The 71,245-nt window shown below is 36.1% G+C and overlaps 6 protein-coding genes and 1 long non-coding RNA gene across 10 annotated transcripts; 3 read left to right on the forward strand and 4 right to left on the reverse strand.

Moving 5' to 3' along the window:
- Window positions 1-5,002: 5,002 nt before the first annotated feature.
- Window positions 5,003-12,549, forward strand: LOC115957571 (protein-tyrosine-phosphatase IBR5). 3 transcript variants are annotated; one of them, XM_031075853.1, is made up of 6 exons: window positions 5,003-5,297; window positions 5,403-5,702; window positions 8,009-8,108; window positions 10,987-11,044; window positions 11,348-11,454; window positions 11,988-12,549. In XM_031075853.1, the coding sequence occupies exons 2-6, from the start codon at window positions 5,466-5,468 to the stop codon at window positions 12,287-12,289; spliced, it is 804 nt and encodes a 267-aa protein (XP_030931713.1). In that variant the 5' UTR covers window positions 5,003-5,297; window positions 5,403-5,465; the 3' UTR covers window positions 12,290-12,549. The 3 variants fall into 3 exon arrangements, with proteins under 3 accessions (XP_030931713.1, XP_030931714.1, XP_030931715.1); XM_031075855.1 differs by having other exon boundaries at window positions 5,037-5,297; window positions 5,406-5,702; XM_031075854.1 differs by having other exon boundaries at window positions 5,003-5,702.
- Window positions 12,550-14,842: 2,293 nt separating this feature from the next.
- On the reverse strand, window positions 14,843-21,992 carry LOC115955663. The gene is made up of 11 exons (XM_031073890.1): window positions 21,853-21,992; window positions 20,638-20,886; window positions 19,167-19,376; window positions 18,238-18,318; window positions 18,051-18,137; window positions 17,869-17,964; window positions 17,571-17,624; window positions 16,347-17,449; window positions 16,040-16,088; window positions 15,897-15,936; window positions 14,843-15,285 (listed from the first exon to the last, which is right to left on the reverse strand). The coding sequence occupies exons 2-11, from the start codon at window positions 20,878-20,880 to the stop codon at window positions 15,134-15,136; spliced, it is 2,115 nt and encodes a 704-aa protein (XP_030929750.1). The 5' UTR covers window positions 20,881-20,886; window positions 21,853-21,992; the 3' UTR covers window positions 14,843-15,133.
- Window positions 21,993-23,606: 1,614 nt separating this feature from the next.
- LOC115958323 lies at window positions 23,607-28,145 on the forward strand. Its single transcript, XR_004084505.1, has 3 exons — window positions 23,607-23,888; window positions 26,793-26,882; window positions 27,752-28,145. It is a non-coding gene; the product is annotated as an uncharacterized LOC115958323 (long non-coding RNA).
- Window positions 28,146-32,756: 4,611 nt separating this feature from the next.
- Window positions 32,757-34,031, reverse strand: LOC115956710. Its single transcript, XM_031075014.1, has 2 exons — window positions 33,801-34,031; window positions 32,757-33,020 (listed from the first exon to the last, which is right to left on the reverse strand). Exons 1-2 carry the CDS (start codon window positions 34,029-34,031, stop codon window positions 32,757-32,759), a joined length of 495 nt encoding a protein of 164 aa, XP_030930874.1.
- Window positions 34,032-54,464: 20,433 nt separating this feature from the next.
- On the reverse strand, window positions 54,465-55,119 carry LOC115954561. Its single transcript, XM_031072439.1, has one exon. The coding sequence runs from the start codon at window positions 55,017-55,019 to the stop codon at window positions 54,678-54,680; it is 342 nt and encodes a 113-aa protein (XP_030928299.1). The 5' UTR covers window positions 55,020-55,119; the 3' UTR covers window positions 54,465-54,677.
- Window positions 55,120-56,445: 1,326 nt separating this feature from the next.
- Window positions 56,446-60,819, reverse strand: LOC115958240 (probable lipid-A-disaccharide synthase, mitochondrial). Of its 2 annotated transcripts, none has more exons than XM_031076639.1 (9): window positions 60,678-60,819; window positions 60,020-60,334; window positions 59,439-59,538; window positions 59,189-59,294; window positions 58,870-59,093; window positions 58,482-58,560; window positions 57,776-58,014; window positions 56,986-57,212; window positions 56,446-56,767 (listed from the first exon to the last, which is right to left on the reverse strand). In XM_031076639.1, the coding sequence occupies exons 2-9, from the start codon at window positions 60,280-60,282 to the stop codon at window positions 56,593-56,595; spliced, it is 1,413 nt and encodes a 470-aa protein (XP_030932499.1). In that variant the 5' UTR covers window positions 60,283-60,334; window positions 60,678-60,819; the 3' UTR covers window positions 56,446-56,592. The 2 variants fall into 2 exon arrangements, with proteins under 2 accessions (XP_030932499.1, XP_030932501.1); XM_031076641.1 differs by having other exon boundaries at window positions 60,020-60,268; window positions 60,678-60,818.
- Window positions 60,820-67,648: 6,829 nt separating this feature from the next.
- On the forward strand, window positions 67,649-68,932 carry LOC115956711. The gene has a single exon (XM_031075015.1). The coding sequence runs from the start codon at window positions 67,649-67,651 to the stop codon at window positions 68,930-68,932; it is 1,284 nt and encodes a 427-aa protein (XP_030930875.1).
- The last annotated feature ends 2,313 nt before the right edge of the window (window positions 68,933-71,245 follow it).

The raw sequence follows: 71,245 nt of genomic DNA on the forward strand, positions 1-71,245 counted from the left end.
AGAACTCAACCCTATATGTGTGTGTGGGCAAAACTTAGATATAATATCTTATGTCTCGTACCTTAGGTTCCCCCTTTTAAAATCCTGACATATGGTTATTTAACCAAATTCCTAAATGGTGTTAATTTAAAACAGTTTCATTGCGTGAGAAACCCTTCTCTCGCAACCCCCTTCTTCACGTGAGGAACCTTTCTCTTCAACCCTCTTCTTCGCTCTTTGCTAGAATTATACTGCACCTTCCCACCACCCAATACACCCATTAAAACCTCATCAACATTACACTATCATCATTACTAAAATCAACAATGCTAATTAAAGACCAAATAACACCATAATCGATTTCGCGAAACAAGTGGAGCGCTTTGGATTTGATTTGGGACGAGAGGGAGTCGATTTTGCAAAAGGGACATGGAGGGCAATGGATTTCAGATTTCCTAAGAAAGGGAAGGAGAAGATGAAGACAGAGGGAATGAGTGTTGTGGAGGTGTTGGATTTGGAGGTTTTGCAAAGCCTAGGTTTAGGGTCTAAGTTTGATTTAGATTTTTGGTGTGTGTTTTGTGGAGGTGTTGGATTTGGAGGTTCTGCAAAGATTTTTGCCATTATAGAATTGAAAGAAACTTTTTTTTTTAATCTCTATTCTCTAGCAAATGAAAGAGAGATTGAGTTTTATTTTCTCACCAAGAAAGATAAATGTTTTTAAATTAACACCGTTTAGGAATTTGGTTAAGTTGCCACATGTCATAATTTTAAGAGAGGAACTTAAGATACAAGACATAAGGTACTGTATCTAAGTTTTGCCCATATATATATAGGCATAAATACACTATTGTGAGACCCACATATGCTATGAGATTGTTTACTAAAATAATGGCATAAATACATTATTGGTATCTAAATTTACCTAGTCTTTTTGGCCTCCGAAGTTTAAAAAATAGCACTTTCAGTTCATAAAGTTTAAAAAGATGAGCATTATTGGTCTCTCCATTAACTTTCGTTAGGCTTTTTTTTTTTTTTGCTTATGTGTCTAACAAAACAACAACGTTTATTATTATTATTTTTTAAATTTCTATTGGGGAAGTTTTTCGTCGCCCACATGAGGTTAGGGGAGTTAAGACCGAGACTTGACTTTAGGCTTGGAACATGGCCCAAAGGCTATCGATGAAGTGTGAAAGACCTATTTTGCTCAAGATTTAGGTTGCATCCAACAAAAATTATAATAAGGCCCTAAAAATACCTCTTACAAAGATAAGTTAGCACAAAGGATGGCCCACCACAACAAGTGCTTAAATAATAGTCTAGAGGTAAGCAAGAGAAACGTCCAACGGTAGATGTTTGGAAAATCAATAAATGAATTTGCATAATAAATATTATGCATTTCCTCCATAGTTGGTTAATGTAAAAGTGGGCCCATCATAACAAGTACACAAGAGGAAAAATGGCCCGACAGTGAATATGACAGACCTCTAGCAGTAGACATCTGACAGGTTAATAAGTGTGTTTACATGATAAAAATCACATGTTTTCCTTATTATTATTAAGTCAACGTAAGGGAAAACTTTCATAGTATCCAAAACATTATGACTTTCATCATAATAACAATAAACAAGGATTAAAGGCTTTATAATTATAAGTAAAAGAAGAAAAAATAGGATGGAATGAAGGGAGAAGGATTCCAGCTCAGTGCAGCAAATGTTGAACTAAGATTCTTGGGGAATATATATGTGGGGCATGAATAGGGTAGTATAGGCTGTTTTGAGTGAGTGGGTATGTAAGCTTGTGATGGTATGATAGAGTTAATGTTGAAACTAAGTCTTTAATGGGTAAAAGGTTGTTTGTGACTAGTTAGGAAGCATTTATGGGTTGTGAATATGCCGAAAAGGAAAGGGAATGTTAGAAGCTAAGTGAGTGTGGACTAAGGGGAATGATTTGTGAGTTTGGTGAGAGCTAAACCACAAGCAAAGTGACAAGAAAATCAGAAATTTTAGAGGGGTTGGTGTGTCTTGTGGATTGGTATGCTTAGGCTTTTATAGGAGAGTTTAAGGGAGCATTAATTAGCAAAATTCCATAATGTAAGACTGATTCAAGGGTAGAATAGCTGATATAATTATCCTAGGATTTGGCCTAAAATGAGAAATTGGCTTTTGGGGCTGTTTTGCTTTTTTGGGCAATGTCACACATGGGTAAAAATTAGCATAATCTTGCATTAAATGCTAAGAATTCTAAGAATGTGTTCAACCAATGGGATTAAGGCGGGTATTAAGGAGGAATTCTAGTGCTGCAACTAAGATTTGGAACCTAGAAAGTAGAATTCAACACCCCAAGCCAGGTGTCAAAGTTTAAGTCCACTTCAAAGGGTTTCGTTAGAAATCCCTTTATGCCCTCTAAATCACATGTTCCTAAATTTTCCCCTTTAGGATTCATGGACTTGGTTCATAAACCAATTACATACATATTTAGTAATAAAATAAACTATCTCGATGAGGATTTCATGAGCTTGGAGGTCTTGGTTATGACTTCCTTAAGTAGTAACCAAAAGTTGGGGACGAAGGGTATTTATTGCCCATTAGCCTTTAGGTGTTAGCTTCTGGTACTATTCATGTTAGAGTTGGCAGTGGCACAGGTGGCCAACTCCTAATTTGGTTTAGAAGCTTGGTTGTTTCTTGAGGTGACCTCCAGCAGAAGGCAAAACTGAATGGAGTTCTCCAGCGGGGTCAGTTTGTACACATGAGTTGTTTTGGCTGAGATTTCATGTTGGGCTTGGCCATGAGAGCTGAGTATTTTGGTGGGCCTCTGACTTAGTAGTTCTCTTCATTTAGGCCTATCCTTTTGCTTTCTTATTGTGAGCCTTACAAAATGGACAAAGTTACCATATATTGTCATGGATTTTTATTCCACATGAGCTTTAGTTGTTAGTAGAAATAAAATGAATTCATGAGCTTTAAGAAATATTTATGGTGGGTTTTGGGTATTAATTTCCATGGGCTTTAAATAACAACTTGTATAGTTTCTCATAATTTTTGCTATGAATTATTTTTGTAAATGATATTTTCTTTGGGGCTTTTAAATAATGATCTCCAATATTTCTTGAGAATAATATTTACCATAGGTTTTAAACAGAGGCAATATCCATGGGTTTCAAATAAAATATGGTAACAACCACTATAGTGGAATAATGTGATATTCTCATGGGTTTTTCTATAGATAATCATAATAAGGTGAATAATTATCATTAGTTTTGGAAATAAATATTAAGAACGTATAAGATAAATAGTGACCATGGGTTTTCATATAAATTCCATGGGTTTATAATATGGTATAAACAAACAAATGTCATGCGTTTAAGATAATCATAACTTTCCATGAGTTTTTATAAGATGATTGTCATGGGTTGAGAATAGATAATTTCCACAAATTCCATGAGCTTGTAACATTATAGTAATAGGTTTAAGAACTTAAAGTATTGTTGATTATTGGACTTTTAAGTGAAATAATTATGATAAAGTATTTTGTCAAGTATTAATAACTTTGGGCTTTTGATAAAATAGTGCCAAGTAGTTAGCCTGAACTTTTAATAATGTCAATGTAAGTTGGGCTTTTGATTTTGCCAATGAGAATTGGGCTTTCAATATTGCCAGCGAAAACTGGACTTTTGATGTTGTTAATGAAAATTGAGTTTTTGATGTTGCCAATGAAAATTTGGCTTTTTGATATTGCCAGCGAGAACTGGGCTTTTGATGATGTTGCCAATGTGAATTGGGCTTTTGATAGATAAAATTGCCATGGGTTTAAATTATGAGCTTTGATTATGGATTTGAATTCCATTGATAAAATTGCCATGAGTTTAATCCATGGGCTTTTGATTATGGATTTGAATTCTATTGATAAAATTGTTTTGCCATGGACTTGAGTCGTGGGCTTTTCAAATATTGCCAAACATAAGTATTCTTAGACTTTAAATAGAATAAGATGTGTGTATTGGGCTCATAGGGCCGATTTTGGGCTTTACTAAATAATAATAATAAAATTGGATAAGATATGAGTTTTTGGGCTTTTTATGATAGTTTATATCATGACCCAATTTAGATAATAAGATATGAAATATTTGTAGTTAACATAATAATAGGGCAAAAATATTTGAGAAAGTCCAATAACTTATTAGTGGTGTTTGAAAATAAATAGGTGGTAAAAAAAATGTACCCTAACAATTTCAAATACCAATAGTGCACATTTTTTAAACTTCAAAGACTAACATAGCTCTCTTGAAACGTTAGGGGCCAAAAAACGTTTAGAAGGTAAACTTTTTTAAGGTTCAACAACGTATTTTGACCAAAAATAATTTTTCTTATGAATATTGAGGAGGGGCTATGGGTCTTCAATCCCCTCTTTATTATTTCATTTTATGCTTCACCAATTATGGTATGTCATGTGTATTTTTTTTCCATTTTAAACTTAGGTAATTTTATAAGGAAAATTAAATAAATACATAGTAAATTGTGATTGGTGAAATATATAGTGGAACACAAAAAATGAGATAGAGAATTTACATTCCTAAGGAGTTCGATTTTAATAAACCTTTGACAAATTTTCTTGGAGAAGAATACAAATTTGATATGCATGATGAACTATACTTACAAACTGAAGATATTATTAGTTTCCCCCTTACCATGGCCCCCATTAGAAATTCCAATTTGGCTATTTTTGGATTTTCTCCTCCTCTTCCTCCTTTTAATCATTTGGCCTAACTGAAAACATAGCCTAAAATTACCTGTGCCTATGGGTCCAAATAAAAAAAAAACCATCCATTGAATTTACTTTATTTTTTTGTTTAATCCAATACCAAATGAAATGATATGGCATGTAATAGTAAAAGGTACCCAAAATTTTTTTTTTGTAAAGGGTAATTATGTGGCACTGCATGATTGGGTAATTATGGATGGTGGACCTAAGGGTTTTTGGCAAAGTCGTGTGCGATCAAAAGAGCAGGACAATTACAAAATCTGGGCTATTCGTTAACAAAATGCCCATGCCTCCCATCAAAGATTAAAGAATCAAGGACCCTCTTATTTATTAATTTTTTCTCAGAACCCAATATATATATATTATTTATATTTTTCATAAATCACAAATAAATACGTGCTCGATCTCTTAACTTAGTAGCTGTACCGCCTAAACAAGGACAACCTGGTTACACCCAAGAGAGCAAGATAACAAATCCAAGTCCACAATCTGATCAGAGAAAGGACAGAACTAGGAAGAAGCTACATCACTCTCTCTATCTCTCTCTTTGCACACTTTAGGCAAGCACAAATCTTTAATATTTTCACTTCTTTTGTTGAATTCCTTATTGGTTTAGACTTTATTCCCTGGTATCTAATCTGGGTCTTCATTGTTTTCTGATATAGAAGCCGTTTCCTCATCTGGGTCTTTCTTGTTTTGTGATTTACGCTTATTTTGTGTTTTGGGCTATGAGGAAGAGGGAGAGAGAGAACCCTTGTGGGGTTTGTGGGCACTATCACAAATACGAAGAAGGAGAGGTATGTGGGATATGTGGCCATCGGATTCCGGCTTCGGCTGAGAAAACTTCGATTCAAGTCAGCGCCTTTCCATCGGAGATCTTGCCTGAGTTTCTCTATCTAGGTAGCTATGATAACGCTTCACGCTCGGAACTTCTCAAGACTCAGGGAATCTCTCGTGTTCTTAATGTAAGTTGGTATTCTAATATTTGATTTGGAATTGGTTTATTAAGGTTATGAATGTTTTGGTTGTTTTATACATTGTGTTAGTGCTACTCTATTTGAGTGTTCAATGAAATTATCACCTTGATTGAATTTGTGATTTGGAATTGGATTTAGTTGTGGTATTTGTTCACACATACATGTGTGTATTTCATAACTAATGAAATTTTATTGATCCCAAGGAAGAGTCACCAAGTATACAGGTTGTATACAACTAGGGACCAAAAACAATCAAACATTCCAATTACAAACATCAATCAAATCACAAACCGAAATAAACAGTGACTTCCCACAGCTGACATCAAATCCAATAAAGTTCTAGAGAAAAACAATTTCAGTTCCGGTAAATTCCTTTCTAAATCCTCAAAGCTCCGGTTGTTCCTTTCCCATCAAATACACCACATCGAACAATGAGGGACAGCCTTCCAAAACAGCCTCATTATGATGACGCCCGAGCTTTCCTTGCCAACAAGCTAATTGATCAACTACAGTCCTTGGCATCACCCAATGGATTCCAAACAAGATGAAAACCACAGATCACAACTTAGTGACAATAGGACAATGAAATAAAAGATGGTCTACTGATTCCCCGCTACCTTTACACAAATAACACCAATTCAAAATCCGAACATTCCTTTTTTGTAAATTATTAATTCGTCAGAATTTTCTCCAAAGCTGCGATACCTTTGGCTTACAAATGCTCTTCCAAAGGAAGGATTGATCATTAACACGTCAAAACCACACTTGGCTGTCTTCCAACACATCCTATCCTCCCCACCATTTTACTCAAAGAAACGCCATAAATAATGTCCATAAAATTGAACAAAGACTTCTAGAACAGCTCTCATGAAATTGAGATCCCAATAAAGAATCCCCTTGGAAAACTTCATTACAGCTGCCACATTAGCCTCCTTATCCCGACTAATTCTGAATAACTCTAGGAAACTCATTTTTAGAGGGCTCTCCCCACACCAAATATCATGCCAAAACTTCACTCTATACCCATCCCCAACCTCAAACTGAATGTAGCAAGAAAAGGTAGTACAACCATATCTTATAGTATTCCACAGACTCACCCTATTAGGACTAGTAACTGAATTAGAGCACCAACCACCTTCCTCTTAGCCATACTTGACCCCCATCACTGTTCTCCACAACACCTCTCTCTCAATCCCAAATATCCACAACCATTTCCCCAACAAAGCTTCATTAAAACATCTCAAACTCCTAATAGCCAGACCCCCCAAATTGGGGAGGAGCACAAATCTTAAACTGCTTTACCAAATGGAAATTGTCTCCCAAACCACTCCAAAGAAACTAAGAAAGGTCCATTGAAGTTGCTCAATACGATTGGCCACAACAACAGGGATAGGAAATAAGGACAGGAAATGGGTTGGTAAATTGGATAGAGTACTTTTAATTTTTAAAGTAACTGTACCCCCTTAGAGAGATATAAACGTTTCCATCCTACTAACCTCCTTTCCACCTTCTCAAGAATTGGGTTCCAAATTGTCTTTTCTTTGAATTTGGCACCCAAAGGGAGACCCAGATATTTCATGGGGAACGAACCTTGCTTACACCCTACTCCCTAGAACATCAAACAACTCATCTATAGAGCTATAACGTATTCATGATTTTTTTTATGTCAAGATGGGTGAAACAACTTAAATGGTTAAGGAGCTATAAAGTACAATGTGAAGGCTACATGAAGGTGAATGGGGTTTATACCAATAGGCATGTGACTTATAACGGAAAATTTAGCCTTGTTTAGAATTGAATGACAAATGACAGTTTATTTATTCAAATCCAAGTAGTTAAAATAAGGAGGTTGTTTAGTTATTTTTACAATCGGTAGTGTTTCATAAGACAATAGGTGGACTAATATTTGTCATGTGATTCTTGAGGTAGTCCAATACTGTACATAAGCATGGGAAGTTTTATGAAATGCGGATATAACAAAGAGAATGAGTTTATCTAGATTTAGCTAATGTGAACTTCTAAGGGTGTCTAGGAGAGTGCTTGTTTGTGGCTGTCCATATTTCTACACTTTTTAGTTGCATTTATCAATTTCAAATACCTTATTTTGGGTTGCATCTCATAAAACATTTGTGGAGAAGGATGGATTTATTGGGGATATGAGAAAATGAATCATGCCAGAAACTATATCTTGTATTCATCTGTTCATGTAAAACAATGACTTAGCTGATCTAGTACAATAAAAGGGCTGACATTCTCTTATTACTTTTATTTTTTTTATTTTTGTATATATGCAGACAGTACCTGCTTGTCAAAATCTCTACAAGAATTCGTTCACCTATCACTGCTTGCAAGAGGACAAAACTTTGCCTTTTGATGATGCAATTCAATTTTTAGGTATGTTTTTCCTCCTTGTCCTAATGAGTTTATATTCTTTGGTTCAGTTGCTGCTTTTTGTTTAGATACTTGTGCATTACTGTGCTGTTCATTGGAGTTGTTTTAGACTTTTAGTGCCCATTTGGTACCGTTTATTTTTTTCGGCTATTTGAAAATGGGTTATTTGAAAAACTGTACCTAGAAAAGGGTGGTTTAAAAATGGAAAGCCAAACAGGCATGGCAGTTTTCTTATAAGAAGGAATTCTCTTTTTTCTTATGTTGTGTTTGCTTGGGGTGAAAAGGGGAGAGGAAAATATGATTTATGATTTTCCTTTGTTTGGTTGGAGTAAAAAGGGGGAGTAAAGAATATGGGGTGGGTGGGGAATTTCCACCCAGGCTTTGTTCCTTCCAAATTACCTCTGATACTCCCATTGTTTTAAACTAAAAAATGGGCATAATAGCAATATTATTTCTATGCTTTCACTTTTTTATCCGTCATACCAAAAACTCATGGGAAAAACAAAGGTTTTTTTCTTTCCTCATTTTTTTGTCGCCCAATTTTCCCATCCTCTCAACCAAACATACCATCCCTTTTTTTTTTTTTTTTTTTCCTTTTAATCGATGACAAGTAAATTTCAGTGTAACTAGCAGGATTTTAATTATTTTTTGTTAAGTATGATAAATAGCAGGATGTAACTGAATTTGAGGTACATCACTTCTTTTTATTCCTCTTTTGGTGGTGGTTGTTGGAATATGCTGTAGCTAATATTAAAATAGTGCCATAGCCACTTCCTGAGAAGCCCTTAGTTAAATGAACTGAGTTTCCCGATGCTCAAACCTCCCTCTTTTATGTGGGAAACTTTGAAACTTCTCCAACTTATTGGCCACAAGGGTAGATATCATAAACAAAGACATGAAATAAGTTGGGATAGAAGATAACATATCCTTGATCAAATTTGTCCTTCCTCCTTTAGATAGTTGTAGCTTTTTCCATCTTGCTAACTTTTTTCCCACCTTTTCCAAAATAGGATTCCAGATACTACTGGATTTGAAAAGAAAGCCCAAAAGTAGGCTTAGGTAGGTCATAGGTAGTAAACCAACATTGCACCCTAAGATGACTCAGGAAGACCCTCCAGGTTTTCTACTTCATCTATTGGGACCAGTTCGCTTTTGCTCAGATTCAGATTAGGACTGGATATGGCTGCAAAGGAAATAAGCACACAATGAAGATAACCAAGTTGTTCAGGTGAGGCATCACAAAATACAATGGTGTCATCTACAAAAAGAATGTGGGAGCTATCAATAACTCTTCTGCCATTCACCCTAACTTGAAAGCTTGTAGTCAAATGGCTCTAGATTTTTTGTCTTTGACTAATCGTTTGTAGATGTACAATTTTTTTGAATTCTGACTTTGCTTATCCCTTTGTAATCTTTCCTCAACCAAAGGGACTGTTGATACCTCATTTTTGTCAAGCTCCTTTAAACCATCCAAAATTGACTTCATCCAAACCCCTACGTTACCAAATTGGTCTTATTTTATTCCCGTGGATCCTCCTTCAATGCTCTCAATTTCCTAGTTAAAACATAGCTAGGTGTCAAACTGATAATTCTCCCCCAAAGCTTCACCTTTTCCTGAAATCCTTCAGTTTTGAACCACATGTTTCAAATTGAACGGACCTTTGCCATGTTTGAGAGCACCACCGTCTAAAAGGATGGAACAATTGTCTGATACAGCTTGAGTTAGAATACTTTGGATGGATTTCTCAAATTGTTCCTCCCAATCTGTCGAAACTAGAAAGGATCAATCCAGGTCTGGTGGGTTTCTCATGATTATAAGATCAGGTAAAAATTTCTCCCCCAGAGGAAGGACAATTAAATGTCTCTGATCAATAAAATCTGAAAATTCCCCCATTGTTGGCATAAATCTTATGTCCCTTATCCTCTCACTAGGAAATCACACAACATTAAAATACCCAGCAATGCACCATGGATTACTCCACTTGTCCCCTATGTCTCTTGATTCCTCTCATAAAACGGACCTCATCCAGTTATCATTGGGTCCTTACACCTCGAAAAAATCTGGTGAAAGCCATCTTATATAGAGCTGAAAAGTGTGGAGAGAGTATATGTGCCTGACCAATTGTCTTTTTTTTTTTTTTTCCCCCTACTATTCTTCTATCCTGCATTACCAAAATATTCCCAAGAGTCCCACAGCCTTTAGGTACACCTTTGGGTGAGTTCTCTTGTCACCCTCTGACCCTCATGTTGGTTATCCTTCTCTCTCTCTTGGTGATTTATTTCCTCTGGTGGAGCCATTTTTACATAGGACCCTAAGTCAAATGATGTAAGGCACTTGGACTAAGAGTGGCTAATGGAGGGTCAAAAGGATAATAGAGGAAAGCCCTTATTTCTAATATGATCAAGATTGACAAAACAAGATTACAATTTTAAATGTGGGTTTTAGTTAGCTCAGTTGATAAAGTCTCTTGTCGTCAAATAAAAGATCTTAGGTTCGATTCTTGCCTACACCAAAAAACCAATTGGTGTCTTGCTCTGATGATAAAGAGCGATCATTAGGAGTGGATGTCATAATTGAAATTATCTCTAAGAAAAAAGACTACTGATTTAAATGTATGCAATAAAATCAGTCACTTTGCAGAACAAATCTTTAACGTCAGCATTTAAAGAAGTTAAAGATTGACAAAAGGAATTGTCTATTATGATTGACCCATGGAGTTTGGTTAAACAAATTTTAGCTAGCTTATTTATAATGAAACCAAGTGGCTTGCAATAGTACTAATTTACTAAAGGTTAACTGTTGGATCTTTTTAATTGTACCACAAGATATTCTCAGTTACTTTAGATGGCAGTTTGAGTTCACTTTTGCTTGATTTTGCAGAGCAATGTGAAAGGGACAAAGCTCGTGTTCTGGTGCACTGCATGTCTGGAAAAAATAGGTAAATTTTTACTGCAAAATAATTTGGGTCTCTTGCCCTCTCCCCCTCCCCCTGCACATGCAAGACTAAGGTTAACATACAGAAAGCACAAATAGCCACACCTGTCAGCCACCCACCCGCAAATGCATCAAGAATGCTATAAATAGGGCATCACATACCAGCCATAGTGAAAGACCCTAGCAGGCCCCTATCCCAGAGCTTTTAGTGGTGGAATATAATTCAGACATAATGGGGCCTCCATACCAGATGATTTGGATTCTCCAAATATTTTTTTCTGATGTACTCATTTTGTTCCCTTGACAGGTCACCAGCAATTGTAATGGCTTACTTGATGAAGTCCAAAGGATGGAGACTTGCCCAAAGTTACCAGTGGGTGAAAGAGCGGAGACCATCTGTTGAATTATCTGAAGGTATGCACATGGTCTATTTTCGCATTGTAAGAAGCATCAAATTGCTTAGCTATTAGCTATTTTGCAGATAATTGGTTAAATGGAATATCAGAAAGGACTACCACATTGTTAAGCCCCAGATCATGATTTTAACTGGTTAAGCTATGCAAGCTGATTGGAATCTATAGTGGATTCTGGAACATTGCAAGGTGGATGGGTTGAAACCTGAAACCGATATCTTTTATAACTTCCTTTTTTTTCCCCTTTTCTTAATCCTCTTTGTTTGGGGTCTTAAATGGAGTTGGATCAGCATGCAAATTTCATATTTCAAAGCTTTTAAATTCTGAAAGTTTTTCATTTTGCAAGACATTACTGGCATAGCAGCTGTCCCATTCTGATGCTGTGATGAATTGCTCTTGATAGCTCTTAATCATTTGAAGGAATTGTCTTGCAAATAATTAAAGCATGCATGTTAGTTGAAATCAACCACTGCAGGAGTATGAATGAGATGGCCCCCATATCTCTGACTTTCATTTCTTTGTTTCTTAATGTAGCTGTCTACAAGCAACTGCAGGAGTATGAGCAGAAGATCTTTGGATCAATTGATCCTGGCAACCCTGTCCTGCCTGTTTTTGCACCTACAGGTGTGCCTCCTTCGTTTAGCTTTGGCTTCCCAAAGGTTAATGATCCGGTTTCTGTTCCTGCTTTCAGCAATGTTGGTACGACCTCTATTTTTGCCCGTCCTCCTTTAGACATTGCTCTGAACAAGTTTACTTTTGGAGCCGGCCAGACTCAGAATAATAATGATAATATACTGAATCCAAATGGCAGTGATATTCAAATGGATGGTTCTTGATTTTCCGGTCTCTTTATCTTTTGCGAGATCCCATGGTCAGAAGTTAAATTCCTGACTTTCAGAGTTTCTTTTTAACACAATTTGGATGTAAAGTGGGAGTAAAATTCTCAAAAACGTTTTGGTTTGTAAGATTTGACATGTTGGTCAGTATGGGTGCCTTGTTTTTTCGAGTCTAATGTTCAAAAGTGCAACATCATATTGACTCGTTCCAAATATTATACAAATGATTTAGTAGGGTATATATCTATCTCTTTCCTCAATGCTCTCTTGATTTAATTTCATTATTTCCTTTTTTTTTTTTTTTTGGGGGGGGGGGGGGGTTGGCGGCTGTGTTTGAGGGTTTAGGGTTTACTTAAAAGGCTGGCGGTGTTTGAGGGTTTAGGGTTTACTTAAAAGGCTATATGTCGGTATATAGGCCATTCTTGCAGATTATGCTGCATAAAATCATTGTCCATTGCATTAAAGAAATGTTTGATACACAAATATTTCTCAAATAGAGTATCTTTTTTTTTTTTTTTTTCCTTTTCAAAATAGCTATATAGTTGACCTTCATTATAGGGAATAGTTATTCTTAAGTAATATATCTAAATTGGTGAAAAAGTATTCCCAAGTTTATATTGGTCCCCAACACACCCCAAAAAAAGAAGAAGAAGATGAAGAAAACTAACCTAATTCCCTCGTACTCAAAGGTGTGGTGGTCAATGGAACTGCTTCACAGTGCCAAAATATTTGTAGCCATTCTTATGCACATTTAATGAGTAGCCAACATTTTTGAGTCAATTATAGTTTGTGTAGGAATCTATGACCTCAAAGAGACATCATCAGCGGCTCAAAATAAGTGATGCTAGCTTGATCGAAGCTCTTAAAGGAGCTGCTAGTGTAATTGAGAACCTAGGGTTTGAGAGTTATGACGAGATCGTGCTGCAGCTTGAAGATTTGATAGTGATGTAGGCTGTAGCCTTTGCCAACAAGAAGATCAATAGATGAAGATGTGTGGAGGTGGTCAGAGGAGAGAAATTATGGAATATAGATTTATACTGTAGTTCCTTCTACTTCTAGTGTAATCAATAAGATAAATAGAAATAACTTTTTTGTATTACTGGCAATATTGATTCTCATACCCTACATAATCACCATCCAATGTATAATGTATATTACGTGTCCTAAGATTTGGTAGGTGATATGATCTTAGTTTGTATACATTAACATTTACATGCATGTTTGCCTCTTTCCCGGAGTGAGCGGCTTTGGTTAGTGTCTCTTAGGCCGCAGTTACTATACTATACAAGTGCAGCAACCTCCTGCATTCATCATGAAGGAAGAACTCATGAGGGTAAAGGGAATACAACTCTTCCATTAGGTACCCAGAGGCCAAATTTCACAATCAATATAAGGCATCTTTTTAACTCCCATTTTCATATAAATCAATAGAAAAATAATTATCTCCATTTAACTGGTTTAATTCTATGGTCAAGATTAAATATTATAATTTTTTATTTATTTATAAAATTTCAATATATGACATTCACTTCTGATGATTGTGCTCTTTATCATTATCAGATCAAAACACCAATCAGTTTTTGATGTAGGCAGGGATTAAATTGTATATTTTTTATTCAACTATCAGAGACTTTACCAATTGAGATAACTAAAACCTATAAATATTATAAATCTAAAAGTGCATTTAGTGTCATGTTATTTAAAAATTTTAAATAACAGTCTTATGTACTTTTGATACAAACAACTGAAGTCTTATTTGTAAAACTAGCCTCATCACACACACTTTGCGCATGCGATGAGGTTTTTTTTTTTTTTTTTTTTTTTTTTTTTTTGTCTAGTGTCATATTTTTCCTTTTAAAAAAATTTGATAAGTTTGTTTTGAAGACATGGATTAGTAAGAGAGTATCCTATTTGTAGACATTTTAAGTAGAGTTAGATACATATTTTTATTGAGTTGTCCTCGAGTTTTTTCCCTGTTAAACGTAAAGTTTAGGGATATTTCTGAATTACATAAAGGTTCAGTCCAAAGAGGAGAATCCTCTTACAAATAATTTAGATAGATAATTCTTTCATTTTGCTTGAAACAGAGAAATTATATTTCTAATAGAAGGCACATCCGTCATGGCCTGTGCGACCCTATTTTCCACGTTGCAACTTGCAAGCTTCTACACATTTTTCCATAAACTTATTATTCTTCTGAGTTCAATGTCATCTTCGGCCTTGGCACTTGCCTAACGGTGTAAAATGTTGTAAGAAGTGAATTGTTAGAAGTTGTGAACAAAAGTAGAGAAAGGTGGTAAACATAGTATACCAATGGGCCGCCATTCTATCATACAAACTTACTGTATGAATTGTGTACAATCTCGATTTCCTTCTTCCTATCCAAATTGAAACTAAAATTACATCCAATCCTTCTACGAGTTTACCATATAAACTGTGGAGTCTCTTTGGTAATGAAATTGTTTTTGATTCACCGGGCTTTTGTCACATGCTGATCGTTGTACTTGTATCACTATATGATGGTAGCATCAGAAGAGTTGTTACAGCTTTACATAAAACTAGTATCAGAAATGCTTTAAAAACAGCATACAATAAAACTTGTAATAATCTTTCTGTATATTATCAAGAACTTCCATAATTGGACAACAACACAACCGTAACCATGCAATTATCTGACATCGGATTCCCAGACCCCTTTATCTACATTTAATAGTCTAACATCAACTTGATATATCACAGCACAAATGTACAATCCTGTATTTTGTGAACTATAACACAATGCAAAACCTATACATGGCACATTTACTGTTTTAAAAGTTCTTCATCAATTTTGCACTTCTACCATTAGTAAGCAATACATGCTTCAAGGGAAGACTTTGCAAGCCACAATAGCCCTGGATCATTCCGCTTCAAAACTATATAAGCTTCTGCCTTTCCAATCTCGTCTGACTCAACATCTTCATTGAAACCAATCAAAGTAAGAATTTCCATAGCAGCTGAAAGCACAAAAACCAGAAAGGGATTAATGCCAATGGCCCTCATTTTAGAGATGTCATAAAGTTAACTTCCTATATAGATCTGGTAAATATTTAATTTCACCCCTTCCATCTGATTAGGGTGAGAGTTCTATGGTCACTAATATAGTAATATGACATAATTAATGCAATCCCTTGGGGTAGTATTTAGTAAGTGGAAAACTTTAGTAAGATGTCCCTTGATTTGCCAAATTCACATAATCTATCTTATGCCATCTTTGATTAACATATGTCAAGTTTGACATGGCTAATATATCTCATCCTGTAAGAGATTAAAGGTCCAACCCTCCATTCAGTGCACATGTCAACGCAAGATTGAACATGGCACAAGATTGAACACGGTACAGCAATATTGTGATTCCAACCGACTGGCTCTCTCTCATGCATGTTTTATTTACACCTAACAAGACATTGAAATTCCAAAGCTTATATATCATTTTCTAGCTCCATTCAGCTTCCAGTTCATAATTTTCAAATATCTGGGACCTACCAACAATTTCACTCAAGACAAATTCTAGTGACTCTCACAGGACTCGGTAAAATTGATACTTAGAATGAGAAAAGAAGCAAACCTTTATAATTCGCAATATTCCTTTCGATTATGGGATTAGCCTGCAAATGCATAACCCATTAGCTATCAATTAAAAATTTAATGAGGAAACTCTAGGATGCAAAGTTTTGGTCTTTCACTAAGGTTGAGAGATAATAATTATACCTTTCGCAGTCTTCTGTATTTCATCTCATTTGGGTGTTCAATGACATTCCTGCAAGCAAATACACATAATTCGAACATTTGTCAATAACTCAATAGATAAAGTACAAAAATAGATTGGATAACTGATGATATTGCTGGGCTATATATATGTAGGGGGCTTCCTAAGCAAACTCAGAGAAAGAGCTTGCAAATGCAGGCCAGTTGTATTATAATGGAAGAAAAAACCCTGTGTTTCTATGTCCTCCCACCAAAAAAGAAAAATTCAATAAAAAAAGGATGAATGAAATCAATGATTTGACAAGTGTACCTAATTATCTTAAACAGAGTTTGTAGTACTGCAGCAGCTTCCATGGGAGTAACTTCAACTCGCAGCATTTCAATGGCCTTCTGCAGACGGCTACAAACAACTGTAACAGGGTCTTGGATTCTTTGAAGTTCTTGATCATCTGGATCTGGCTCATAGGTTTGCATTCTCGATATTCCCAGTGGATGCACCAAATTGTCATCAGGATCAGGCTCTGCCAGAACTCCATTTGGCTGAGACTCATCTGGATCGGGTTCTTTATAAGCCTTATTTAGACAGGCTTGATCTCTGATGGTCTCATTTTCTGGGTAATCATCCAGATCTAGTCCCATGATGTTTCCATATTCCAAACCATTCTGCTTTTCTGCCGTGTCATCTGGATCAGGTTCTTCAATGTTTTTGTTGGTTTGAATTCTGCTGTCCAGAATCTCCATTTCCTGAGATTCATCAGGATCAGGTTCTTCAATGTTTTTGCTTGTTTGAGTTCTGCTGTCCACAATCTCCATCTCCTGAGATTCATCAGGATCAGGTTCTTCATGCAACTTTGAGGTTCTCAGCATCAAGTTGGTTTCTGGAGGAGGCAAGAGTTGTGTTGGCCCAGCGTTATTGAAATCTTGTCGAGATATTGTTTTACTTCCAGTAAATTCTGGATAAAATTCAGACTCCAAAGTTTCCCCACCCAGTGAATCATCAGGATCAGGCTCAAGCTTGTTATGATTGCCAGAATGATCATCAGGATCAGGCTCATAAGCAGTTTTTCTCTCAGCTTCATTTGGACTCCAAATATCCAAGTTTTCTTCCTCTATGGAATACATAGAATCATCTTCTTCACGTGTTTTGAACCCAGAATCATCAGGGTCAGGTTCTTCATTTACTATAGACCCTCCCAAGCTGTTTTCAGAAGCATTTGCTAAACGACGATAAGCAGCAGCAACTGAAGATGCACAAGCACTTGCAAGCTGATCTGATGTATTTCCTCCAAGCTTCTGAGCGGAATTACTACTGTCTCCAACAAATGAATCCTCATAAGTTTCTGAATACTGTACTCCACTCAAGGTATGACTTCTTGATCTTGTCCAATCTAAACTAGCAGCTTCTTGGTTCAACTACGAAAAGAAAAAAAAGGAAAAAAAACACATCAAATCAAGAAATGCCCACTCAGTAATGAGCTTAAAGTAAAATTTGCACTTAAAACATGAAAACACATGAATAAGAACATGTTCTTACCTGTTTATCCAGACCATAAAAGTTGGCATCATGTTCAGAGTGTACCATGTGTGCCTGATAGCAATAAAGAATAATTTGAGTTTTCTCAATACCGACCAGCTAGTTCAAAATCAACTTAACCAAGCGCTATTGCCTACAATCTCATTTTATGTTGAATAACCAAAGTGATTTTGTCATTCATTAAACAGTAACATTTTGTCTGTATGCATAGAAGTTCATAGAGACACTGAGACACACATACATGCACATGCACATACAAAAGCACAATCCTCTAACACTGAAAAGTTATTTAACTTACAAGTTCATGCAAAAGAGTTTTCTTGATGCTCTCATACTTCCTGAAACCCTTAAGGTCATCAGTTCTAAGACGCAGAGATATCTCCTCTCCATAATTCTGCGAAAATAAGAGTCAACAAGACAAAAAATTAAAGAAAATAAAACACTAATGAAATATATACGTATGTTTAGAATGGCCATTACCTTGTTAAAACCAAGAATGCATTTGGGACTTATGCCAACATAACCAATGGGTGCCATCTCAGTCATAATACCTACACACCAATGATGCTGTAAAGAACAACCAAAATACAACTCATCAATGATGACATAACAAAATGATGGGAGCTTGTTAAAAAAAATTTAAGTGTGCCAAATTTATCCAATGCACCTTGTTCATAATAGCAACAATTCCAGGATCTGCAGCGATCGTGTGCATTATTCTCAACGCCTCAGAAGCTGGGGGATTCAACTGTAAACAAGTAACAACCAAATCAATCGATAATCAGTTCAAGATATTGGCAGCTTGATTTTTTTCTTCTAGAAGCACATATTCCAAGGAAAGATATAAACATTCACTTCAAAGCATGTACATTTGTAAAATAAAAATTGCCATTCAATCTGTATATCCTTTCATAGAAAAACATATATCCAGATCCAGACTTCACCTAAAAACCTACCAACCCACATTCTACTCTTAGTAAATATTATTGTCTGCGAAAAAGAAAATAGTTACAGAGTATCATTTATTGGTTGATGATTGCAAATGAATCTTGATAACATATAAAGAATTTTAGTTAGGCACCCTTCCTAACAGTTTTCATTGTCAAGTTCATGATGAAGTCAATGTTCAACTCATAATTCAAACACATGAATGATCTTTACAAAAGCTGCAACTAGCCACACACATGTAAATTTCAGCAATTGTGTATTTTTTTTTTTATTGGTATAGACTATACGTGCCCCAGCAGATCTCCTATATATATATATAGATGCACGCGCACACGCATGCATATAGACCAGAATATGTCATAGCCACGGTTTCTAACAATTGTCTCTGTCTAAGACTGATGTACAAGTCTATCTTTCCGTTTCTTTCAAAACATATTTCAAGTCCATATTGCACAATTATAAATATATTAGTATCAAGTAACTTATTAGATAAAAAAAGAACTCATTAAATGAAAAAGAACAAGCGACTAAATCTGTCTTTCCTTTATACCTTATCTCTTTCACATATAGTTCTTTATCTACACAGCACCCATTCTATCTAAGCTACAAATTATATGAGGTAAAAAGGAATTAGCAAAGTCAACACACCTCTACTCCTGGGATCTCTAGTGTGCGAAAATCACGAAAGATATAACGTCCTTGTGGAAGTTTCAGTGAAGCATGTGGTCTGTCTGATATTCGCTGCCTTAGTCTCTTTTCCTCTTCTTCGAATCCAGCTATCCTCAAGTCTGCTTTTGCATTTTGTAGAACTTCATCAACCTCACTTTCAGACACTCCCATCATTCTAATAGACTTGCCCTGAATTATAAGAAACAGGCAATCAGTGGCCTCGCAAGACTTGATGAATGATCTTTCAGCATAAAGAATTAACAAAATCAAAAAAGAAAAGAAAAAAAGAACAATAAGGCTAATGTGTCTCAATACTAAACAATAACACTCAATATTTTTATTAAACACTCTCTTCTTTGAGTAATATGACACAGTCATATAGGTTTTAGATCTTAAAATTTTCTAATAGAACTAGAGCTCCTATTTGACTAGAACCTCCTAATTAGACCAGTAAATTAAAATTGATAATTACAAAAATACCCTTAATTCACAAGATTGTAGACAATTACAGTTTTGACATTGTATACAAAACTAACCATTACTTGTAAACCATGGATTCAAAAACATTTTAACCCTAAAAAATGCCCTTAAAATCACATGAATTTTGCTTCAATTGGACTTCACATGTGGGCCCCATAAAATAAATCTTGAATAGATGAATTTGTGAAGTCATAAAAAATTGATCTTCCATGACTGCATCAAAAAGCCTTTCAATGCTAGAGCTAACTCCTTTAGATTATATTATAAATCAATCATCCATTATTAGTTGTCTCTAATATTGAAAGCCCCAATTGCAGATTGGAAGAGATTGAAGATGACACTATTCCAACGATAACACCGAAAATGGTGTTGTCTAAGAAGAACAGTACACGCGTGTCTCAGTTAGTCACAAACGGTGCCGTTTCTCTTAAGAAGAACAGTGTCGTTTAGTGTATATGTATTAAGTTTGTTAGTGCTCATACCTGTGCACATGTGAAAGGTTGTTAACAGATCTTGTAACTGTTTCTAGATATTTTCTGATTCTTGTTTTTGGTATATAATGTAAAAGTCTTGCTCATTTGTAACTTATCAAAAAAAAAAAAAAATCTAGTTCATTTGTAAGTTAAGCCATTCAATCACAGTTTATCTCTAATAAAGAAAAATTCTCTCTCTCTCTCTCTCTCTCTCTCTGTTTCTTTGTTTCTCTGTGTTTCTTCAAATATGTAGAGGAGTGATTTCAACTTTAATTTATAACGTACTGAATTAGCTGCCAGCAAGTAAGTAGCTCATCTCAGAAGCAATAAAAATAATAATTGCTGCCAGTACTAAAAGTTGAGTGATAGAGCCTGCAAAGTGCTGCCAGTAACTAACAACACTTATTAGACAAAAAATAATATACTAATATCAGGAAAATTTACATTCATAATGGTTAAAAAATATTAACCAAATATAGAATAATAAGTGCCAATACCTTTCTTATGGAAGTGTCTTGCAAACTTAAGAATGCCTGCTCATTAGAGAAAGGAGACAACAGCTTTGAGCTTTTGTTGAAGGATTGTGGAACAATCAGCCGCATGGTATCTGCTTTGACATTGGTCAATTTTAGCAGCTCAAGTCCAAGCTCCTTAATAGTAGCACCTGAATTCATTTCTATGGTAAATGTCTTCCCCCTCCATACAACTGAGATGTGTTGTGTACTCTCTGGATTTTGCATGTTTTGCTGAAAGAAAGAACAGTGTATGAAAAATATTTATAATCATTCACAAGTAAATAACGTGGAAGTATAAACCTGCTCCAAGATGAAAATCAACAACTTCTAGAAAGATTGTTAATGTGTACTTATCGAAACCCAAAAATGATGTGACTACACTAGTATCTTAGCTGAGTCCTGGCACGTGTGTGTGTGGATTCTATAAGGATGAGGAGGAAACAAAAAGGGACATTGAATTGGCTGTAAATTTAAAAGGAAGTATGATGCCCCCCCACCCCTCCCCCACATGCCACTCATAGATTTGAATAAAATTTAGAATAAAGCTGAAGTAATGAAACATGAATTCTACTAAAATATAATCTGTTGCTGCACAAATGACATGGGTAGAGGTGGAATCATGTGCCAAGGAAGCCACTTAATCAAGTTCTCAAGCTTCACAAAATGCCACAGGTTTCAACTTCACAGAATGCTTCAACAAACAAAAAGAATACACTAGCTCCAAGTAATCCAATAATTGAAATTATACAAATTCCCATATGCGATCAAGCAAACTAATTTTTTTTTTTTTTAATTATCATTAATAATTATACAGACAACAAAACCCATAATCTTGAAAAAACAACAAAACCCAGATAAAATCTTCAACTTCAATGGAAATTAAAGTTACTCCTTCTTTCATAATACCAATCCATTGAAAAATAACAACAACCCAACCCAAATAAAATCTATCTCATAATAATTCATGGAAAACCAGAAAAAATTAACAAATAAATGAACAAACTTTGCTCAAAGAATCACAAACCTCCATACCCATAATTTCTTTTACACCCAAAAGACCAAACCATGAAAAGACAAAGATTTCTTAATGACAAACTATATTAGCAATTCAAGGAAGACAACCTTAATCTTGGGAAGTAGGAGACAATTATCCATAATTGAACAAACCCAGATAAATAGATTTTCCGAAGACCTTACCTCACGTGAGGATCGGACTCCCTCTCTCTCTCTCTCTCTCTCTCTCGTCTGTCTAAGAGAATCGAATATTCTAGAGACGAAAGGCTTGTTGAAGTTGTAAAGAGTCACCCAAAATTCTAAAACAAAAAATGGAAATCTTGGTTGGCTAATTTATATATATATATATATATATATATATATATATAGGAATCGGGAGGGCTGAGGATATGAGGCGGTGCATTTTAGTGGTTCGTGTAGCATCACACTAAAATGAGCGGTCCTGGGTGTACACTATACTTTAACTACGCATGTGCTGACGTACGTAAAATGAAAGAGTTTATTTCATTAAGAAAAGTAAGTGCCACACCTCACCACATTGTGGAGTTGTTGTTGGTGGAGGGGTATTGGTGCGTGTAAGAACACTCCTCTACCAACTACAATTTGGTATATGTGCGAGTTGTGGTATTAGAACTATAATAATTATTCTTTCATTAAAAAGTAATGTTAGAATTTAGGATTACAATTTTTGCCATAATTCACTCACGTGTCCTATCATTTTCCTTTAGCAAAAATTTTAGCGATAACTACCATGCACCATTGGGGTGATGGTCACACTACAATTATAAGTACTTGTAGAGTATCGGGGGAAGGGCTGAGATTTCAAATCTCTAGGAGGAAGTTTCATACACATATATACTTAAATTAAGTTAGGGTAAAATTTCTATTTTGTATTAAAAAAAAAATTAGTGCTACTACAAAATGTACAACTTTTGTTACAACTTTGGCTAACTGTGATTGGTAGAAAAAAAAATGATTATGTAAAAGTGACAAACAACTAATTACAATTTGCACATAAAAGAGTTGTGGCAAAAATTATGAGTTTGTTTGTAGTAGTAGAACTCTTATTTCATGCTAAAAGTTTTAACTTTTAAATATTTAATATTTAATTTGGATATTTTCTTTATACAAAAGGGTTTAATTTGGATATAATTTAGAAATTAACAAAACTTATTATAAAAAATATATGAACAATTCACCTATGAACAAAAAATTCATTAAAAAACTAAAATTTTTTGCTTCTAAACAAATTAGAAGAATAGATTTTATGTAAAAATTATATATTATTTAATTAAATTTAAGTATATAAAAGGTCTTAATTTAAACATATAAAGCATCAATCCCTTGAGCCACCCAGGCGTGAAATGCCTTACTTAAACTTAGTGCAAAGAGAGGCTTTGCATGTTAACCATGACATGACATTTATTTTCTGCTTCACAACCTCTCTTTTGTAGGGGTTAGCAGGAATGCCTACTTGACCATTCTTCTTAGCACTTCCTGTGTGCATTTAAGAATGTTCTCACTACAACAAACTTGAGTTTTTTCAACATGTTTTTATCCGCGGTCACTAAAAAATGTTGATAAAAGTTTTAATTATCTACAATTATACACAACCATTGAGTAAAGGAAGGTAATTCACATACTTATTTCCACATTTAGCATTACTGTTAAAATAAGTGTTAAAAAAAACATAAATAGGGAAAAATTTTATTAACAGTTGGATGAATGCGAAAAAAAAGAAGAAATGTTCTATCAACGGGTTGGATGAAAGTGGAAAAAATAAATGAAATGTTTTATCGACGTGTTGGATGAATGTGGAAAAACTAAATGAAATGTTTTATCACCGGTTTGATGAATGTGGAAAAAATAAATAAAATGTTTTATCAACGGTTTGATGAATGTGGAAAATATAAATGAAATATTGGTGAAAATGTTTAAAATAAAGAACACGGAGCTTATTATAAAGTTTTATATGATAGCTCTCTCTTTCTTGCGCCCTCGCTCTCTCTCGTAGCTTACATCTCTCTCGTAATCAAAAGCAAATTACCGAAGAGCAAAAAGCGAAGAGCTATATTGTTGAGTTCTGGAGTTCATTCGTTCAGTATTATTGCTGAATTCTTAGGGTTTTGTAGAATCTCACTCACTCCCTTTCTCTTTCTAACTCACTCTCTCGGTGTCTTCAACATGAGCAAATCAGACTAGCGTCCAGATCTGAAGAAGTAATTTCTCATTCTCTCTCATCTGCAATTTGTTTTAGGGTTTCAATTTCAATTTCATTGTTTTTACAAACTAGATTCTAATTTGTTTTTGAATTTTTGTTGTTTTTGCAAACAAATATATGGACAATAAGCTCCAGAGTACATTCCTATTACCCTCCATGAATGCTCTGCCTTGTATTTCTTTTTATTATTTATTTATTTTATATTTTGCAGTTTTGCTCTCTTTGATTTGTGAGAAAAATTAGGCAAATGAAGGAAAATAGGTTATCTTCTTAATTATTCATAGATATTGAATTAATGGAAATTAAAAAAAATAAAAATCTAGCAGTTAAAACTAATGTAGCTGTATAGTTGCAGATTTGGAGCTAAAAATGCTTATTAGAGCTTACAACTTAGTATTCAAGCTTTTAGGTTCCTATTTTGTTCCTCACTGTTTTAATATATATATATATATATATATTTTAAACTGTAGCCATTGCATTCATAATAAGTTACTCTGATTTTATGGTTTCATTGTGAAATATTGTAGTGATGACTACTTTTTTTTTAAAAAAAAAAAAAAAATTATAAAATCAAGAATTGTACTGATTTTTTGGGATTACATTCCCTGGTGTGTTTATGGGACCATGTCCCAGAGGTTTTGGTTTCACCAATGTTGGTTGGTTGTTGGTTTCTGACTAATCTTTAAACTAATCTGTTTGAATTGATTTGGTTGAAGAAATTTCCCTTCAAGGAGTAAGTACTAGACAAAATTAGAGGCTGATGAAGCTTGATGATAAAGTGAGTTTCTTGACAAATAAAACTCTAAGAAGAGAAGAAAGGGGAGAAGAGGGCTCAAATAATTCCCCTTAACTAATCTACGGAAAAGAGGGTTCAAATCCTCCCCTTTGTAAACTAGTTTGGGCTGCATCAATGTATTATGTTTGGATTTAGAGAAATGCTACAATGTTTAATGGAAGAATCTTGTTAGAAGAGGCTCTAATGCAACAAATCAAAAATTATGTGAGGTTGTGTGCAAGTAGTTGCAAAGCAGTGACCAATTCACATTGTTTTAGGGTCTTATGTAGTAAGTGGAACATTTATTTCTTTGTTTTGAGTGCTAGTACAAGTTAAGGGTTGGTGTCTGACTTCTAACCCTGTGTTGTTGGAGTCTCAGGTTTCTTCTATTGAGAATTGGTGTTTATATTTCTAGTTTGATTTGTTGATTAATAATATCACTTATTCATTAGAAAAACTAAGGGTGGAAACATCATCAAGGTGAAAAATGAACTTATTAGTCTGATTTTCATTCTTTTTGTTGGAAACTTATGGAACCTATGGTATTTCCAGCATCTACACATTTAACAACAAGATTTAAAACTCACTACAACTAGGTTTGATTATCAAAACATTATTTTCTCCATTTCATATTCTTTTTGTCTATAACTTACTTTGCTTAACCATGTTGTTCGTCATTGCTTTGATGAACAACAAGTTATAATTTGTTTCTTCTTTGGGAACAGTGTAGGGAAAATTTGACCTTAAATAACTTTTTTGTAATATATTATAATTGCTTTGTGAAGTATAAGCTACATGTTAACTCATGATATCATAGTCACCATTTGAATTTTTGTTTTATATTATAACTGATTTAAATTATGAGGTCAAGATTTGGTTATGAGTAATTATTGGAAAGCATTTTCCTGTGACATTGTTTTCTTTATTGGTGTCCCCTTTGCCTTTCCCCCACATCACATCATTGTATGCCTTCTTGGTTATATAGGAAAAAGTGGTAGAAAATGGAAGTTTCCTACGTAACAATTCACTGTAATATTTGACATATTTGCATTTCCTGTGTTCTCTAATGCAATTGACATGGAATGGATGATGAAGCTCCAACCATCCATTTTTGTTGCGATGAAATGAAAGTGTCCTATGACAACATGTTTCATCCATATTGTAGCAATTACCTCAATGGATAATAATGATCAAATCATGATCACCAATGAGTTTTAGCTCAAAGGGTACCTGCCCCATAAAAAAATGGTGGAGGGTAAGAACCCAACTTGGCCAAAGTATTAGCACATTGGTTAGCTTTCCTAAATACATGATGGTGTTCAATTTGGAGTAGTAAGTTCCTAAAATCAAAGTGTAAGGAATCCATCAATAGGTTAGTGGCATTGTTATTTGTTAGCTAGCTAATTAGGCATTTTGCATCAAGCTCTTTGTTAAAGTCACTAGAAGTCCTTGGTTTTAGCCTCAATCAAGGATCCTTTGTCCCCTCCAGTCAACTAGCATTTGGCCTATATATGTTGTCCATCTATGTACAAAAATACACATGTAACAATATACAAATTAAGTATTCATACACATCTGTTCTCTCTCTTTCAATAGTTTCCTATATTGTTGCCTTTCCTCTGCACCCTAAAGCATTATTCTTGTATTTTGACCACGCTATTGTCAATGTTTTATGGCTTGTAGTATTTTGCACTTTTTGGTAGTTGCCTTTCTATTTTTAGAGATTTTGTACTTAATTGTTCAATAGTTTTAGTTGGTCTGTAATCATTTCAACTTAAGACAAATTTTTGCCTATTTATTGCACCCTAAGGGAATAATACAATCTTAAATAAACTATACAAAAGAATATAAATTTTTATAGCTATTTAAAACATTTCTTTAGTTTTAGCTAGCAAATAAAGAAGTAATTGCTTTATTCTTGCTTGGGTTAAGGTCACCAATGCATATAAATGAGACAAGCACATAGTGATAGACATTGTAAAATAAAAGAAATAGCAAGGAGGAATAAAGAAAATTTTTTGGGTATGGGTTTTCTTTTTCTTTGAGTTAATGTAAACTTAAATTCTGTCATTTTCTTTTGGTTTTCTTTTTCTTTATCTGTTTCCATGCTTCATTATTTTCCTGCAGAGGCTCCTTTGGGAAGCTTGGCAAGATTTAAACCTTATCATCTTGATCATAGTTGTTGTATTGTCATTGGCACTTGGAATTAAAACAGAGGTGAGTTTGGTGTTTTTTTTTATAGATCATTTTCATCGTGAGTGTCAATTCATGGCATTTGTTTTTTGAACCATCCTTATTTAGGTTCTAGACTGTTGTGATTTATATTTCATATCATGTGGAGTATGACAGTGTCTCTAAACAAAGAAAAGTCAGGTTGATCTAAGATAAATTATTCTCCAGAAACCTTGGTATTTTTTTGAGCCAATTCAACTTCATTTACATTATCAATATTTGTAGTGCACTGATTCTCTTACCCCCACTAACTTGCTCATTGTGTGTGAAGCCTGATCTTTTGTGTTATTTATATTAAGTGACTTGCTCATTTTGTGTGAAGCTTTACCTATTATGGTAGTTAAACAATAAATTGTGGAGGTTTATTTTATTGTGTACTGAGCTTGATTAATATCTTCTTTTTGTTTTGCCTTTGGCTTATCTTAATTTTGTACACCTTACATGTTTGGTGTGAATTAATTAGGGGCTTCAAAATAGTTAATTAGTACAATTTACTTCCAAGCCAAATTTCAGATTCTGTTGAACTAGGATAAGCCATTTGAGCCAGCTCAATCTGATAATTCTTCCTAAATTTACCAATTAGTTTAGTTTGTTAATCATTTATCATTCATAATTTTATTCATTTGCTATTGAATTTGATAATGATACAAAAATTTTAAATAGATTGGTCCATGAAAGAATCATCCTTAAATTGTGTTGGATATCTCTATCAAAAAGCATGTATTATTGGTGTTTGGTCTGTCTATACTCTTAATTTCAATTTTTTACCTTTGGGCCTTGACTTTTTGATCCACAATTAATAAAATTTAGATAGCTCCCCACTTAAGTCTTACCCAATTTTATGTGGTTTACAGGTTGTTCTTGATGCACACAATGGTGTAATATCTATAATGAAACCTGGAGCAAATTGGGTGGATATGCACTTGTTAGAGTGGATGTATGTGTTTTATGGAGTAAGGAAAATATGGGAGGAGGGATGGGGTGTCCTCTATGGGGAAGTACATGAAGAAAGGATGCATCATATTTTTTTCAATGATACTAGCTTTTGTCATGGGCCTGGCCTTCTTTGTTGGGAAGTGGCACTTCTCCATATATCTGATAGTTGAGGATAATTGATGGAGCACAATGGGTTTCGATTTTTTTTTTCTTTTAATTAGCCATTTTGAAAACTTGGAACTATTTGAATACTTGAAAATTAGATTGGTGCTTTAGTTTTTATATGAGAATGGAGTTTAATTTGAAATTGCACAATTGTGTTTATGTTTATATTTTGAATTAGGTTATTAAATTTTGATCATGTGAAGGACTGAATCCAAATTTGTTTATTTATTTATTAAAAAAAAAAAATTATTTCAACGGTTTCAAACTGTTGAAATTTATCTCAAGATAACGTGTTTCAACGGTTTTTAATAATATTTCGATGTTTAATAACTGTTGATAAAGGTGAATCACACTTTTTGACGGTCACATAGGCTGTAGAAAAAAAGATTTGACATAGTTTTTAGTGGCGGTTCTCAACGGTCACTTAAACTATCGAAAATACTTTTTTCGACAGTTTCTAATACTTTTTTTTGACGGTTTCAACCGTTGAAAATAGCAAACTTTCTTGTAGTGTCTCTCCTGTATTAAAAAAAAAGAAAAAAAGAAGAAAAAAAAGAACGTTCTCTCATGTAGCTGCAGAGCTAATCTCTTTGGCATTTGTCTGGCTAGTGAGAAGGCCAGCAAAAAGCATAAACATGCAAAGGCAAAGAACCATTCCTTTGGAGATAGTATCTGTTTGGGAAATCTAGCTTTTTGCTAAAGTTAGCTTTTTGATGAAAGTGTGCTAAAGTATAAAAAAGTGGGAAAAATTAAGATTTTAAAAAGATGTACATAAAAACTGAGTTTATAAGGTGACGCCAAACAGACTCATAGCCATTATAGGAGATTGGAATTGGACTTCATAAGTAAAATTATCCTAAATATAGGTATGTTTTCGTTAATCTTTGTTGTGGGTGCCACCTAAAATTAACGATTTATTTTTGGATAAGTTGGTAGTTAAGGGAGGGAGAATTTATTATTTTATGCCTATCAATTAAGTTAGATATACCATCACTACAAGAAAAAAATGCATGTTACAACGGGAAAAATCATTACAATAACTACAAAGTCGTTGTAATAAGGTGTTATTGCAATGAAAAAAAAGTTGCTGCGAGCTGTTGTAATAAACCTTGAGGCAATAGGTTTATGCTGTTGGAAAAACTGGTTTTGCATTTCATACAAAACACATAGCAGAAGCAACACAAGAATCTACTTTATTCATGAGAGATAACATATAACCTTGAATTCTAGAACAAAGAAGAGAAAATGTACCTTGGTGCAGTAAAATTAAAAAACAAGACTTGAGAAGACCTTTAATCTTCATCCCAAATCCACATGATGCCCAAGATGAGTGGTCTCTCAATCAATTCTTAAGTACGTTGATTTTCCTTCTTGTAAAAGTGTATTAAAAAAATCTTGTAGAGAAAATTGTTTTTCCCTTCTTTTTAGTCATACATACGTTTTAACTGCCTGGATAGTTACTTTATTTTTATTTAATAATTATTATTAAATAAAAAATGATTATCTAATTGGGTTAGCCTTTTGGGCTAGTCCAATTGAGCTTTAGTGTGTGGCTTGGGGTGGGACTAAAGGGACAAATAAAGTTCTAGCTCTAATAGGTCTCGAGCTTATCTGTTAACTCTTGACATGCCCAAAGTTACCATTAATTATATAACAAGTACCACTATGGAAATACAATTGCACTTTAGGCCATATTAATAAATTATATCCTAAGACTCTAATATGATATCATTTGACACCTCCATGAAATATCCATAGTGAACAAAGTCATAATAAATTGTCACTTTTTAACAACTATTTTATTCCTTGAGTCACCGGTTTAATCTTTTGGTTATTCATATTTATGAAGTCTAATTTCATTATATATAAACTTTAGTCACTCTTTACTAAAGTGGCCGACCCTGATTTACTATTTCCCATTAAACTTATCTTAAGGGGATATTTCGTGTCTCTATAGAAAGAGACTATGGATTCCATACTAAGAATATGTGTCCCCTCAACACTACGTGTAGTTACCTAATATACTGAAGTTTTAACCGTTAAATTAGATCTCACTCTTGATATATCAAAGCAACATACATTTCATGATCGGGTTCACTATCCTCTTAGGATTGAGAGTCTATGAAAATAAAAGCTATGAGATTTATTATTCAGGTGATAGTTGTTAATTGAATAATTAATCTTATAGTGGTCCAGTTCAATGTGTCTTACACAGTTAAGACACATCAACACATCAACTAGAAGTCCCCACATCCATAATCAAGACAAACCATCTTAGTTGACATGTTATAGTTTTCACAGATGAAAATGCCCAATTTCATCATGGACTACGAACTACATTTTTGAGTTTTCAAAGAACTTGTGGTTTATATCTTCTGTAACTAAATCACATACAATACATTTTAAGAACTATGATAATGTCCAATTAGTTCATTTACAAATAGTTTCATATAATTAAATAATTTAATTATTTATAACATGCCAATAAATTGGATTTTAGGGCATAAACCCTAACATATGCAACGCAAGATCTCGTTGCAATAAATTCTACATATTGCAACAAACAGGTTAATGAAGTAACTTTTTAATCATAATAAATAACTTTGTGGCAATGGCTTATTGCTTCAAAGGTTTTGTTTTAATATGTGAAAAATGTCATAACTTATTATAACAAAATTTTTGTTGTAATAATTTATTACAACAAACAACCTTATTGCAAAAGGTTGAGTTATTTATTTATTTATTTTATCACATTAATTTGTCTGTCACCTTGTCTTGCAATATAGACATTATAAGATAATATAAACATTATATTTAAGAACTACAATAACAAATTAAATATACAAATAAAAAAAATGCAAAAGTCAAAGTACTTCATCAAATTAATATGTCCCAAAATACAAATATATACATAACATGTTGAGTTTACGATCAAACACATAGTTTCAAAAGTAAATATATACAAATATATACACAACTTGTGAGAGAAGTTCCTTCCCAAAAGTGATATCCATGTGTGGTGGGCCTTTTTAAGATTGTGGGTTGGGTTGCCTCTTGTCACAATACGGCCCAAAGGTTCTGGGTAGGAGAGTTAGGACTGGTCCAATTGCAACTCACCTCAGACCAGCTTGTGCGCAAACTAAAGCCCCTTTGTTGAAACTTTGGTCGTATGCCCATGGCAGATGAGACTGTTACAAAAGAGTTATGGTAGACATATACAATATGACAACAATAAAGGAAATATATTTGCTGTTAGATAGAATACGTAAAGGGTTCTTAATCAAAATAAAGAAAAAGGATGGCACAACACCAAGAAATACATTATAAATGAAATGGCAAAGGCAAAAGAGAAATAATATTGGTACTTAATCAATATAAGCAAAGAAGGAATGGTTAGTATACCGTGCTCAGTTGCATTACAAAACTAAGACAAAGGAGGGACTCCCTTAATGTGAATAACCTCACAGGTAGATCCTGCTATAGAAATTATCCACTTTGAGAAAACGGGCCTAAATGGCTTGTGCCCAGAAAATCCTTAATCCTTAATAGAGGGTAGGCTTTAAGAGGGAGAGAAGGGGTTAGCCTATTGGTGCATGCCTACCATTCTATTCTCTCTTCGTTTTTCTTCCTTTCTCTTTCTTTTTTCTCCGTTTTGTTACTCTGCTTTTGCACTCTTTTCTTTCTAGTTCTTACTCGTGTGTTATAGTGGTGGCTGTTGTTGTTGTAATGTTGTGAATCTCTCGTTATGATTGTTGCTCTATGTTGATCCCCTTTACTGTGCACAGCAGAGGCTCCTTATATATTGCCTGCCGTGACTAGTTTTTTTACCATTTTACCCCTTAACCAAATTTGGCTGGGTATGGGTGTCCTTCTAGACCACCCACTAGTTTGTCAGCTGTCCAGCCACCAACACTTACCTGTGCTAGCCGTGCCTATTACCAGACAAAGAAAACTATTTTGTTTGCTTATTCACCGTGGCATTCTCATCCGGAACAAGGTGGGCATCCTCTCTCACTATCCCTCATGGCATGCACCTAGTGATTCCAACTCACCCTTCCCTCTTTTCGGTGGTATGTCATCCCAGCAGGACATTTCCCCCAAAAGAGTTTGAGCAGGAACCCTAGAATAGACTCCCCCTTCTCCCCACCGCCAGACCATACCTTTACTTACCTCTGACCCATGACCCACCACTCTTATATTGGCTGGGTACAAGTTGGTGGTGTCTGGGCCTTACGCTTACTCCACTTTCATGTATGTCCAAAGCTTGTCTACTGCTCATGTGTTTGCCATGGTCTGGAGGCTCATCTGTGCATTCTTCCGCTCATCCTTGACCTGTTGTGGTGTGAACTATTTTCTGATCTTCCATTCTTTATGGCTTGCTTCCTTCAAGGGTTGGGCTTTGCTTGATTGTGGGCTTTTCTCTCTTTAGCCCACTCTTTGCTCCCTCCATAAACTTGCAAGCATTCCTACCACACCACTTTGTTATTCTTGTTGTGGTGTTATTTGACCTGTACTTGCTGGGCCTCTTTTGGGCATGCTGTATGCTTTTCTTTCACTTGATTATAGTAACTCATCATTGTCATTGGTATAGACCGCTTCTTCGGAGCTTAAACACCTCATGTATGGGTGGGAGAAGCCTCTCTTGTACAAGATGTCCTTTATTAGAACAAATCATGCTGCTTGGACCTTTAACTTCCTCGCGGCTTCCTTACCGTCTGGTAATGCGCCGTTTTTTAAGTAGGAGACTATTGGTGTGGTCTAGTTGCTTTCAGAACCTATCACCTGCACATCAATAAAATCTATTAATGGTGAAAACTGAACGAAGGAAAGTACGTTGTCAGGGATGATCATGTATTCTGCTAATGCAGCCTTAGCAAGACGGTTGGCTTGCTCGTTCTCTCCTCTGGGGATTTGAACAATCTTAGCCTGTAGGTTGTCCACCATTCTCTTTGCTTGCTCCAGGTACTTCTTCATCCTTTCGCCCTTACATTCGTAATTATCGTTTACTTGGTTCATGATGACCTAGGAGTCATAATGAATAACCATACTCGCAGCCCCTGCCGCATTAGCGAGATCTAGTCTCGCTATTAGAGCTTCGTACTCTGCTTCATTGTTGGTTGTAAGGAAGTCGAGACGAACCATGCATTCAATCTTGTCCCCTTCTAGGGAACAAATTACAATGCCCACTCCACCAGCTTGTCTGTTGGACATTCTGTCGGTGTGTATACTCCATTGAGGATACTGTTCTGCCCCCTAGCCTTTCACGTTAGTGAACTCCGCAATGAAGTCAGCAGCCACCTGCCCCTTGATGGCAATACGCGGGCGGTACTATATGTCGAACTCACTTAACTCTATTGCCTATAGTGCCATTCGTCTGGCAACTTTAGGATTGCTCATCACTCGCTGTAGGGGCTTGTCCATTAGGACGATCATCGTGTGGGCTTGGAAGTACGGCTTGAGCTTGTGGGTTGCTATAACTAAAGCGAAGGCGAGCTTTTCCATCAGTGGGTACCTCTCCTCTACACCACGAAGTGCCCGGTTGGTATGGTATACAGGCTTTTGCACCTAGTCTTCTTCTCTAATCAAGGCTGCACTGACGGTGGTCGGGGATACAGCCAAGTAGAGGAACAATTCTTCCCTTGGTTTTGAGGGATTTAGAAGTAGAGGGGAAGAGAGATAGGCCTTCAGATCCTCGAATGCCTACTGACACTCGGTCTTCCATTCAAAAGATTTCTTAAGCGTGTGGAAGAAAGGTTGACACTTATCTATCACCCTTGACACGAACCTATTCAGTGTGGCTACCTTGCCGTTGAGGCTTTGTACTTCTTTCACGTTCTTTGGAGGCGCCATCTCTATTATGGCCCAGATTTTGTTTGGGTTAGCCTTGATACCCCTCTGAGACACCATGAACCCCAGAAACTTTCCTGTCGTCACCCCAAATGCACATTTGCCTGGATTGAGCTTCATGTTGTAAGAGCGAAGGGTGTTAAAGGTTTTCTTGAGATCATCCCCTTTTTGGCTCTTTACCAGCATGTCGTTAACGTAGACTTAGACATTTCTTCTAATTCGATGTGCGAACATTTTGTTCATGAGCCTTTGATATGTTGTACCCGCGTTCTTAAGGCTGAACGGCATCACTTTGTAGTAGAAAAGGCCTTGGCTGGTAACGAACGAAGTCTTCTCCTGATCTGCTTTGTCCATTTTGATCTAATTATAACCTAAAAAAGCGTCCATGAAGCTCAATAATTGGTGTTGGGCCATAGAGTCAATTAGGACATCAACTCGCGGGAGGGGGTAGCTATCTTTGGGGCATGCTTTGTTCAAGTCTGTGAAGTCCATGCACATTCTCCATTTCCTGTTGGATTTCTTGACCATCACCACATTCGCCAACTAGTCGGGGTAGTAAACTTCCCTGATGAAGCCTGCCTCTTGTAACTTGCGGACTTCTTCTGCTATAGCTCGGTCTCATTCTTGAGCGAACACCCATTTCTTTTAACGGATGGGAGAAAAGGAGGGCGACACATTCAACCTGTGCACCTCGACCGAAGGGTCGATTCCTGGCATGTCTTCATGGCTTCAGGCAAATACATCCTAGTTCTCTATGAGAAAAGTTGTGAGTGCTTGGCAGACCATCGGGCTGGCGAGGGTGCCAATCCTTATTGTTCAATCTGGCCTAGAGTTGTTGAGAAGTACCTCTTCAAGTTTTTCAATGGGCTCTGCCACCGTCTGTTGCTCTTCTATGTTCATTGTCTGCACATGATCGTCCATCTCCAACATTGCTATGTAACACTTGCGTGCAGCCACTTGATCTCCATGTAATTCTCCTACTCCGTACTCGGTGGGGAACTTGATCATCAGGTGGTAGTTTGATCATCAGTTGAGGGTAAGTCATCCAAGGATGGCATTATAGGCAGACGAGCAATCGATAACAAGGAATGTAACATCTTTAGTGATTTGTTGAGGATAATCACCAACCGTAATGGGTAGTGTGACTGCGCCGAGGGGGTAAACCTTATTCCCTCTGAACCTGATGAGTGGGGAGATGGTCGGGACCAGCCATTCTCTGTCAATCCTCATTTGCTGGAATGCCGGGTAGTATAGGATATCAGTAAAGCTTCCATTGTTGACCAGGACTTGGTGTGTGTTGTAGTCCTCTACCTGTATGCTAACGACGAGTGCATCGTCATGTGGGTGGTGGAGACGTCGAGCATCTTCTTCTGAGAATTCGATGATGGGGTTGTCGATCCACGCCATCTTTGGGACAAAACCCGTTAGTTGGACATTCTGAACCATCTCGAGGTAAGTCTTACGGGCCTTTTTGGACGAACCCGAGGTCGTAATGCCTCCCACAATCATTCTTATATCTCTTATGGGCAGCCTAGGATGCTCGTTCTCCCATCGGGGAACCTGCTCTTGTGGTGGGTCCACTCTTTTCTTGCTAACGAACCTTTGCAACTTTCCTTGTCTGATAAGAGCTTCTATTTGTTGTTACAAATTATAGCAGTCGGTTGTGTCATGACCGTGATCACGGTGGAAGTGGCAATACTTGTCTCTAGACCTCTTATTGGGATCTCCCTTCAACTTGCTGGGAAACGTCAGGGCTTTTTTATCTTTGATGTGCATCAAGACTTGGTCGATCGGTGCAGTTAGCAGGGTGAAACTTGTGAACTTCTCCGTGGGGGGCTTGGAGTGCCTATCCTTTCACCGTTCTCCAGTCCTAGCCATCTTCCGCCCCCTATCTTGTTGTACGTCCTCTTGTCTTTCTTTCTTTTTGGGCTGCTTTTCTTGGGCCAATAGTGCATTTTCCACGTTCATGTACTTAGTAGTCCTGTAAAGCACATTCGACATTGGGTCGTTCTTATATAAAGAAAATAGGAACTTACCCTTTTGTAGCCCATTTGTGAATGCAGTTACGAGTATCTTGTCGTCAGCTTCATCGATTGAGAGGGCCTTTTTGTTGAAACGGGTTATGTAAGACCTCAGCGTCTCATCCTCCCGCTGCTTAATGTTCATCAGGCATGCAGTGGACTTCTTATACCTATGTCCCCCAATAAAGTGTGAGGCAAACTGGGCACTTAACTCCTTGAAGGTACTAATGGAGTTGGGCGTCAACCCGTTGAACCAAATCCTTACGGGTCCCTTCAACATAGTGGGGAAGGCCCTACACATGATCTTGTCCGCCATTCCTTGTAGGTCCATTAGGGTCTTGAAAGACTCCAATTGGTCTAGGGGATCCTTAGACCCGTCATAGGTCTCCAACTGTGGCATAAAGAACTTTGGTGGAAGGGGGAACTAAGTGACGAATGCTGTGAATGGCAAGTCAGTTCGATGGACTAGGTCATCGAGGTCACTAAACACCTGTCCTCTGAGGGCGTTCATCATGAAGTCCATCCATTTCTTCATCATCTGCATCTCTGCGATAATGTGAGGTGGAGTCGTATCTGTGACGGATAGACGACTCGTGTCTTATCGCTTTGGTCTGCTTGGGGCATTGCTACCTTCCGACCCTTCAAGGTCCCTTCTCTTAGTGTTTGTGCCTTTTTAGTCCTCCTCCTGAGTGTTAAGCCCTCGTGTTCTTTTGGCGCAGCTGCTCTTCTAGATCATGGTTTTGCTTGGTGAGGCGCTCTACGGCAGTGGCAAGAGTTTGAACTTGTCTCTCGAGGGCGGTGGTGCGTGGTTCGTCTCCTTGAATATTGTTGGTGTCGCCATCGAACGAGTAAGTACCATGCGACTTTTTCCCACAAACGGCGCCAACTGATGATGCTGAAAATTGTCAGTAAGTCACATAGTCCTCATGTGCTTGAAACAACACCTGCGAAACAAAAACAAAGATCTTGTAGAGAGTACCAGTGTGGTATCGGCCAGATACCCTTCGAAGGTCAAGTTAGAGAACTTTCACAACTCTAGAGTGTCAGAGTTGGGGAAATTATGCATACCTTGGTTTGTGAGGGTTTTGGGGTTTTTATAATAGTGTAGAGTTAACATTTGTTTCTTGGTGGAGAGGGCCTTTCCTTGTGGGGAAGATCCTTGTTAATGCGCGTATTTTGCGAGATTCTTTCCTTATAAGGACTCTCTCAATTAGGGTTAATCGTGAGGCATAAGATATTTCCTTATGTACTTATTTGTGGAGCCCAAGCAAAAAACCATGCTGGAGCTGTCAAGAGCCCCCCTTTACTCCCATTAGCTTCTTTCCATCAGCTCCCCATCACGTCAAGGCGGTCTAGTCGTCCAACAGAAAGTCATCGGCTTGAGGGCAGAGTCATCGTCTTCTGCATAGTAAAGCTGATGGGTTCTTTGAGTTCGACGATTTTATCTTATATGGACAAGACTAATACCTTTCTCAAAATTACCCTTATCAAAAAGAAAATATAAAATAACATATATATAACAATAACTAAAATTGAAAATACAAATTAGAAAGAAATTAAAATCTAAGTTAAAAAAATAGAATAACAAGATTACAACCTTTGAATTGTATATCAATTTAGGAGTCTTCAACAATTTTATAGGATGCTTGTTGGGAATCACCTATGAAAAAATAAAAAAAATAAAAAAATTACAAAAAAAAAAAAAAACTATTACAACATATAACAAATGGAATGAAACATATACCAATAGCTAAAATTGAAAATATAAATAAAAAGAAAATTAAACTAAATTAAAAATAGAATTGTATATTATGACAAAAAAGAAATTAAAAATATGACAAAAATATTTGATTCCATAATGAAAATCAACACTATTTCAAAAGTACTATTAGCTTTCAATTCCTATTAAAAAAAAAAGTATGAGAATCATTAACCTTTGTTGTTTATTGTTGGACTGAGATTGTGATATGCTGATAGATTGATCCTATTAATAACACAAATTTCTTTACCTTTCCATCTTAATGTTACAAATTGCGTCTAGATTGTACCTACCTCTCGTGATGGCATAACATCTGTTATCTTAGATTTATTGGATACAATAAACAATTTTTGCCCATGCAAAGTAGATGGAACATAACCTAATTGATATAGGATTTTAAGATAGAGAAACCGTACAATTGTTTTTGGAAAAGATAATGATTGAGTTTTTTTTTCTGCCTTTCATTATATTCATATGACCTTTCTTTTTTTTATTAATTCTATTTTTTTTAGTATGGCAATATAACATGTTGATTAACAATTCTATTTTTAATAGAATTTAAATTTTATATCAAATGAGACTCTAACAATATATGTCCTTTAAAGAAAAAAAAAATCTATGTTATACCCTTATTGCCTCATTCTCGTGTTTTTATTTTTATATTTTACATTATGTTGATATCAAAATTTTTTTTTCTTCATTCTATTCATAAAAATATATCCTTTTTTAATTCCATTTTTTTTTCATGGGATAACAATAAACACATTAATTAGAAATCTTAATTATAATAGGATATAGTGATATACATAATATTTAATTTTTTATTTTTATTTTAAAAAAATTCTTAAATTTTTCTTCAATTTGGTGCAGTCATTTGGTGCAACCATAACTTTTAAACTTAACTTTTATTATATAGTATATGATATGCTATATGATCTATAAACTAAAAAAAAAAAAAAATTCAACCATATTTAGCTTATAAAAGTTTTAGGTTGTCATGTCAAACTAGCTCCCATCTATGTTAATTGCATGCAGCACTAATTTTTTCACATCTAATTCTTTTGTATCATGTTCACACCTTCTTCTTCTTCTTCTTCTTTTTTTTTTTTTTTTTTTTTTAGAGTTTCAACCTATGGCGTCTGCTCCTAATGATTGCTCTTTATCATTAGATCAAGACACCAATCAGTTTTTGGTATAGGTGGAAATTAAACCCCAGATCTCTTATACAACCATCAGAGACTTTATCAGTTGAGTTAACTGGAACCCACATGTTCACACTCTTTCATTCTCCAAATAATAATAATAATAATAATGTTCACATTATTTGTAAATGGTAAGTACGTTATGCGCATGGGTACCTTTTTTTTTTTTCTTTTTCTTTATGTCCTAGACACACGCATAACGCATTGAAACACTTGGGCCACTCTTTGTCTGGGCCATTGTCTACAATGTCTAGTGACTGAACTAAGGGGGGGCCTCCCCCACCAATTTTTTTTTAAAGGTTAGTGTATAGACCATTTCTCTCCCGGTGCCTTCTGAGGTCTCCCCCCTTCTCTGGTTTTCTGCGTGTTTATGTCTCTGGTTCTCTGCGTTTATGTTTTTTCTGGGCCTATGTTTTGGTTGTGTTTGGCTTTTACTGTTTTGTTCTGGTTTTGTGTGGCTAAACTAAAGAAAACACATTTGCACCAAGGAAAAACAAAAGAAAGAAATACAGGCATATAGCATGTTATGCGTGTAGGTTATAGGATTGAAAAGAATACCGTGAGAACTGGAGAAGAGTATGGAGGAGTAAAAAGTAAAAACAAGAGGAACAAAAGAGATAAAGATGAGAAGGAAATGGACGGGTGAGATCTAAGAGAGAGTGAATAAGGAAAAAAAAAAACGTTTTTTTGGGGTATCAGTATGTTATTTTTATGGAATTAAGTCATCAATTTTTTTTTTAATTGGAGCCATTGACTTAATAATTAGTAAAAGAAAAAAATTAGTGTAGTAAAAATTTATTTAGTTGAGATTCATGTTATTAAAATTAGGATAAAGTTTAGTTACAAAATTGGTTGTAATCTAAGATTACAATCTTATTCAATATTTTTTTTTTTACATTAGACCGATTTGGTTTTTTTTTTTTTTTTTTTTTTTTTTTTTTTTTTTTTTTTTTAAAAAAAAAACATACAACGCCTACTTCTCTTCCACTATTACTATGTGCATTTTACTTTTTCTATGCTTATGTTGCTAAGATTATAATTATGTGTTGTATAGTTTGCTCAAGTTAAAATAACATGTTGTCTTGTTGTGTTTCTAGGAAATACTATCTTCATCTCATGACATATGTGCTAAATCCAAGGGCAAAAGAATCTTCCAAGGACACACATTCATCCACTTGGGTGGCCTAGTTGGTAAGAAATCGAGCCAACAAGTCTTAGGACTTGGGTTCGAACCTTAACAACTAGCTGTGTGTTGGTGTATATGGAATCATTCTTAAGAGCGATTAGGGTGCTATTATAGTTATATCTAGGTAGGCAAGCTACACTGATAGCCCCCTAACCATTTTCTCTTACAAAAAAAATAAAAATAAAAATAATCCCCATCTTGCACATAACTGCACATGGTCCTTTGTGGTAATTTTTTTCTCTCTTGCTTCTTGGGTACTAAGATGTTCATTTATTACATGCACTTTTTACTTGCTAATTATGATTCTTATTGCCTTTTGGGTTTCTAAAAAATGATCCAGCTTTGTCCAATTTTAGTTTTTTTTTTTGGGTTAATTGTAAGCATAATATTAAATTTACGGGTTTTACTAATTATTTGTGTCTAACATTGCCACATCTTCCAAATTTTTTTTTTGTTTTTTGGGAAAATTTTCTTGATTCCTCAATGTCTTTCACAATTTGTAAAGAAAGAAACATCGTTGCCACTCCATAATATCAACGTATTTTCTATCTTTTGACTCAAAAAATGATATCAACGTAATTATTGTCTTCCTATATTTTAAATTTGTATAGTTCTTAAGTTGATGTTTTAGTATTGTCTTGATTTTTATATATTATTTTTCTTGATTGATTTCCAAGAGGGAAACTTTTGCAAATGTAACATGTAAAAATTAAATGTTGTTGTTATTTGCTTGATTTTTGTTTAAGTTTTAAAAAGATTTAGCCGCCACAAGCATTAATACTTTTGAAGATTCCTATAAAAAAATCACTTTGAAGATTAGGACCAATGTCGATTGAATAGGACCGAAGTGGACAGAATGGACTAAACAAGACCAATGCGGATTGATTGGCCGGAATAGGACTAAAGTGGACCAAAGTGGATAGAATGGACCGAATTGGACCATTATGAGGACTGAATGAGACTGAAGTGGACAAAAATAGGACCAATGTGGACCAAATAGGACCAATGTGGACCAATTAGGACCAAAGTGGACCAATTTTGACAAATCCACCATTGGATTACATTCTCATCTTATGTTCTCCATACTTACAAAATTTCTAGAAAATTAACTTAAAAAAAAATGATATCAACATAATTATTGTTTTCTTATATTTTAAATTTGTATAGTTGTTGTCAGGGGCGGTTTTTTGTGCGTAGCCATGTGTCTTTTATCGAAGGTGTGACTTTGTTAGGCTCAGATTTGTTTTGGGGAGTTCAACCTGGAACTAGACATTGGACCGCATAGATCAATGGCTTCCGGTGTATTTTTAAGCCTACAAAATAGATAAAGCCTAAAGTCTTAGAATCATGATAATTGTTGAAATAAAGAAATAATATGCTTATCATGATAGCTTTGATTAGATGGTGAGTTGATGCATTATTATTATATATATTAAGTGATGTCTAATATTAGAAAATAATTAATTAGGTATCAAATGTCCAACAATGGGATGAGTCCAATAGTCCATGTCTATCAAATGTCCAACAATGGGATGAGTCCAATAGTCCATGTCCAGTTGCGGTTCATGGTTTTGTTCATCATAATAAGGTATGTCCGGCAATGGTCCATGTCCAAATAATATATGTCCAATGGTAGTTTATTTCCAAAAAATATGTGTCCAATAGTGGCTCATGTCCAAATAATATATGTGCGATAGTGGTAGATCGATTTATGAATATGTATGTTTATTAATGAAGTATTAGTGAGATCATGTTCATTAGATAGTGAGATGATATTAAAATAACTTGCATCCAGCAGTAATATAATGATGAGTTAACATGTACTTAATAATGTAATCTTGAAAATTAAGAAAGATTGACTTATCTTCACAGTTTGTAGCTCCAGCCGTAGAACAACACTGGACTTATGACGTTTCAGCTGTGCGATCAAACGAGTCCAACGGTACAGTACGATATTATGAGTCCTTCCATGGTGACTTCATGATTGAAGGGGAAAAATGGGTCCAACTGGAGGGAGAGAGAGCATGTCCAGCCATGTGCATAGGTTGGTTAAGTTTATCCTCTTTCATCATGCACTTAAATGACTTTCCCCATGTAATGCTCTTTTAGTTTTTTAGTCAAATATGAATGATGTTGCCTTCCATGAGAATGACTCTTAGCATTGTAAGTTTTTGCCTTTCATAGGAAGGGCTTTTAACATTATGAATATATGTCTTCCATGAGAAAGGGCTTTTAGTAATAAGTTCTTAGAAGAGTGTTTGATATATTTTAAGGTGTGTGGAGATGGTAAGAAATATATATATATTTTGTGAGATATGGTGTTTGTAATATGTAAAGGAATTATATGTAGATACTTTGTTGGACATGGATCTAGTATAATTATACTTTGTGAGACATGGAGTTTAAAGATATATGAGAAGTATGTATGGGTATTTTGTGAGAAATGTGTTTGTAAAATATATGGAAGTGTGAGATAGATAATATGAAGGTTGAATATAGTGAATACATGAGATTAAAGATGCTGCTGCAGTGGTCTTTTGTGTTATGACATTGGTTATGTTGCTTTCTAAGAAGTGAGGTATTGCAAGGGAAATAGAGAAAGAGATGGAGGTGTGTTTATGAGTAGTAAAATGATGATATTTCAGAATAATGGAGTGTGGGAAAGATGAGTAATGGGTAATGGTGCTGTAATATATGTGTTGTGTTGTTATCTATGAAGAAGAATTTTGTAAGAGAGATGGAGAAGTATGAGAATGTATATGTGGCAGCCAAATGAAGTTTTAGAATAAGGGGGTGAGAGAGGGATGGATGGTGTGTACCCCTGGTGTGTAACTTGGTCCTCTTTATATAGAGCCAAGCATGTAACTAGATTAGAACTAGTTAAAGGGAAATTTAGCAAATAAGGAAAAATCTTTGACAAAGTAAGTGGTCTCATTAGTGGGATTTTGTTTTTTAAACAAAAGAAGAAAGTTAGAGACTTTAATGGTGTTAGAGCTGCTGCTACAGCTTTTAGCTATCAAATGATGCCATTTGAATAATATCTTTTGCTTGGAAGGAAAATATTTGGCATTAAATTCATGGTTTGGCTAAAAATGGTAAGATAACCCTTATGGGATCCTTACTTCTATTTCTGGTATCATAGTTGGAGCCACTGCAGAATGTGTTGGAGTTGGTGCAGCTTCTGCATAAGCTGTTTCTGCAGAAGCTATTTCTACTTCTGCTGGAGCTGTTGGTATTTTCAACTAAGTTTTCTCTTTTAGAAAATTATATGCTTAGTCCATATATAATTTTGGTAAGTAATAAACTAGTTGGTTGATATTTGATGAAGTTTTAGAGATGTAATTATGGTCTTTTTGTATCTTAATCAAATCTTGGAGAGTAGGGAGAGCATTTTAATGCTAGATATGTGATATTAATATATATTTAGCCATGTGCTCGGAATTGATTTAGATGATAATAATATAATCTACATGAAATACTATAATTACATTTTTAAACTTATATTATATGATGAACATTAATTTTTATGTAAAGAGCATGAGGAGTTTTATCATTTTAAGTGTTATGTGGTATGAGAGGCTTACCAAATGTTACCTATTGCACACTAACCTGTTAGAGTTCAGGGAATTAAGGAAGACATGCCAAGCAACATGCTTTCCTTTATCAACTTTGAACCACTTGAGCTTTATTGAACATACTTCTTGACCCTCCAAACCACGACTCCCAAAATTCCCCTAATGAGACTCATGAGCTTGGATCATGAGTCAAAAATGAGATAATGTGCAATGAGCTTGAACTATGGGCTTTTTTTATGCCTTTTGTGTAAATATCGGCTCTTTTGGGCTTTAAGAAAGGTTTTCCCAAAATCCATGATAATATTGATGTGGCATCGGTTGCAAATGGAATGAAGCCATGTGGTGTGAAAAATTTGTCCTCAACAGTTGTTAAGTTGATGTTTAAGTATTGTTATACACATCTTGATTCTTATATATTATTTTTCTTGATTGATTTCCAAGAGGGAAACTTTCGTAAATCTAACATGTAAAAATTAAATGTTGTTGTTATTTGCTTAGTTTTCATTTAAGTTTTAAAAATTTTTAGCCATCACAAGCATTAATACTTTGAAGATTCCTATAAAAAAATCACTTTGAAGATAAGGACCAATGTCGATTGAATAGGATTGAAGTGAATAGAATGGACTGAATAAGACCAATGTAGATCAATTGACTGGAATAGGACTAAAGTGGACCAAACTGGATAGAATGAACCGAATTGGACCATTATGTGGACCAAATGGGACTGAAGTGGACAGAATAGGACCAATGTGGACCAAATAGGACCAAAGTGGACCAATTTTGACAAATCCACCATTGGATTACATTTTCATCTTATATACTCTATACTTGCAAAATTTCTAAAGAATTAAATATTAATAGCTTTTTCATTAATAAATTGTTTAAATTGTAAGTTTTTGTAGTTTTAAATTATGCATAAAATATAATCTTATAGATCATATAGCAAATAATATCTGATTAGTACAAAATTTGACATGTGTATTAAGAGTGTAAAGAATATGCAATCTAATGTTTCAATTTTCAAAATATGTGGTAATGTTAATAATATTGAGTAAGGTTGTAACTTTAAATTACAACTAATTTTGTAGCTACATTTTGCCCTTAAAATTATTTGCTTTACATGTCAATGAAAATAGGACAAAGTTTGACTTTAAACATGTTTAGAGCTTTCGGCTCCAATCACCAATAGGAAGATGATATTTGTCCTTGTCATATGCAATGTACTTGAATCACTTAACCCAAACAACCAAAAGTCATGTGCATTGCACATAATGGGACACATTTCATCTTCCTATTAGTAGTTAGAGTCCAAAGTTTGAAACATGTTTAAAGCCAAACTTTTCCCATGAAAATAACTATTATTTTATTAATAACCGATAGTGTTTGTAGCAAGATTTGATACAGAATCAATCATAGATAATTTTCGAGATTTTAAAGAACATCAAGTTCCATTTTGATAGATGAGTGAATTGAAATGTATTAAAAAAAATGCTTATTTTGTATGTTATGCTTTCTTAATATAGAACAGACATTAGTTTTGATTTTCATAAACTTCTTTTTGTTGTAAGCTTTGGTCCCATGTTCGAATCTTGGTTCCATCCTTACTTTTTTCTTAGAAAATTAGAAATATATAATATATGAAGAGATTCGGGCTTGACATCTCCACAAAATGGGTTCGTACACTACTATCCTGTTATTGCCAATTTATGAACAAACTTTAGAGCAATATTAACTGGGTGGGTCCCATCATGCGCCTCTGACATGGCAGTCCTAAACTTCACCCTTTTATGCTCTTGCTTTAGGAGCATGCATGAGAGAGATACACACATGGGCCGATAGTTTTCTACTCCAATTAAATCTCATTGCATCACATCGCATTGAGAGAGAGTGAAGATCACCGCATCTTTGCACTACTAAATCTCATTAGTTAGTGTTGAAGAGGACTTGGATGGAGTTGAAATGGAGGAGGATCATGGTGTCGCCAGTTTTAATGTAAGCGGCAAACATGACGAGACAGATTTCGAGTGGGGTACCGTACAATGATAAAAGAGGAGGAAGAGAGTGAGGGGGAAGAGAGAGAGCAAATATCAGTCGCTAATGAGATGAGGGAGAATTGAAGCGAGAGTATAGACTGGGAGAGAGAGTTTCAGTTTGCTTTTTAAGAAAAGTGAGACATAAAAATTTAAAACAATATAAAAATAAGGAAAACAATCAAATATTTAACGATAAAAGCAGTGTATAGCAACTAATGTAGAGAGGGGGAGCAACTAATCAGGGGAGCAACTAATCAGGAGTAGGGGTAAGGATAACAGATAACAGAAATAGAGGGTGTAAGAAGATTATGGAAACTGGTTAATTACGTATATTACTAGGAACATATAAAAGACAATATGGATATGTGGAATAGAACACAACACAAGATACAAAAAGCTAAGGGATATTATTAGATTCAACAACTTTTTTACATTAGACATAAGCAACACTAAGAGACATTTTACAACAAGGGCTTTCTTTTTCTTACTTCACTCTCTCTTGCCTTTTTAGAATTACACGAACTCTATTTATAGACCTCAGAGCTTGAGGATAATGTACAATATACATATCAGGGAAAGTAGGGGCCGGCTTTATGGATTTACAAGTGTCCAAAGCATAGTGGCGTGGCTGGATATACATCTTCTTCTAGATAACTTTGCAATGGGTGTCAGGATAAGATCAATAATTTAGATCCTGGATGCTGGGGCTGGAGAACAAGTGTCAGGCGAGGTGGGGGACATATCTGCATTGATGAGCTTATTCAGGCATCTTTTTGACAGGGAGGAGATATGGCACTGTTGGGAATAGGAGTGGTACGTTTGAAGACGCTTCTAGGACTTTTAACTCTTTTTTTTTTTGTTAAAGATGTCTAGTCCCATCCATCTCTTCCTTGGAACCATTCTTCATCAATGTCATCATCAGGATCATGATTATGATAGTGCGGGTCATCATATCCAATAAGGGGATTTGGCATTTCCCAATGATCTTCATGTGGCCATTGTTGCCTACAAACATTTGGACCAGTTGGTATTATTTCAAGAAAAATACCCTTATTAAGGGATTCTGCCATTGTGAGAGCATGATAACAGGATACCCAAGAAACATCCAAATGTGTGTGGAGAGAACCATCTGAATTAGTAACCCAAGACATCTCAGCAGGATGGAAAATTCCTTGTGCTTGAATATTATTCTTGGAATTAAGCTTGGCAACTAAACAGGCTGAAGTGACTTTGTGGCCAAATTTGGGGTGTTCCGTTTTAGGATACTTTATCTATTCACCATCATGAGCATCATTTTTCAGAATTTCAAACCAGAATTTATGAAAATATTTATTTCCATGAGGGAAAATATACTTGTAAAATTCTGGTTCAAAATGAAGACACAGGTAATACTCATTGAGTAAATACCACATATAGAGATAATGTGCAACCGTCCAATTGGTTATCCAAAATGCAAAAGGGGTTTTCCATGGTTGGTCTATGTCAGGGAAAATAGCAAGGAAGTGACACTGGTGCTTTTTAAGGTAATCATGGAGGATTTTAATAATTCTTTTGGATCTGGCTTCAAGGGTCAAGGTCTTGATTTGGTCTTTTATTTCTGAGGGAAGGTTTTCTATTAGGCTAAGAGTATCATCAAGATTTGCAGAGGAAGAGCCTGAGGACGAGGATGGATTTGTAATAGGACATACACACAAGGGTGGAGGAATAATAGTGGTATTAAGGATTGGAGGTTTCTTAGAAAGGTAATCAGTGATAAGGTTATCTTTACCTTTAATATGCTTGACTTGAAAAGACCATTGTGAAAACCAATTTGACCATCTGAGTAACTGGGGATTAGACATGGCAAAACGGGTCAGAATTTTCTGACCTGACCCGACCCGAAAAATACCCAACCCGAACCCGATTTTTTTGACCCGAAGCAAAAACGGGTTGACCCGTGACCTGACCCGTGTTTTGTGCGGTTCAACCCGACCCGACCCGAACCCGAACCATTTTTTTAAAACTTTTTTTTTTTTGGGTAAAAAAAATAGTGAAATTAAGACAATATTAGTTTAATTGTTTATTGTGAGTTTTAAGGAAACAATTGATACATTTACATAACTGCATGCAAATTAATTGAAAAATAAATGGTTGAGCATTCTGTAATGAGTAAAGATTTTTATATATCAAATAGCAAAGTACATGCTAAGATAATCTGGTTACAGTAAAGTTAAAAACAGATTTAAAATTGTAGATATGTGTGAGACACATTCACAAGTGTGAAAATAGTAAAGTTAAAGTATCAAATTAGTATAAATTATGAATGTTTTGATCTATTTTTTAACCATTTATGTTCAAAATAAACGGCTTTTCAAAATAAATTATGATATTTCTTAGAGTGTGTGCTGCTTAACAATGATATGATCTTCATGAAAGAGACTAGGTATAAATAAGTAAGCAATCAAACTTTAATGTATATCTCAAATTGAAATAGAGTGTCAACCACAATTGATAATAGATTATAAAATTAATTTTTAAAATTGTAACTTTCTTATATGTTTTTATTCTTTATCAAATGAGTTATCCAATAAGTCATTTGTAATTTTTTTTTTTTTGGGAATGTTGATATTGTGTAAAAATAAAACTTGTATATTTGTTTTACTTATCTTTGTGTTGTTTTGTTTTAGATAGCAATGTTAGGATTTGTATAATTTTAAAATTATTGAATAAATATTAATAAGTTTAACTGAGTTTATTCTTGATATAAGTAGTGAATTCAAAATAATGCATTTTATATCAAGTAATATGTTGCATAACTAGCCAAATGGCAAATACATATTGTTTTCTTTATAAAAAAAATAAAAAATAAAAAATTTCATGTGAAAAATACGGGTCAACCCGACCCAACCCGACCCGACCCGCAACCCGATTGACCCGAACCCGATTTCAACCCGCTTAAAATGACCCGTTTTTAACCCTTGACCCGTTTGACCTGTGACCTGATTGACCCGACCCGACCCACCCGTTTTGCCATGTCTACTGGGGATATGGGAGCATTTTCCTTTTGAACTGGAGCATCTTAGGAAAGGAAGACATGTCCATTTCTACCAAAAAATTATGTCCAAGGAGATGGAACTGAAAATTTTCAATTCCATGTTTGACTGCAAGAATTTCTTTGAAAGTAGAGTGGTAGTGAAGTTTTGAAGGCTTGAATGCACCACTTTTATAGCCATAAATACTCCTTTTTCCATTAATCTCTTCAAAAAGGGCTGCTGCCCAATATTCATCACTTCATCTGTCTGCAATATCCGTTTGCCTGGTTCTGGAATTTGTAAAGGAGGAAGCTTTTTTGATAACCTTTTCAATTGTTGGACCTCTTCAGTGTGAGCAGAGTTCCATTTTGGAGGAGATTTCTTCAACAATTGGGCCAAACAATTCCTGTATCTGGAGACTTTTGGAATGAAGTCTGACATGTAATTTACAATTCCAAGGAACTATTGTATCTGCTTGGCGCTTGTGAGCTTGCTTGGAAATTCACTCAAAGAAGTAGCTATGTGAGGCTGCAAAGTATACTTTCCATCTGAGATATTTACTCCCAAAAAGTCTATAGAAGACTGTCCTATGACCATTTTCTTTTCTGAAAGCATTATTCCTTAAGATTTTACTAAATTATAAAATTCAGTAAGCAACTTGGTATGGGATTCTTCATCTTTTGAGATCAAAAGGATATCATCTACATAGATTAATGCATTGGCCAAAAGTGGTTGGAACAACATTACCATTGCTTTTTGGAATTGGGATGGAGCATTTTTTAGACCAAAAGGCATGACCGTCCATTGGTAGTAGTGGTTTGGGATGCAAAAAGCCGTCTTGCATCTTTCTTCTAGGTGAATTCCTAATTGCCAAAATCCTGCTTTAGGGTCAAACTTTGAAAATACTTTTGCATTTGAAAGATGCTGGAAAAGAGCACTCTTGTTAGGCAAAGGAAATTTGTCATCTGCAAGAAAGTGATTAAGATCCTGCTAATTGATTACCACTCTGAGTTTGCCTCGAACTTGCTCAGCATGCTTATTGACATAGAAGACTTCACATGCCCAGGGAGAAGTTGTAGGTTCAATGAGGCCTTCGGAAAGGAGAGTAGATAGTTCTTGAGTGGCTAGGGCTAAATGTTCTGGGTTCATTCCTTTGTGACTGGCTTTTGTGGGGTTGACATCTTCATTTTTCTTGAATGGGAGGTATATGAAAAATTTTGGGTTTTTCCACAAAGGATTTGGATTTTTAAGGAGGAATTCAGAATGGCTGTATGCACAACAGTCTTTGATAATCTGAAATTTCAAAGGATTAAAGGGGTCAACAGTAAATAAATGGGGTACCTGGGTCCAAGTGAGAAGGTGTTGTTTGTGCATGAGTCCTTTTGAAGACCATTTAAGACTTGGTATTTGATGAAGGAGGTCAAATCCTATGAGAAGGTCTCTGCCTGTAAGAGGGGATCCAAGAACTTGGTGTTTAATGGTTAGGGTTGGAAAGATTTTGATGAGGATAGGCTTACTTTTTAGGGTTATAAGGAATGTTTCTCCATTTGCTGCCTTAAACATTTGGTGATGGGGTAGCCAAAATTCCTCAGGTAAAATTTTTGGATGAAGGATTGTTGCTACTGCTCCTATATCAAATAAGGCTATCACCGGAATGGGTCTAGAGTAGGTATCAAGGAGAAGGTGTACTTGGGCTATTGGGGTTGGATTGGTCAGGGGAGTTATAATTGGTTGGGATGTGTAAATGGTTTGGATTTCTAGGTCTGAATCATATTCACTGTCTGGATCTGAATCTTCTTTCGAAGTAGAATAAGCCATGACTACCAAAGCTTGAGGGGAGTAATCATCATCCAGGGAAAAGAGTGATTCCACATCCGAGAAAGGAATATCATCTGCATGGATCTGGGCTTGTTGAAGAAGCTTTGCTGCTTTTTCCTTTTTCGGGCAATTTTTTGCAAGATGACTTGGTCTTCTGCATACAAAGCAGACTTTCGAAGTTTTTCCTTTAAATTGCTTCCTTCTAAGAAACTTCCATTTTTTCTTCCTGAAAGTTTTTTTCATTTTTCCTGCATAATGTCTCTTCTTTCCAAAATATTTTTTGAAATGATCTCTTTTTTTTCTGTGGACAGGCACAATTTTCCTCATAGCACTTTATCTGCAAGTCTTTTCTCCTACAATTGTCTTTTAGTTTGCTATGGACCTTGTCAATTTCGGAAAGAAATTTCCTCTGATTACAGAGCTTTTCCAGAGCAATGAGCACATGCTAATAAATTTCTCCCAAGGAAGCTTGTTGCAGAGTTATTTTTTGGAGATTCATCATATGGAGAGTTTCATCTCCTAATGGTTCAGGAAGGGAGTTGAGAAAAGTATGCTTGGCGTTAACATCATCCATACCATTAAAAGAGTAGTATCTCCTTGACATTCTGTCAAAATGTTTCTCCAAATCTTTCCTTTCAAATGAGCAACATTTCATCAAGAGGAATTCTTCTCGGGTTACTTCTATGTAATGAGTCACTGAGCCAAGAAATTCATTATGGACAATTGTGAAAAAATCTTCCAACGTGTTGCATTGGGTTGCCTGTCTTTGTCTGTATTCTCCTAGATTGATCCACCATTCTCTTAGTCTTCCTGTAATCCTTGCCACAAATTTAGCAATAATCTGGGCAACAGTGGCATTCGGGGCTTGAAGTTCAGCAATACACTAGGAATACATGCTAAAGATCTCATCATGCCATCTGGAAGGATGAGCATTATCTAGGGTGAACAAATGTTTTGAATCTGTAGTTGGCGAGTAACCCAACCTTGTTTGGTATTCTGGGATAAAGGGTGGTGGAGGAAAAATTGGTGGAAGGGATGGAGGCTTTTTAGGACAAAGAACATCATCTTCTTCTACTTTTGGTTCATCATTCGCCATAAGCACCTCTTCCAGGCCAAGGTCAGACAAATCTAGGTTAGTATCCTCAATTATTGGAAGCACTAGAGGTTCTCTTAAGTCATTAAGGGTGAGGGTTTTTAGGAATGATGAAATTGGATTTGGGGGATTAGGGTCCACAGCCAACATGTTCATATCTGGGGGTCTTGAAGAAGAAGCACCAACAGTTGGATCTAGGGATTGGTATACTTGTTTTTTATCTTTTTTCATGGGAGAAATGTCATTTTGAAGGCTAGCTTGTGGTTCTAGTTGGGGTGGAACTGGATTTGTAATACTAGGGAAAATTCCACTTGGTCTAAAAGGATTATGATTAGGATGTGTCATGACTAATGGTTGTAGGTTTTGAAAAGGAGAAGCTGGTAAGAATGGTGAGGTCAGAGGCATGGCTAGATCTTTATATAATAATTGTCAAGGCTGGTAGGGTGTATGAACATGCATTGGTAGAGTCTGAGTAGCTTCTTTCTGTGGACCTTCCATAGATTGGAGTTGTAGCAGCAACTGCTTTTTCTCTTTTTCTTTTTGTCCAATAAGAGGAAAGGAGACAAACAAGTCCTTGACTATAGAAGCAATGATTGCCAATTCCTGTTCAACTGCCTTGATTTTCTTCTTCAAATCTTCAATAAGAGAATTGGAAGATGAAAAAGTATGAGTAACTGCTTCAGCCCTCTTTTGCTGGTTATCCAAGATTTTTGAAAGGGCTTTGTTTTGTGCTACAACATTTTCCACTTGCTAGTTTAAAGTTGCTTCTGCTGAAGAGACCTGTTTCTTGGTTCCATCTAAATTAGTTCCAACAGGATTTTTTATTTTCCAGACATGTTTGGTATTGGTTTGGGGGTGGTCAAAGCTTTCTAATGGAGGAAAGTTCTGAGAATAGGAAGGCAAGGCTTGGTTAAACATGTAACAGGGGGAAGGTTCTTGTTTTTGAGTTTGTCCAGTAGGAAGGGGTTGGTATTTTGAGTTTTGGGGAATAACTTTCTGGTAGTATGGGATTAATGGAGATTTCTGGTTTTGGTCATGATTTTCTTTACATGAAGGGGGAGATGGAGAGGTTTGCCTTTTGGTTTTGGGATAAAGAACATAATAATTAAACTTCCCAGAGGGTTCTCCCAGAAGGTCAACTTCTGGATCTCCAACTTCATATCTTTCTTTGAGCTTTTGCTGGGAAGATCTTTTCTTTCCCCTAGGATAATCCTCTTCAAAAACTTCTTCCTCCTGGCAGTCAACACAATAACAAATGTCCCACCATATGTGACCAAAGGGTGATTTCTCTTCATAACAAGGCTTTCCATCCTCTTGGAATGCTTTGATTTGAAGACCATCTTCTCCAACATAGGATACTAGTTGAAGCATAGCAATTTGAGTTGGAAAGACTATTACATCCTTCTTCTCTGATGATTCTGTCAATAATTTTGTCTCTACTTCACCATTTGCTTTTTTGATAAAGAGAGGATCTTTTGATTGAATCGGTTTGGTTGCTTGATGGAGCATCTCATTTTTTGTAATCCATGATTCTGGAAAAAGAGAAGTCACCTGATCTTTGCTGAGTTGTCTAGGGACAAAAGTGCACATGGGTGTCATTCCCGGATCAACTTGAATCAGCAACGCATCATTGGATTGAGCTATGTCTGGAACCGCTATGTTAAAAGCATGATTCTGAAGTCTATAAGCTAGCTGGTAGTGAAGGGTGGCAGCAAATGTATCCTGCACTTGAGAAGCTCCTGTAATTTGGACTTGTACTTTAAGAGCATCACAAAGATGAGGGTCCTTAAGAGACATATTGAAGTTAGGAAAAAGGGTAACAAAAATTGTTCCTGCATTTAAAGTGGTCTGGACCGTCCCTATGACAGCATTTTGATATTCCAAAAATCTGGAATCAAGAAGTGAAATTCTAGAGACTACAGGGGACCAGGCAAACGAATATTGCAGACAGATGCAAGTGATGAATATTGGGCAGACAAAATTCTTGACAGAATCATCAGAGAAGAAGGATGTAACAGTCTTTCCAACTAAAATTGCTATGCTTCAACCAGTATCCTATGTTGGAGAAGATGGTCTCTATTATTGATTTTCCTATTGTAAATCCTTATACTGTGTTTGATAAACCTCAAGTCTATGGCGAATGATGAACCAAAAGTAGAAGAAGATGAGACTACTTGTACGAAATTTCCCATGTACCTGAATGGTTATAGTAGCAATTATATTATTTTTACTTATTAATTGCAAACCCAAACACCTCAAAGCCACTTTGGAATTTAGATTTTTTGGGGTCTATTGTATGCCCTATGAGTTTATGGATTACACAATCAAAGTTAATCATTTCCATTCTTTTAAAATCTTCCATCGTTTTTCCTTAAAAAAAAATAACAAAACAAAACTCTTCCACCCTTTAGGTGAAATTCAATATCAAATCATTTGTTTAATAACAAAAAAAGACTTCATGAAATTGAATTAACTAATAGCCATATTTAGATAAACTAATACACGTGCTGTCGGGACTGGATCTAATGCATATTAGTATTACAAATGTGGTTTTATCCAGCCCGTTTGAGATTACTGTTTGGGCCGAACAATGTGCATCACATTTGGGTTTTACATAAATAATGAGTCTATTCCCCAACCATCACTTTTCTTTGAATCTTTTTCTCCGATCGATTATCCCTACACTTCGTTCTTTAGAATCATTTTGCCTTTTGCCTTAAGATATAAAATAAATAAATAAATAAATAAATAAAATACTAAAAAAGAATCATTTTGCCTTAATATTATTACTATTTGATAATTTAAAAGTTGAGGAGAGAGGATTTGAACTTGAACATCCTTGCTAGAAACACCAAATAAGTATAATCATCAAGATATAAGCCTTTTGACATTTTGCCTTAAATTTAATATAGACAAGGACCGAGTAAACATAATATCTGTATAATAAAGTAATAAACCCAATTCACAATCGACCACGGCTTATAAAAGCTCAAAGAATGAAAGAAAAGGCGGGGTTGCATAATTTAAAACATAGAATTAATAGGAAACAAATACGAAAAAGAACCCATTAGAAGAAGCATGAACAGCAACATGTAGGGCTCCTCCAGAAATTTGATGAGGATCTATGACCAGAATCAGTGACCCAATACAGTGACATGATTTTCTAAATCATCAAAGCTTGGATCTAATGGGTCCATTGATTGGCCAGCTGAGGTTGTGAAAGAGACTGACATCTTGTTCACAACCTTGTAAGTATCATCAACATCATCATCCACATCCACGTTCTTATTATCATCTTCTCTGCATTGGTCACCATTATTAGCCTGGCCACCATCACAATGTTTACCATCATGTCTTACTGCATGAATAGGGGCATAGTTAGGCTCAGAGTCATTAGCCTCGGTAACTTTCATCAACAATAAGCAAACCATGAGTGCCCCTAGGCCCAAAAGAACTGTCATTCTGGATGGAGCCATTGGATTGTATGTGTGTGTGTGTGAGAGAGAGATTTTTTGTGCTGGATTTACGTGGGTTAATGATTTTGATTTAGCTTCAATAATGAAATTGAAAGAGTTGTGTTGGGATTTAAAGAAGTTGGTGTTTACTATAATAAGATAGCTGCGTTTGTGGTCTTAAAGGGGTTTGTTTGAGTTGAGCTAGTCATAAGGCAAAGCAGTTTCAAGGAATTAGTGCACGCCATGTGAAGCAAGGGTTCTACAGTACAATAAGCTAGCGTGGCACATGTTTGCGGTAGATCAGTATGACACAATACAAGTTATGCCAATTTTATCGATTTATATTAATTAGAGTTATTTCACTTCTAGTCAGTTTTTATTGAGTGGCATAATGGATTTAAGTAACGAATTCCAGTTAGATGAAATTATAGTTATGGATTAGTTTTTTCTTTTTAGAAAGTTTCAACTTATAGCGTTTATGTCTGATGATAGCTCTTTATTATCAGAACAAGATATTAATAAAAAATTTTACCAGTTGAACTAACTAGAACCCACAAGTTATGGATTAGTTAAATAAAGAGATTTACATGATATTGCATCAAATTAAATTGGGTTTTGAATCTTATCTTACTATTTAGTGAAAAACCCAGTGAGTGAATGTAGCAAAATAGTACAAAGCCCTGCTAACATTTTATAAGCCTCACCAATGAATTCAATTCCACACTCTCTTTTGCTTTTAAATCCATAGACAACAATACATGAATGCCTAAAATTGTCTATAAACCAAATTCGAAGGCTATTATTTGATGAAACCCTAGAACAAGGAGAGAGGGAGAGTAGGCTAGGATTTTCTTCTATAAGCGGTTGTCTATGAGATTGAGGGAGGCCACTCTTTTCTGAAAACATCTTACTGCTTAGAATAATATGTTTAAATGACCTCTTACACTGAAGGCTTTAGTTAGCCTTTTTTTTCTTATGGGCTGCCCATATGAGCACCTATTCGGCCGAATCATATGTCCAATGGCAAGATAAAGTAAGTTTTGCCTCTTTTTTTTTTTTTTTTATCAATTTATTTTACTATTTAACTTATTTTTACTACTATTTATGTGTTTTACTGGACTTTTTAATACTATTTATGAATCTTACGGTACTATTTCAACTAATTTTTATTTTTATTTATAGTATTTTTAGTAAAAAGTTTTCATTTTCAGTAAAATAAACGAATTCTAAACAAACCCTAAATGTCTCATTTTGAGGGTACTACATATCAATTGAGCTACAAGACACTTTGCCAAGGTTTTTTATTTTTTATTTTTATTTTAAAAATAAGCATCAAAGTAAAATTTTCATCCACGTATTTCTTTCACTTTGGACCAATCCTTCAGGTGATATTCTCTTACAAACTCACGGCTCCTAAATTTGCAAATTCAGTATTGAGATAGATCCATAACAAAAAACGTGGTATATTTGTCCACAATAAAAAGAATGATCACGAAATTCCCTACCTTCGATCTTTGGAGCCAACAAGATATATTAACTATATGATGTAAAACATTTGGGCAATATTTTTCAGTAAATATATATTGAGCAGTCATCAATGCTTAGCGTAGTATAATATGGTGGATGCTGCTATTATGCTTGGTGTGAAATCGGTAAAATCCCGCTGTAAAAAGCTCTTTATATTTCTTTCTGTAGGGTAAAGAAGCCGGGTGACCTTTTCAGCAGCAACAATCTGTTGTTCTCGTAGGCTTTCATTGTGTATCAACTCCCTGCATTGGATCATGATGCTCAAGTTATTCATACCAAGATGAAATTATAAGATTGGAAACTAAGGAAAAATAACTGGAGCATGCCCATTGTCTACTGAGAAAAGCCTGGTCCCTGTAATTCCGATTTCAAAAGCTTTGCACTTCTATATATAGCTAATATTTCAACCAAACAACAGCAAAAATAAAACTTTAAGTTTCTATCACAATAAAAACCGTACATGAGCAATGAGGCGAGCTTTGAAGGTGTGCATGCTTGGAAGAGAGCTTCAGGAATAATTGCAGAATCCAAGAGAATATTGGGGAGGGAAATGTAAGATATCTTTGCTTTATAACGAATAAACCATTCAGTTAGAAGATGGGCTTGATAAGCAACAACACAAGGCAAGCGTGCAAGCTGCATCTCCAAAGCAACTGTACCAGAAGTACATAAAGCAGCCCTACTCGCCTGCAAGGTGTTCAAATCAAATTAATAAGCTTAACAAGTTCTGGCTAATAAGTTTGATAAAGAATTGACATATTATCAAAATCAATTCTATGTCATCCACATCATATAGGAAGAAACTTCGTTTCTAGTTGTATCTCAAGTATCCAGACCCACACCCAGCTAGATGCCAGTGTTGGTATCATCAAGTCTAAGAAATGATGAAGCTATATCTGAGACACCAAACACCAGCTCTGAAGAAAAGTAAGTAATGATTCACATTCTGTTCTTACATTAAGAAACAGAAATGGGATAGCCAATATGCATCAATAGGATTCAATAGATAGAACTTTCTAGGAGAGAGTTCAGCTAGTTCTTGATGAACATATATCAGCTTTTTTTGCTTTTATTCTAACCAATTATATAATTGATCCATCTTAATTATCCCTGGATGCAATCACAAGATAGTAATAAATGCATCATATTTCAGGTGAGGTAATCCTCCATATTCTGCCTTAGCTACACATTTTTGACACACTGAATATTATCGACAACTATTACATTGAGAGGAGAAAAGGAGGACTTACACTAAATGCATCATATTTTAGGTGAGGTAATCCTCCTGGAATTAATATAGCAGGAACAGGCCAATTATGAACAATTCCAGTGATGTACTTCTCTACATGCTGATTCGGAGCAATGTGGATCACTGACATCAACTCAGGAAAGGAATCTTTTAGTAATTCCATCGTGTTTGAAAAGATAGGAAGCATTTCTGTGACCTCTTGTAATCTGCTTCCAGGAAGCAAGCTAATGACTGTGGCTTCTGTAAAAATAAGTTAAACTTAAGTTTTAATAAGGTGGTGGTGTGGATTTCAATGTAAAAAAAAGAATGCACATATGCAAGTGCACATACACACAAACACACATATATGACATCACACTGATTCAAGAAAAAATATCCACTTTTAATGATTTAAAAACATGGTGTCTATTAGGAGATCATGTGAGCTTTACAATTTGCAGTAATTTACTAAAAATGTCTGTCACAGATATAACCTGATAAGAAAGTGAAGTTGCACTATTGAGAAGGTTTAGGAAAAGGAATCTTAGCTTGCTAAATACACGAGTTCCTACCTATTAATCTCTACCACTGCCCTTACTAGAAATATTAGAGACTGGTACTGCCTAGTAATAAAGTAGTAAATTTATCTGAGATAGAGAATACAATACAAACTATTCAATAAAATTCTAGAACAACTGAGCCAGCAGAACTTTACTAAATTAATTTACCTGCAGGTATGCCATTTTTACTTCTGAAATCTTCAAAATCTCCTTCTACCTTCCATTCATGTGGTGAGTTATCCTTTCCCTAAACACAAAATCACTACAAGGCTTAAGTACCAAACCAACTATAAATAAAATCAATTTGAATAGCATTGACATAAATGAAATTAAAATTTCTATGGTACTTTTCTCAACAATGAAATCAAAAAGTGTTGTGGAAATACGTGTGGATTAAAAAGTGTTGTGGAAATATGTGTTGTGGTATTTAAACATTGAAAACTGTTATTTAAACAACAGTACCAAACACCCCCTAAAAATATATCTAACTAATCCAATATGTGAAAGCCATCCAGACCCAGTACAGTCCACCTACAATCAAAAGAAAAATTCATACCAAATTCAACTCCAAAAGATCCTCCAGAATGGGGTGGCCCACAAAGGTTGCAGCCAAGCCATTTGATTTGCAAACTTCTTCCTCATTTGGAAGTATGCACAATACTTGATCCACAAATTCAGCTAGGCCTTTGAGTCTTGCTTCACCCCCTTTCCATGCCCAGAATGATGGTGCTACATAATGGAAGTGTACAGGACCATCCAATCCTTGCTGACTGTAATTAGCTGCAAAAAGGATCCCCCAATTTTCCTACACCATACTTATGATATAAGCAACATGCTAATAATGATTAAAACTCCAGGAAGCTGGTGCACATTACCCCGCAACTTCTTTAGGAGACGAAATGAGAACCCCTTTGAGTCCACTGTTACAACAACATGAGGTTGAAACAGAAAAGCAGCCTCCATCGTTTCCTTCAGCCTCAGCTGACATTTTGCAAGTTACAGTATTAATATAAAGGGTAGGATGCACAAAGGCTTTCCCTCACAATACAAGATACATATTCAAGTAAAAAGACCAAATTTTGCATGGGTTTACATTAAGAAGCTATTATATTGCTCATTACTCACTCTGAATTTATTAAGATGTGGCAACAACTCCCATATTCCCATCACTGCAATATCCTCCATAGGAAAAAGGGATATTAATCCTTGCCTTGACATCATGGACCTGAACAGATACAGCAGCGTAATCTCTTAAAGGGAATTCATATAGAATACAGTAAGAAAAAAGATGATAGGTTCATAAGGTTTCTACTTTATAAAAATTATAAATTGATAATAATTTGCAACTATATAGTCTGTATTGCCAACAAACTGAAAGAATACTTTTTCAAACTTCATTGAAGGATAAACACTAAATCATGATATACAACAAAATGCATAGATATCATCTCCATTTTTTTTTTTTCATGGAAAATCTTTTTAACAATTACAATATGCTGCTAACCCTAGAGCTCAAACCCTTCCCCTCCCCCTCCTAGACCCCGAAGCACTTTTTGCATGGGAAAATGTCAATTCAGCTACAAGGCCATTGGCATTAAGACATGAAACATAGAGAGCTATATATATATATATATATATATATATGAAAGAAATATCTTCTGAAGAACTATATATCAAATGAAAAATGTGGGAAAGTAATAGCTTACCCTCCCACACCAGAAAAACGGATAGGAAGTGGACAGAGCTTCTTTAAAGATACCATGAGACGGGAACCAATGGAATCCCCAGAAACCTCTCCCGAAACTATGAAGACTCTCAACTCCCCATCTTTTGCTGCCACATCCAATACAGATCTGCCTGAAACTGATATATATCTCCTCATCAGGCTTGAGAACCCCACATTATTCCCACTGTTCGGTTTCCACATTGTTCTGAACAACATTTCCAAGCACTCCCTGACCCTCAGCATTATGCGCACAAAACAAAAGTCATTCTAAAATCCTTCATACCACCAAGAAAAGCTGAAAAAAGTATTTATCACCCAATAATAATTATAATAATAATTTCAAGGATTATATTTTCTTCTTCTTTATAGATCTAATTTCAAGAAAATATAACTGCATGGCTCAAACACAGAACTTCCAAATGAAATTTTAGGAACCATAAGAAAGAGAAAAAGAAATTAACTTGAGCCACCATTCAAAAGTTGAGTCTTTTACATACAAGTATCAGTACACCAAAGCAAAATGAGGATGAAATCCTTTCAATTTGTTTTGGGCATAAACATTATGATTAAAAAAATAAAATCCAAAATTAGAGTTCAGATATTTAGTTTACAAAATAAAGAGAAAGCAAGGAACTTACAGTTGAAGACAAGACAAGTTCTGTGAGTTGAGGCAGGCAGGCAGCAAATGGGTTTCCTCAATCTCGTACAGTTTTGGCACTGCAAGAAGGAAGTTCTCCAGTCCAGGGCCTACATGAGGCGGAGTTTCAAGCTAAACGTTGTCGTTTCTGAAACTATGAATGGTATTGTTTCCTTTAAAAATCTTAAGGGCATGTTTGGGTAAGCATTTTTCGTCACTCAATTTCCGTCACTCAATTTCCATTACTCATCACTCATCACTCATTACTCAATTTTTCACATCCGTTTGCCTTCATCACTCAGTTTTCATCACTCATTATTTTTCACACTATTTGGAGGGCCCACGTCTGTCACAGTGCAGCTTTTTTTTTTTTAGCAGCTTCTTCTTTCTTTTTTTTCCTCCTGGGTTGGCTGTTCGGTCTGGGTTTTTTTTTTTTTTTTTTTTTTTTTTTCCTAAGTTTGGTGAGTCTAGGTACTAAAGAAAAAAAAAATAGAACAGAACAGACGAAACAGTAAAAAATAAAAAAAAAAAAAAAAAAAAAAAAAAGGAGAGAAAGAAGAGGTACGAACAGCCAACGCCAACCCAAAAAAAAAAAAAAAGTCAAAAGGTGGTCAAAAGTTGCGGCTGTGGGTCCCTCATGTGTGTTTATTTATGGAAATGCCATTGAGTTAATTGAGTTATGAGTGATGGAAACAGAGTTATGGAAACAGAGTTATCGTTTGGCCAAATAACCTTTTTGTTATGGGTCCCACCATTTTTGAGTTATGAGTTATGGAAACTGAGAATTGAGTTATGGAAATTGCTTACCCAAACAGGCTCTAAGTATCTCTGTATCTATGTGTAATAGGTAAAGTTGAGGAAAAATTCAGTTAAGTTTTAAATTGAATTTTAATTGTTGTTTAATTTTGCATTATGTGTGTAAATTGAGTTAACGAGGTGTAAAAGACGAAGTGTCTAATATAAATAAGTCATAAAAAACTGAATAAACAAAAAAAGAAAAAGAAAGAGTAAACTCGTGTATATCCAATAGAAATTAAAATAAAAAAAATAAGAGAAAGATAGTATAATTTGAATTTATACATATGTGTAATTGTAATTTTTTTAATTGTAGTGTGCATATGCACGAATTATATACTAGTCAATATATTCAATATATATATATATATATATATAAAATCGAAACATCTAAAACTCCTACAATTTTTCACGTCATCACTATTTTCTTTTTCCTTTTATTTTATATTCTTTTTATTTCAGATTCTTTTTCCACATCAGCATTATTTAAAAAAAAAAAGAAAAAAACAAAAATTCTGATTTTATATGATAGATATTAGAAGATCATATATAGATACGTATAGTAAGATTAATGCCACTTAGCCAGTTGCCATGAATTAAGAGTCCCATTAATAATTGAATTTTATTGGAGTGGCGTGGAAGTCTCTAAATCATGTTTGTATGCAATGCAAACTCCTTCACAGTGAAAGAGGTGCCGACTTACTCTCCTATATATGTATAAACCTACGTGTGTTGCCGCAAACTATTTTTTTGTTACAAACACTTCTTTCTCAAGGTATGAAAATTTCTCTTCATAGCTTTCTCTCTTTAGTTTTTGTATTCTTTCTTTAATAGTAGTTGTGTATGGTCTGTGTTTGTGTTTGCTTTTCCTTTAATAGTTTGTGTGAATATATTTCTTGGTACTTATGCAAAATCTTTAAAGATACCTTTATATTCTATGTTTCCTTTTCGTTTGCTATTTCTTGGCTTATATTATAGATTGTAATGTATATATTTATCAAACAATTTAGTTAATTGGTTTTTACATCCTTAAACATCACCCGTTCATGAATGGAGATTCCGTGCAATATACCACTAGGTTATTGTAGAGTGAAATTCTCTCACAACAATTTTGACATTTTGACTTTTTTTTTTTCCAATTTTTTTTTATTCAAGGGTTTAGATTCAAAGTTACAGAAGTAACTTTCAAACCAAACCTTTCAAAAAAATTTCTATTGATGAATTAAAAAGCTGGTGACTTTATTTCATAAAGTCATTTTTTTTATTCTTAAGTAGAAAGGATAAGATTAAAAAAAATGCAAAACTATTTTATAAGTGTGGGGGCCAGTTAATTAGGAAGTATTGTTAAAGCAGTATTAACTGGGCCCATGGCCCCATCCGAGGACGTTAGCCCATCCGAGGAGGCCCAAATAAGGTTATGAGGAGAATAGAATGAAGAAAGGAGTAGAGACAGTGTGAGATGGGTCCAATAAGCGTTCGAGGACAAAAGCCTTCTCGGCAACATGTTTTTGAGGTAAATATGAGTGTCATATCACCACAGATTTACTTCGAAGTTACGTCACAACTAGGGGTGGGACATTGGACTAGGGAGAAGAAAAGAAAGGTAAACAAATATCTTCAAAAGCTGCTACCTCCGCATTAAATGCCTCTCAACCAACTCTCTGGCCGCATTAATGTGGAAGTGATGCCTGAATAGTGATCAAACAGCCTTATAGCTATTGGTTGATGGTTCTGGGAGTTGCTGGATGGGATAGGAAGGAGTCTCCAGAATCTAACCTGCACGTGTGTGGTAAGGATGAGACCAAGATTGTAGTATATAACATGGAAAAACGTACTGAGAAAGTGGAGAGATAAGAAAAAGGACTAGAACTTTTGTACAATTTGATTAGTAGGGATGGCAATTTAGATCCGACCCGCGGATACTCGGCCCGGTCCGACCCTAATGGGCCGGATTTTACCCGGTCCGATAAAGAATAGGGTCGGGTATGGGTTTAAAAAAAAAAAACCCGAAGCGGGTCCGGGTCGGGTCCGGGTTTTATTAAAAAAACCCGAAACCCGACCCGAAACCCGACCCGATTAAGACCCGGTTATATTATATATTAAAATTACTAGATTACCCTCCTATATATATATATATATATATAGTTAAACCCTAAAATTTCATTATCTCCTCAGTTCAGCCTCTCACGCGCACGCCTCTCACGCCTCTCATCTCCTCAGCTCTCTCAATCACTGCCTCTCATCTCTTCATCTCTCAGTGATCTCACAAGCACAGCCTGTGACAGCCACAAGCCGTATGTATAGCGTGATGAACATCACGAACTCATCAGAAAAAAGCTAGCAGGACTCCCGTTTCTGACCGATGGAAGTACCGATACCAGAATAGCTAAAGATCCTCACCGTTCCGACAGATTTAAGAAGGGAAGGAGGCTGTTTCGTCCTCGCCGTTCCCGTTTCTCTCAAGTCTCAACTTCGTTTCGTCATCGCCGTCGCCGATCTCGCAGTGTCTCCATTTTTTTTCTTTTTTCTATTTTTTTTTTCTGGGTTCAGTTCGCCTCAATCGTGTGAATTTGTGTTTGTATTTGTGTTTGTGTTTATGATTTCTGAAAGGGAAAAATGAAAATCATAGATCTGAAAATTTTGTGGTGAAAAGGTAGATCTGAAATTTGTGTCTCTGATTTCTTTGTTTGTGTTTGTGATTGTGTTTGGATCTGTGTTTCTGTTTGGATCTGAAATTTTTTTTTTTTGTTGGGCCACGAATTGGGCCCAGTCCTTTAACGGGGCCCGGGAAAAAAATCCGCTTAGTTAACGGGCCGGGTCCGGGCCATGGGTCTTGGCCCGCGGGTCGGGTCCGGATATAGAAAAACCCGGCCCGAACCCGACCCGTTGCCATTCCTATTGATTAGTGAACGAAACCATATGATACGAATTATTTAATCTGTTCCGAGAATAGATTTTCGAATCTTACTTGCGTCAAACTGTCTTGAATTGTTAAATCTAATCGTTTTTCTTCTGGGATAGATCTAGTTCTTCTATCCACGCTTTACAAATTTATTGTTTAGGCCGTTAAGGTTTGAGCCCAATTCGGTTTTGGGACCAATCCAATTTCAGTCCTTACAATTGGCGCCGTCTGTGGGGAAAGCTTGATTTAGGCTAAAGGAAATTTGATTATAATGTTCATGATGGAAGAGGCAAGACCGCACTAGATAGATGCTGACCTACACCAAGCGGAGTCAAGGGGTTCTCAGTATGGCAATCCACACCGAGGCCTCAAACGGAGAGAGGGCCATGAGGGAAGTGTGCGCACAACTCATACTAGCAAAAGTCAGTCTTGAGGGAAGAGTCATGTCTCTCATGCAAAGAATGACAGAGACATGCAACATGAAATTGATGAGTTGAAAAGAGAGTTGCGTCACGCTCGGCGACGATGTTCCCCGCCTAGCTCTGAACTGTCCTCCGAAGAGACAGATGGTGCTAGTTATAGACGGAGATCCAGAACTCTGCCTAGCGAGACTTTTTCCTATGAAAAGGAGCATTGCCATCGACGTAGGTACAAAAGTCCGTCTCGTAGAGGCTTGGGGAACAACGCCATGAACAAAGCGCTAAGCCAAGTTTCCAAATCACCCTTCACAAGGAATATAGAGGATGCAAGTCTTCCTCGGCGATTTCATCAGCCTACATTCACCCTATATAATGGTCGGACAGACCTAGTAGAACACGTTAGCCATTTCAGCCAAAGGATGGCTATCTACTCCAAAGATGAGGCCTTGATGTGTAAGGTCTTTTCATCAAGCTTGGGCCCGATGGCGATGAGATGGTTCAACGCTATAAGGGCTAACTCTATCGATTCCTTCAAAAAACTTACTCGGGCTTTTGGCGCTCGCTTTATTACTTGTAGCAGGGTTCCTCAACTTTTGGGGTCCTTATTGTCTATGTCCATGCGAAAGGGTGAGACTCTTAAAACTTATTCGGATAGATACTGAGAAATGTTTAATGAGATAGAGAGAGAGCACGATGATGTGGCTATAAGCACTTTCAAGGTCGGTCTCCTAACCGAGCATGATTTGAGGAAATCTATAACTGGTAAACTTGTTACTAGTGTACACCAATTGATGGATCGGATTGACAAGTACAAAAGAGTAGAAGAAGACCAACTGCAGGGAAAAGGAAAGGCTAAGGTAATCCTTTAGGAGAGGAGGGATTTTAGGTCAAATCGGTACAACAATAACCGACCTCGGAAAGACTTTGCTGGGCAGTCAGGCTCTGCCAACACCCAAGCGGTTAATGCTGTGTTTCGGGAGCCAGTGCAGCAAGTACTATAGAAGATAAAAAATGAGCCATTTTTTAAATGGTCAAACAAGATGGCAGGAGAGCCTATGAGACGCAACCAGAATCTTTATTGCCACTATCATCAGGATCATGGACACACAACTGAGGATTGCAGGAATTTGTGGGACCATTTGGAATAGCTAGTCCAAGAAGGGAAATTGAAGCAACTCTTGCATCATTCCAGTGGTCGGGTAAGCCAGGCAGGCTCAGAGATGCGGAGAGATGCTTCTTCGAGACTCCCCTTTGGCACAATAAACGTTATTTTTGCTGCCCTAGGGAGGACTGGATCTTGTCCTTCCAAGGTACTGTCAGTATCTCGATCTCCAGTTGAGGAGTATGGCTCAATGTCTAAAAGAGCCAGGATGGACATCCTGTTGGTTTTGGGCTTTTCGGATGAGGACAAGGTTGGAACCATACAGCCCCTTGATGATGCTTTGGTGGTCACATTGAGAATTGGTGGGTACGATGTGAAAATGGTGATGATTGACCAAGGCAGTGCTGTTGACATAATGTACCCTGACTTGTATAAAGGGCTAGGTTTGAAGCCTAAGAGCTTGGCAGGCTACAATTCCCCTCTGGTGAGTTTTGAGGGAAGAATGGTCGTCCCAAAAGGTCAGATCAGACTACCTATGCAAACTAGTATGGATGTGGTGGAAGTGGACTTCATCATTGTAGATGTTTTCTCTCCATACACGGCAATTATGGGCAGACCTTGGCTTCATACCCTGGAGGCATTCTCCTCTACTTTACATTAGAAGGTAAAGTACCCATCCGGAGGCCAAGTTTTAGAGATAGTTGGAAGTCAGGCTGCAGCCCGGCAATGCCTAGTAGCTGCTATCCAACATCGACTAGAGGTGGAGACCTCGGTTACCGCCGATAATGGTTTATAGCAATCAAAAGCCCCAGCATTACCCTTAAATGGATTGGCCGACGAGGCAAAATACAAAGATCTGGAAAGGGTAATTGTTGGTGATGATCCGGAGAAATTCTTTCAGGTTGGGGCTAAACTGTCTTCGCAAGAAAAGGAGCAATTGGTGGAATTCCTCAAAGAAAATGTTGATGTGTTCGCATGGAGTGCCTATGAAGCCCCAGGTATAGATCCGAGCTTCATCTGTCATCAGCTCAATGTTAATCCTTCCATTATTTCGAAGAGACAGCCACCTCGGCGTCCATCAAAAGAGCACGCCGAGGTTGTCAGAAGTGAGGTGGCCAAGCTCAAGCAGGCAGGGGCTATCGAGGAAGTTTTTTATCCTCAATGGTTAGCCAACATGGTGGTGGTGAAAAAGAAGACTGGGAAGTGGCGAGTGTGTGTAGACTTCATGGACCTCAATAAGGCTTGCCCCAAGGACCATTTTCCTATGCCAAGGATAGACCAGTGCAACAGTAGGTCATCCTCGGATGAGCTTTTTGGATGCTTTTCAAGGATATCACCAAATATCATTGGCATTAGACGATCAAGAGAAGATAGCTTTTGTCACCTCCATTGGAAACTATCATTATAAAGTGATGCCCTTTGGTTTGAAAAATACAGGGTCTACCTATCAACAAATGATAACTAAAATGTTCGAACCACAACTGGGCAGAAACATTGAGATCTATATTGATGATATGGTTGTGAAAAGCAAAGTGGTGTCCGAGCATGTGGAAGATCTTACGAGCATTTTTGGAATTTTGAGGAAGCACAAGCTGCATCTGAATGCCTCAAAGTGTTCCTTTGGTGTAGGCTCCAGAAAGTTCTTGGGGTACATGGTGACTTACAGGGGAATTGAGGTGAACCCAGACCAGATTAAGGCCATTAACAATTTACAAGCACCTTAGAATCCGAAAGAGGTGCAGAAACTGGCAGGAATGACTGCCGCCTTGAATCGATTTATCTCCCGGTCAGCTGATAGGTGCAGACCCTTTTTCCTTTTACTACATAAATGGAAAGGATTTGAGTGGACCGAGGAATGTGCTGTAGCATTTCAGCAGTTGAAAGAGTACCTATCTCGGCTGCCTATCATGTCCAGTCCTGAGGTGGACGAGGTCCTGTTCGCTTACCTGGCAGTTGCCTCTCATGCAGTTAGTTTTGTCTTAATACGAGAGGACAGTGGCGTTCAAAGACCAGTTTACTACGTAAGTAAGTCACTTCATGAAGCCGAAGTGCGATACTTATCGCTAGAAAAGGCCATCTTGGCAGTGGTCCATGCAACACATAAACTCCCACATTATTTCCAGGCACACACCGTAGTAGTTCTAACTCAGCTACTGCTCAAATCCGTACTTAGAAGTGCAGATTATGCGGGAAGGATTGCTAAGTGGGGCACGATCCTAGGGGCTTTCGACATCAAGTACATGCCTCGCACCTCCGTGAAAGGCCAGGTCCTTCCCAATTTAGTAGCCGAGTTCACTGAACTCCCAAAAGAAGCTGAAATGAAGCAATGTGACATGGATGAAAAGTCGATTGGCTTGATCTCCACACAAGACGCCTTATCCTGGAAAGTATATATGGACGGAGCGGCAAACCAACGGGGAGCAGGAGTGGGGCTAGTTCTGGTATCCCCCGAAAAGATCATCATTGAGAAGTCCTTGAGGCTAGGATTCTCAGTTACGAACAATGAAGCAGAATATAAAGCTTTGCTGGTGGGAATGAATATGGTCCAGAAAATGGGTGGAAAGGCAGTGGGAGTATTCTTGGATTCAAGATTGATAGTCGGCCAAGTGAAAGGGGAACTGGAAGCTCGAGATGTAAGAATGCAGGAATATTTGAGTCAAGTTAGACGTGTACAAACGAAATTTGAATCTTTTGACTTGATACATATTCCTAGAGGTGAAAATACCCATGCAGATTCCTTGGCAACCCTTGCCACCTCCTCAGTACGGAATTTGCCCCGGGTGATAATCGTTGAGGATTTGTGCACCCCCACCCCAATGAGGAAGGACGTGCTCCAGGTTCATCAAGTCAACCTAGCGCCGAGCTGGATGGATCCCATACTGAAGTTCCTCGAAAGCGACACATTGCCTGAGGAGAAAATGGAAGCCGAGAAAATATGGAGGAAAGCCCCTCGGTTTTGGTTATCCGAGGACAAAAAGTTGTATAAACGCTCTTTTTCTGGGCTATGTCTGCTTTGTATACATCTCGAGATGTCATAGTCACTTCTGGAGGAACTGCATGAAGGAATTTGTGGAAGTCACACAGGGGGAAGGTCCCTGTCTCACTGGGCCATTACTCAAGGATATTGGTGGCCAAATATGCGGAAGGAAGCACAGGAGTATGTTAGAAAATGTGACCAATGTCAGAGATTCGCTCCAAACATCCACCAGCCTTGAGGAATTCTTAATCCTCTTTCTAGTCCTTGGCATTTTACTCAGTGGGGTTCAGATATTGTAGGTCCCTTTCCTAAAGCATTAGGAAACAAAAAGTATCTGCTGGTTGGCACAGATTATTTCACTAAGTGGGTCGAAACTGAACCTTTGGCTAACATCAGAGACGTAGATGTTAAGAGGTTTATTTGGAAGAATATCGTTATGTGGTTCGAAACTCCCCACACCCTTATCTTGGATAATGGCCTTCAATTTGATAGTAAAGCCTTCAGGCAATACTGTTCTAACTTAGGGATAAAGAATAGATATTCCACTTTGGCCTATCCTCAAGGGAATGGGCAAGCTGAGGCTGTCAACAAAGTTATAGTAAATGGACTTAAAAAGAGGCTGGATGATGCAAAAGGAAAATGGGTGGAGGAATTGCCACATGTCCTTTGGACATATCGAATAACGCCTTGACGGTCAACAGGAAAGACTCTTTTCTCAATGACATATGGAGCCAAGGCCGTCATCCTCTAGAAATTGGTTTCCCGACGTTAAAGACTAGTGCATTTACCTCAGACGGTAACGATGGGCTGTTAGAAAAAATTTTGGACTTGATTGAAGAGCAAAGGGAGAATGCAATTGTCCAACTGGCTTACTACCAGTATAAACTCAAGCAAGGCTATGATACCAATGCAAAGCTGAGGTTGTTAGCTGTAGGAGATCTGGTGCTAAGGAAGGTTCTGGGAACCACCAAGAATCCAGCTTGGGGAAAATTGGGGCCTAATTGGGAAGGATCGTATCGGATTACTTTAGTAGCCGGAATATGAGCCTATTATTTGGAAGACTTAGATGAAAAAGTTGTACTTCATCCTTGGAATGTAAACAATCTCAAGATGTATTATTATTAATAAAAGTAATCTTGTTTGGTTTTCTTTTAGTTTATGCCAATCATATATCATGTGTTTCCACATCTATTGAAGTATTAAACAGAGACTAAGTTATGTCAGGTTCCTCAAACCACAAATTTAGTGGAAATTAATACCCTATGATATCTATTGAAGTATTAGCAGAAACTAAGTTATGTCAGGTTCCTCGAACCACAAACTTAGTGGAAATTAATACCCTATGACATCTATTGAAGTATTAAACAGAGACTAAGTTATGTCAGGTTCCTCAGACCACAAACTTAGTGGAAATTAATACCCTATGACATCTATTGAAGTATTAAACAGAAACTAAGTTATGTCAGGCTCCTCGGACCACAAACTTAGTGTAAATTAATACCCTATGACATCTATTGAAGTATTAAACAGAGACTAAGTTATATCAGGTTCCTTAGACCATAAACTTAGTGGAAATTAATACCCTATGACATCTATTGAAGTATTAAACAAAAACTAAGTTATGTCAGGTTCCTTGGACCACAAACTTAGTGGAAATTAACACATAATGACCTCTATTGGAGCATTAAACGGGTTCAATAGAAACTAATACAACCTCTTGTTATTAAAATGCTAGTGCTACACAAACTTGGGCATTTCAAAGGAGTAAAACCTTAAGTCCCATTCTTGAATCACAGGGTTCTTAATTACCTAGTAAAAATATAAATCCCAATGAGCTTGTGAGCATCATTTAATGCATATTGGGGTGCTCTAGACTTAACTTTACCCAGCTTTTGAACGTTTTCTTAAGGTCCAACTTGTTAGAATGGGTATGTATGTGTCAAAAATATATCTATGTGATGCTATAGACTCAATGGTTATCATCCATTTTAGTTGCCAATTATAAATGTGTGTAAATTATGTTTTTTCTCTTGTATAAATAAAGGGCAATCAAGATGAAACCACTCAAAACCAAAATGACAAAACGAATAACACAAAAATGAGATAAATAGCAACTTAAACGAATTCCAAAAAGTAAAAATGCATACTTCATTAAAATATGTCCATAAAAAAAAAAAAAAAAAATAACAAACAAACAGAAACAAAGTCCTTTGCAAAGGTCCTAAATGTATTACAAAAGAAAGCTTATTTTTTCAGCTTAATTTGAAGCTTGGGAGCTTTGTTGGCCGGGTTGTCCTTAGAAGCTCCCTCAGCGGGCATGACTGTAGAGGCTAAGTCTTGCTGAAAGCCTTGGGAAGCTGCCCCTACCTCTGGA

Source organism: Quercus lobata, chromosome 8 (assembly GCF_001633185.2).
Source record: "Quercus lobata isolate SW786 chromosome 8, ValleyOak3.0 Primary Assembly, whole genome shotgun sequence".
NCBI lineage: Eukaryota > Viridiplantae > Streptophyta > Magnoliopsida > Fagales > Fagaceae > Quercus > Quercus lobata.

Bases quoted from the DNA above. Each gene is read 5' to 3' on its own strand.
- LOC115958240 (XM_031076639.1), bottom strand. From the start codon at position 60,282: ATGCTGAGGGTCAGGGAGTGCTTGGAAATGTTGTTCAGAACAATGTGG. The intron at 59,539-60,019 runs GTAAGCTATTAC...GTATCTGTTCAG, and splicing joins CGTTTTTCTGGTGTGGGAGG to GTCCATGATGTCAAGGCAAG. The intron at 58,561-58,869 runs GTATGAATTTTT...TTTTGTGTTTAG, and splicing joins ATCTTTTGGAGTTGAATTTG to GGAAAGGATAACTCACCACA.
- LOC115956710 (XM_031075014.1), bottom strand. From the start codon at position 34,031: ATGCTGGTAAAGAGCCAAAAAGGGGATGATCTCAAGAAAACCTTTAAC. The intron at 33,021-33,800 runs GTAGCCACACTG...TATGACTCCTAG, and splicing joins TACAAAGCCTCAACGGCAAG to GTCATCATGAACCAAGTAAA.
- LOC115956711 (XM_031075015.1), top strand. From the start codon at position 67,649: ATGACTGCCGCCTTGAATCGATTTATCTCCCGGTCAGCTGATAGGTGC.
- LOC115957571 (XM_031075854.1), top strand. From the start codon at position 5,466: ATGAGGAAGAGGGAGAGAGAGAACCCTTGTGGGGTTTGTGGGCACTAT. The intron at 11,045-11,347 runs GTAAATTTTTAC...TTCCCTTGACAG, and splicing joins TGCATGTCTGGAAAAAATAG to GTCACCAGCAATTGTAATGG. The intron at 11,455-11,987 runs GTATGCACATGG...TTCTTAATGTAG, and splicing joins ATCTGTTGAATTATCTGAAG to CTGTCTACAAGCAACTGCAG.
- LOC115954561 (XM_031072439.1), bottom strand. From the start codon at position 55,019: ATGGCTCCATCCAGAATGACAGTTCTTTTGGGCCTAGGGGCACTCATG.
- LOC115955663 (XM_031073890.1), bottom strand. From the start codon at position 20,880: ATGCAAAATCCAGAGAGTACACAACACATCTCAGTTGTATGGAGGGGG. The intron at 17,625-17,868 runs GTAAGTTAAATA...TATTGCTATCAG, and splicing joins AAACTCTTTTGCATGAACTT to GCACACATGGTACACTCTGA. The intron at 17,450-17,570 runs GTAAGAACATGT...TTCTTTTCGTAG, and splicing joins TTTATGGTCTGGATAAACAG to TTGAACCAAGAAGCTGCTAG.